The 51,937-nt window shown below is 38.5% G+C and overlaps 3 protein-coding genes and 1 long non-coding RNA gene across 4 annotated transcripts; 1 reads left to right on the forward strand and 3 right to left on the reverse strand.

Moving 5' to 3' along the window:
* Nucleotides 1-2,322: 2,322 nt before the first annotated feature.
* On the forward strand, nt 2,323-4,189 carry LOC131333826 (trihelix transcription factor ASIL2-like). The gene has a single exon (XM_058368588.1). It carries the CDS (start codon nt 2,669-2,671, stop codon nt 3,803-3,805), a length of 1,137 nt encoding a protein of 378 aa, XP_058224571.1. The 5' UTR covers nt 2,323-2,668; the 3' UTR covers nt 3,806-4,189.
* A 3,128-nt stretch (nt 4,190-7,317) lies between these two features.
* Nucleotides 7,318-9,359, reverse strand: LOC131333827 (uncharacterized). Its single transcript, XR_009201926.1, has 3 exons — nt 9,050-9,359; nt 8,086-8,146; nt 7,318-7,873 (listed from the first exon to the last, which is right to left on the reverse strand). It is a non-coding gene; the product is annotated as an uncharacterized LOC131333827 (long non-coding RNA).
* A 5,056-nt stretch (nt 9,360-14,415) lies between these two features.
* On the reverse strand, nt 14,416-20,690 carry LOC131333828 (cationic amino acid transporter 6, chloroplastic-like). Its single transcript, XM_058368590.1, has 5 exons — nt 20,215-20,690; nt 19,473-19,695; nt 17,573-17,903; nt 16,610-16,838; nt 14,416-15,042 (listed from the first exon to the last, which is right to left on the reverse strand). The coding sequence occupies exons 1-5, from the start codon at nt 20,606-20,608 to the stop codon at nt 14,447-14,449; spliced, it is 1,773 nt and encodes a 590-aa protein (XP_058224573.1). The 5' UTR covers nt 20,609-20,690; the 3' UTR covers nt 14,416-14,446.
* Nucleotides 20,691-41,101: 20,411 nt separating this feature from the next.
* Nucleotides 41,102-46,489, reverse strand: LOC131333829 ((S)-ureidoglycine aminohydrolase). The gene is made up of 13 exons (XM_058368591.1): nt 46,283-46,489; nt 46,037-46,165; nt 45,193-45,280; nt 45,036-45,112; nt 44,790-44,829; nt 44,564-44,630; nt 44,012-44,097; nt 43,752-43,833; nt 43,390-43,446; nt 43,057-43,095; nt 42,707-42,777; nt 41,425-41,478; nt 41,102-41,336 (listed from the first exon to the last, which is right to left on the reverse strand). Exons 1-13 carry the CDS (start codon nt 46,338-46,340, stop codon nt 41,267-41,269), a joined length of 918 nt encoding a protein of 305 aa, XP_058224574.1. The 5' UTR covers nt 46,341-46,489; the 3' UTR covers nt 41,102-41,266.
* Between the last annotated feature and the right edge of the window lie 5,448 nt (nt 46,490-51,937).

Consider the following 51,937-nt stretch of genomic DNA (forward strand, 5'->3'; position numbering starts at 1 on the left):
AAAAGCTTATGGGATTCGGAGTTGTATGTATGAAGAAATTGACATTATAACTGGCCAAAAATGCTATGAAATATGCATAAAAATAGTGGATAATAAAAGCTATAGAAAATAATAACAGCGGGCAAAAAACGATATAGAAGAGTTTACCACAGTGGGCATAAAACGCTATAGAAATGTTTACTACAACGGGCAAAAAACGCTATAGAAGAGTCTACCATAGTGGGCAAAAAATGTTACTCCTTCCGGCCCTTTTCAAATGTATTGTTTTATAACTCCAACTTATTGAAAAGATATCATCATTATACTTTTCACATTAACTTTTTCCTTCACTTTTTCTACTTACCCATCAACATTACACTTTTACTCATTAACTTTTCAAAATGGAATATACTTTTAGAGACAAAATGGACAATGCATTAATTTTTATCCACTAACTTTACAAAATGGACACTTATTAAGGGACCGCTCAAAATGGAATACTGAACTCTAAATAAGGGATGAAGGGAGTATAAAAAAATAAAATGTTCACACTAGATTCCAACCTATTTGTATGTGTTTTTTCAATATAAATGGGTGCTGATACTGTATCTAATCAACATAATTCTTCATGTAGTTGAAGTTCTCAACGAGGTCTACAACACAAATGGTTTTGATTGTTGTTGTGGGTGAGGAATGAGCTCACATAAATGCAAACCGAACAATGAAGAGAAATTAGAGAAGAGCCGGATCCGTTTTTATTTTTCAAAAAATAAAGAAAAAGCACACACCCACATCGACAGGGATCCGGGGACCTTATAGTGAGCAAAGTCACTACAGGGTTACTGTGAGCAATTTTAGCTGTCCAAAAGTACTTCAAACGGTCCAGATTAAAAAAAAAAAAAAAACTTTTCCAAGAAAGAATTATTCTCTTCTGTAAAAGAGTTTTTTTAAAATTTAAATCGTTAATTATTGAGATAGACCGCTGAGATGCTCGCTGCAACCCTACAGTAACTATACTCACTACAACAGGAACCCCGATTCTTATCGATAGCCACGCCCTTGTGGCTCTGTGCGGCGCCTCTGCCTATACTGAACTCTAAAGCCCAGCTCATTACTGCTTTGCCCTCAATGAGAAGGTACATAAATATAGCCTAAGATATAAGATCAAGCCCGCACCTTTTTTCAACCCACCGTCACACCGCACTCACTAGTCACTACTATTGCCACAGCGCAAGCATGGGTGCCGCAGTCAACCCTGACATCACCCAACCCCAACCAACTTTTTTGGTGATGGTGGACCTATAGTTCAAAAAGAGGAAAATGACAATGCCAAAATTATAGTGGCTTTGTTCGTTTACCATTTTTGTTTTGTTTTTGTTTTGTTTTTCAATTATTACCTTACTTCTTTCTCCAATTATTATTCTATTTTTTCAATTATTACTTTCACATCTCTCCCCAATCATTACCCCTATCTTCAATCATTACTCTATTTCTCTCTCCACCCACTATCAAAACTAAACTAAATTAAACTCTCAACCAAATACAACCAGTGTACAAAAAACTTGTACCATGTGTAATGTACAAGACTTTTATGCATTAGAGTTTTGGCATTATCACTATCCTAAAAAAATAATCAGTATTATAGATTAACTGTAAGTGATTGATTGAATTATTTGATTTTTTTTTTTCAAAATCCGTTAAGATTTCAGAATTCTAAATTATGAAAAATTATCCGATTGAACTGATTTTTTACAGAATAATTTTAAAAATTATTTTAAGATTATTGAACGGTTGAAAATTATTTGTACAAGACACCGAAGAGCGCTCCACACACCAATCCGTGCACAAATCATCGTATCGTAATGAACAAATAATACTCCAATTCTTTCTCAACTTTCTCCGCCCTTTCCTTTTCAAGTCTAACTTTGTCTGTATTTATTTTTTAAACATTATCATATTTCGCTCTTCAATTATTATTATATTTCTCCAATTATTATTTTCATTGTTCTCTCTTTCTCTCTTTTTCTCTTTACTCATTATCCCTTCTCGCCAATCATTATCTTATTTATTTTTCTACCCATTATCAAAACTAAAAAATACCCAAAAAAAATACCAAAATATGGAAAGCAAAGAAAAGCTACTCCAGTATTTTGCGTTTCTTTCCTCGTTGCTGGCTGGCCCTTGTGAAAAGGTAAACATAGGTTAGACAGAGATCATGCCCACACCTTTTTCAGCCCACCATCACACCACACTGTGACTACTACCACCACGGCGCAAGTATGGGTGCACCAGTCAACCCTATCCCCACCCACCCCTCATCCACTAACGTCTCTAGAGAGAGAGAGAGAGAGAGAGAGAACAAACAAAACATCATTTAAGAGAGAGAGAATGAGTGAGTGAGTGAGTGAGTTGGGTAATTGGAAAGGAATGGGTGGGTGGTGGGGTGGGGAAGTCCTATGGTGGTAGCATTCTGGTGGAGGAGTTGTTTGGGGCGCGCACTTCAACCCCCCCTGGCGCACTCTAGCATCACCCACCCACCCACCCACCCCAACCCCACCCACCACCCACTCACCCGGTGGCCCATCCCCCTTTTCCCATTCATTACCCCCCAAACACACAACCCTATCCCTCAGCCTCACCATAACCTCCACCCTCTCTCTCTCTCCTCTCTCCCTCTCTCTCGAAAATCATGTCCTCTCCTCCTCCGCCAGAGAAACCCCCGCGAAAATTCCCAGCCCCGTGCTGGACCCAATCCGAAACCCTAGCCCTGATCGACGCCTACCGCGACCGCTGGTACGCCCTCCGCCGCGGCTACCTCCGCACGGCCGACTGGGACGCGGTTGCCGCCGCCGTCACCGGCCGCTGCCCCGACGCCTCCCCCGCCAAGACCTCCGCCCAGTGCCGCCACAAGATGGAGAAGCTCCGCCAACGCTACCGCACCGAGAAGCAGCGCTCCCTCTCCTTCCCAGGCCACTTCTTCTCCTCCTGGTTCTTCTTCGAGAACATGGACTCCATGGCCGGCGACGGATCGAATCCGAACCCTAACCCTAATTTAGCTAACAAGAAGATCGGCACCGCGAAGTCAAATCCGAATAATCAGGAAGGTCTTAGGGGTAAGAATTCTAGCCCTAATTATGGTTCTAGGGTTTTGAATAATGGGTATGAGCCGTATTTGGAGGATGGATCTGATGATGATGTTGGTGATGATGCTGATTTGGGGGAGGGGTACGGTGTTAGGACCCCGATTGATGTGAAATTAGCACCCCCAGTGTTTAGGGCTAAGAAAGTAGACCAGATGCATAGGAATTTTGGGCCTAGTTACAATTCGAATCATGGTGGAGGCGGTTATGTCAACGACGGTGGTTTTCGCATAAAACCCCCCAGATTTGACAATTCTGATGGTGGGTTATATGTGAAAATTTCTGGAGAGAGATTTCCGGTAGCGAAAGGGTTTAGGACTAAGGGGTCTGGGAAGAATGATGGGAATCCGTGTGCGAATTCCGATCCTAGGTTTGCGAATGGGTATTCGTCATCTATGGGATTAGGGGTAGGGGATAAGAGTGGTGGTAGAGGAGGTAAGAGAGAGAGGGATCCGATTGCAGACGTGGTTTCGTCGATTAAGCTTTTGGGAGAAGGGTTTGTGAAGGTGGAGAAGATGAAGATGGAGATGGCTAGGGAGATTGAGAAAATGAGGATCGAGATGGATATGAAGCGTAATGAGTTGATACTAGAGTCGCAGCGACAGATTGTCGATGCTTTTGTTGCGGTGTTAATGGAGAAAAAGAAGAAGAAAAGGGAAAGCACACCAGGGATGCCGGAGTCATAGTTAAGATAATTGAGGTTTCGTATCTTAGTTTCTCTTAAAAGTTTCTTTCCAGCCTTTGGAAAGAATGGGATCTCTCTGCTCCTCTAATTAGATAGAGATGGACTAGGAAGATGATCTTTATTGTGCTATTTAGTTTGGGCAAGTATTTATTATGCTATTAGATCATGGAACATTTTGGCAAGCCTTTAGATAGAGATGGTCAAGTTAGATTTGATGTGTTCTTTTCATTTACTTTATGTTTCCACTGATCTGCAGTTCAAAATGCTGTTATGCTGCGTGTCCTTGATTTGTTTACTGCAATGTACTCCATCTTTCTTTAGAAGTTTCATGTTGTACAATAATTCTCTCTTAAAGAATGATTGAATATTGAGGCATTGAACTGGAGGTTTTTCTTTTAATTGCTGATTCTGATCGTTGTAAAAAATATACTTTTGGGGAGTTTGTGGTGGCTAAAGTGTCTGTAGACAACAACTGCAGAAACTTAGGAGCTGAGTTGGAACGTTTAGGAGTTGAGTATATTGATACTGAAATTTGTGTCTTGAACCACATATCTTGTGTCTTCGATTTGAAAGCAACCGATTGAACTGTTGGATCGAATGTCAGGTACTGATTTGCAATTCTGTGTCTTTTCTCTAATTTAGTCAATTAGGTTGGTGTGTAAACTTGAAACCACGTTGTTACAATGCACTGAGGAATTTCAAGATCTTTTATTTGATGTAATGTGGTGAACGATAATATTAGTTGCAGTTAAAATCGACTGGTAAATAAAACAAGCTTTGGTTGCATTGTATCCTAAAAGAACTTGTATCCTTTTTTTACGTAACTAGTGGATACAATGATATGCATATTTGAGAAACTTAATTGCATTGTAATAGAAATTGAAGGTTTTCATTTTTCTTGGAGACGGTTCAGAAACGAGGTAGCTTATGGACTTAATGACTGGTTATCACGCTTTTTATGTTCGTGACTCTTGTGGGGTCAATCTATACAGACTTTGATCGGCCTTGTGGACGGTTGGTCAATAGGAATTAGTCAGATATGAACATAAGTTGGTATGCACTTTACGGTATCAAAACATCAACTTCACTGAGGTAACTGTTGTGGATTGTTTTGTTGGTTCGACAGATTCAGTTTCTTTGCTCTAAACTTAAGGTTTGTGGATATAGTCAAGTCTCGATGATTGTACAGCTACTAATCGGATTCACTCAGAATGCTGGTTGGGTATTTGCCAAATCAAGGCATATTTTCTAGCAAATCTCATGAAATAACACTGCGATTCTGCTGACACTCTCCTCACAGCAGTGCAGGCCCCTTAATATGTGGTACATCTTGATGATGGTCAATCCACAATTGTTGCCGAATTCTATACTTCTTTTTTTGTTTTTTTGTTTTGGGTACACCAGAAATTTCTATACTGTTTTTTAAAGACCACCCATAACAGTATATTAGTTTGATTCAGCCAGTCTCTTTTACGACCGGGAAAGCAAAGGACTAGTTGTTAACAGGCATGTAAAGCAAACTAGCGTTTGTGTCCGTTCGATGCACGGGATTAAAAAAATTCAATTGGTTTATTTTCCGTTCCATGTATCGAATGGACAAAAATGATAGTTGATATATATATATATATATTTTATCCGGTTCTATGTTCGATGCATGCTAGCATTGGTTTCATTCTCCCTTTTCTTTTTGGAACCAATTATATAAAAGTATTACATAATAATGTATGCTTCAATGTGAACAAGTTAAATTTTACAAGCGATGAATGTTTGAAGACATACTTTGCCAAGCGCAAAAATAGTTTGAAACATCAAGGGGCTTCCGTGACGATTCATTGTGCGAGTATAATTCGTACTTTTGCGACTAAAATTACAAGAGTGCTTTCAGAATCCTGTAATGTTCAGTTATTTTGGGGGCGGGGGATTACTGATATTTGTACGTGTGGCAGGTCATACGAAAGAGCGGAACCAGGATTCGGATATGGGGGTTGGCACCTTAACTTAATCATACTAGTATATAAATTGACATGTTTGTAAATTCTGTACACACCTGTTTAATTCGGCTTGTTTTGGCTCAATAAGGTAAAATGACTTTTTTGTCTTTATTGAAAAAATTTTGCATTTATTAATTTAGCGTCAAACTTTTGTGACTTATTGAATAAAGAAAAAAATTATGATACAAATTTTTTTTCGAATAAAGACAAAAATAAGTCAAAAATTCTGTTATCTTGGCTTATTTTTGTTTTTATTCAAAAAATTATGAGTTTCGATCAAAATTTTGTTTTTCTAATTTCTCTCGTAGAGATAAATCAATAAGTCACAAAAGTTTGATGCAAAACAAACAAATGTAAAAAAAAAAAAATGAATAAAAAAAAAGTTGTACTTAACTTATTGAGCCAAAACAAGCTTCCATGAAGAAACATACAATAAAAATACTAAACTTGTGGGGGGAAAATTTAATATCCAAATGGGTTGCGTTCCTCTCCAATTAGTAAGAAAAAAATACAAATCTTGTGGGAACTTATGCAAAAATTTAGAGAGAGGTCTTCAAAAGAGGAAAAACATAATGGTGCTGGTGAGTTTCGAACTTTAGTGCAAGAGTTATAACTAGGGCCGTAAATGAACCGAGCAACTCGCAATTCGTTAAGGCTCGGTTCGTTTATTAAACGAGCCGAGTTTAAGCTCGAGTTTTTGGCTCGTTTACTAAATGAGCCGAGCTCGTTCGACAAAGGCTCGACTCATTAAGGATGGCTCGGCTCGATTAAAGAGACTCGTTTAGTAAATAACTCAGCTCAGCTCGATAAGGGCTCGGCTCATTAAGGCTCAAGCCGAGCTCGAACTTGAATTTTTGGCTCGTTTAGTTAACGAACTGAGCTTGAGCTCGACATAGCTCAGCTCGGCTTGTTTACAGCCCTAGTTCCAACCCACCATGGGTCCATGGCACATGGATGAACCACTAAGCCAAAGTAAACTTCATGTAATACTACAACAAATTCTAGGTTTTGCTACAAAAATTTTTGCAACTACATGTTAGTTTTTTGTCACAAGAATGTTATGGTGACAGATTTTGTCGCCCTTTTGTCACAACAAGCCCATAGCAATAAGCCTATGTGACAAAATCTCAAACTTGTCACAAGAAATCAAAAATTATAGTGACAACTAGAGTTTGTCACAAAAGATTTCAATTATAGTGACAAAAATATTTCGTCATAGTAGGTAATTAGTTTGTTGGCACTAGGTTGACTTGTCACAATAAATTATTTCCACAAGGTAAAAAAAAAGTATGGTGACAAACAATTTTGTTGCAAAAACTCAAGCTTCGTCACCAAAAAGTTGTTGAGGCAAAACAAACAAAAAAAATTACCCATTTCGTCAAAAAAAAAAAAAAAACTTGTTGCAACTGGTACTCTAATTTCGTCACTATAAACTTATGACGAAATACCCATTTATCACTGAAATGGAACAGTAGTCACAACATCATTGAAACAATTGTCACAAAAAATCTGTCCGGACACCTTTTGTAAATTGACATCCATTTCATTTTGTATTTCATCAACGCCCATAGTATCCAAATGCTAAATATTGTCAATATAATCATCCATTGCATAAAATTAATTACATCAGCTTGTAAATCAAAAAAATTCCAACACAAATTGCATAAAAGAGTTGAGAGTTATACTACACTACTTCAGTAAAAAGATCCAAATATATCCTTTCGAGGTAATTTCTGTGCAGATTTCCCAAAGTTGAAGCTTGCTTCTTTGCCTGATTTTTTTTCTCTTTTTGCTTCCAAAGCCAAACGACACGAACATGGTTGTATAGAACTGTTTAGACTATCAACGACACCTTATAGAACTAAAGTTAGATCATCAACACTAAAAATGAATGAGGGCTAAAAGCTGCTTTGAGTTACCCTGGCATCTTCTATTGGAATTGCGCGCTAATTTCTCCTTTCTTTCAACATGATGGGTCTTTATCTTGAGAGTAACACAACCCTTCAAGGACCGAGATCTGCGATCCTGAGGAAGCCAATCCTTAGCCCTTTCCAATACAGAAATGAAAGGATAGCAATCTGCAAGTAAACAAAGACAATTCCCCCCATAAGAAAAAAAATAACGCGCGCGCAGAGAGAGAGAGAGAGAGAGAGAGAGAGAGAGAGAGAGAGAGAGAGAGAGAGAGAGAGAGAGAGAGAGAGAGCTAATCTAAGGATAATGCCTATAAATAAACGGATCTGCGTTGTGGCAAAAGAACGCATAGAAATAAGAAAAAATGGGCTTTGGATACCTGCGTCGTGGCTAAAGAAACAGACCTGCTCCGAGCTAGCTAATCATACATATGAATAAACCTAAGGCCCAAAACAATAAAGGTTAAGTTACTGACATGTATTGAAAAGTAAAATATACAACACCAAAGAGACCACATTATGCCCCATTAACACAAAACAGAAAAAAAAACTAAAGAAACAAGAAAGAAGAAAATACATGACTAAATTCACGTTACAAGATTCACTGATTCAGCAATTAAGATATGTACCAGTTCCACGTTGCCATCAATCAAGTTATGACGCAAAGGTAAATGAACCTTTAACTTACATGAAATGAAATAAACTAGTATGATGGGAATCTGAACCTCATTGCCAACCTCCATACTAATGTTGGTTAGTTAGGACTCTGACCCTTAATTCCTCTTAAGTTTCTATGTGGAATTCTCAATCAAAACTTGAATTTCAATTTCATTCAAGTTGTGTTTCTAATTTGCACCTTTCAGAACCAGAAACTATAAACCACCAAGTAAAATTGTTAATGGTGAATGCACTAAAAAATTCCTCGTGGAGAAAGAAATAGTAATTGTTTTAACCTGGGATTATAATTAAATGTGTTCCAACCTAATCAATGCAAATCTACCATGGATTAGGCAATGGGGCTGTAGAACTTCTTGAAGTTCAGTTGGGAACAAAATAAGAGCCCAATGGATTGGGGCTGAAGCACTACATTCTACCAATTAATGTTGATCGAAGCATACCAAGATGTCAATAGGGCACAAAATCAAGGAATAAACAAAAAAAAGTAAAAAAATGGGTATTCGGTTCCAAGAGTGTTGGCCGAACACGGCGTGGTTTGTGACAGAGGTCGGTGGGGTGCGTCAAGCGTGCGCGTGCGCGTGTGTTTGTGTGTGTGTGAGAGAGAGAGAGAGAGAGAGAGAGAGAGAGAGAGAGAGAGAGAGAGAGAGAGAGAGATGCATCACTAACCGTTGGGAACGGACGAGGGAGCTAGGGCTTGAACTGTGACGCACAGAGTGGTGGGGATGGAGGTCGTTGCGGGAGACTGGGGATGGAGGTCGTTGCGGGAGACTGAGGAAGGAGGAACGCTACTGTGTGCCCTAGGGCAAAAATCAGAGGCACTTCGAATGAATGGGGCCATACGCAGGCAGGAGAGAGCGAGAGAGACGGGATTTGGGGATTTCTCTTCAGCAGAGCGCCATTTGTTTTGAGAGAGGCACGAACAGATTTTGGGATTTGAATTATTTTAGAGAATTAGGGCCAAAATAATTGAGCGCCCTCGTATCGCAACAAATTCTAAACTTAATCAAGTCAATTATATTTTAATAATGGTCGATTAGACCTATTAAGATTTCACGTCTCACAGATTTCATTATTAATTTATCATCACCAAACTTGAAGATCATCGGGTATCGACGACCGCTTGATCAGACAACATTAAATACATCCTGAGGCATTAAAGTATAAGATTGTAATACCCGAGCCTCACCCGACTCTTTTTTTATCAGAATGCATTCCTATGAATGTGGAAAATATATGAGATTAGTCGATTTGAATTAATCCATCTTTTACATATCATGGAGTACATCAGTCGTACCAAAAACAAAGTTAATCGGGTATTTGCTACACACTTAATCAGATAGAAAAACCCATTTTGCTAATGAAATTGTTTCTTAATAAAGAAGCTTTATGAACCCGATCGAGATAATTTTTTACAAGAATGATGTAATCAAAAAGAAAAACAGAATCAACGGTCTAGATCATCATAGTTGTGTCGTGGTCAGATGGCTACCGTATGTTCAAGACAGCACAAGACTTAGTTTGTTACCAATTACATTGAATATATATAATTTAAAGGTCATTACAAGCTCAAGTTTACAGTGGTCGATCTGAACCGCTAGAATTTCACGTCTAACTGATTCCATCAATGTCACCAAAATCGGAGATCATCGGATATCACGCGACTGTCTGATCGAACAATATTTGATGCATCTCGAGGCATTAAAATATTAAATTGCAAGACTCAACCCCCACCAGAGTCTTTATTTTTTGATTCGAACCGTCTATCTTTTACATATTACGAAGTTCATCAATCATACCAAGAATGAAGTTGATCGAGTATTACTACACATTTGATCGGACGATAACTATCATCCAAAAGCCAAATTGCGTCTCAATCAAGGAGCTTTCTAAATTTGATCAAGTCATATTTTTACAATAATGATTTAATTAATAAGCACAATGAAAACAACGGTCTCGACTGTTAAAATAGTTTTGTCTTATTGAGATATGCTAAACAATTGTGTCGAAAATATTAGTATATATATATATTGGGATGGTTTTGGAGTGTAACGCCTCGATATTTTAAACGAATATCGGCAGCATAAATTATTATTTTTCGAAAAAGATTTCTTTAGTCAACCAAATAAACACGGAAGTATCAATATAGGGATTTCTTTATTTCAACTCAAATTGAAAATACAAAACTTTTATTCAAAGGTAAATATTAGTCTGACAAGCATTGAGCCGACTTCTCATGAAAGATACTGACTCAAAAAAAAATATTTATTTAACCTTAATAAAATCTGGCAATTTATTGAAATAATTTCAGAGCGACTCTAGTCTTGATACAGATCCCAAGCATACTCGGTCTCCGCCCCTAGTATTCTTCCTGTGTCAAACTGCTCCACCATTGAATCCTGCATACTCTGGCAAATTGGTCGCCGAAGCAACCGATTTACCAGGATACAAACGTATTCGTGAGTGATAATTCACTCAGTAGAATAAGCCTAACCTTACCAACCCCTTACTTTACAGCTAAGCAGCTTTATCACAATTCATATGAAAATTTCACTACAAGCATTAAATAAATAAATCCATTAGCAAGCCTTTAATTTAATTTCTTTTGAATCTCACATTTCATAATCATACCTGCACCATAGTATCCATCACTTTTTCAAACTCAAAATTCCGTTGAACATATTTCAAACGTTCTGCTATCTTCAATATCACGGGGTATTAGTAGACTATCCACACAATTCTTGGTCCATCAGGCTGCCCTCAAGGTCCTGCTAGGCTACCCTCAATACCTGAGGTCCTGTCAGGCTACCCCTGAGGTCCTGCTTAGCCACACCCTCACAATTCTAGATCCATCCGGCTGCCCTCAAGGTCCTGCTAGGCTACCCTCAATACCCGAGGTCCTGTCAGGCTACCCCTAAGGTCCTGCTTGGCCACCCTCACAATTCTAGGTCCATCAGGCTGCCCTCAAGGTCTTGCTAGGCTACCCTCAATACCTGAGGTCCTGTCAAGCTACCCCTAAGGTCCTGCTTGGCCACCCTCACAATTCTAAGTCCATCAGGCTGCCCTCAAGGTCCTGCTTGGCTATCCTAGCTACACCGGGTCTTTCAGGCTACCCTCAAGGATCTGCCATGCTACCCTCAATACCTGAGGTCCTGCTAGGCTACCCCAGAGGTTCTGCTAAGCCCACAACTTTCATCTATTTTTCCTTTTTCATTAACCATAACAACGTCTACATAATTTCTCATTGAAATCACCAAGCGAATCTAAGTCCGACTCAACAATACAATAATCATGAATCCATAATAACATAATCAGTAAACATGATATATTTTAATGGGAAAACAAACATAGCAATTGATACTGTGCGAGCAAGTAAAGCAAGTAGAGTTTTATGATTGGGCCAATGCCCTTAATTTATTAAATAAATGAGAAATTTTATCAAACAATTAATTTAACTAGTAATCCTTCATCATTCTATTTATTTATTATAAGAATCATATTCAATTAACACTAAACCAAGGCAACTCATTTATTTTCATTATCGTTCATAAATAACACACAAGTTAAAACCACCCAAACACAACTCTTGTGGCCAAAATTATAAATTCAAGAAGTCCAGGGGGATAACTGTAATCGTTTTGCCATTTTTTCCAGCGGGTATGAACAGTTACCCCAAAAAACATGAACAGTGTTCACGCCCGTGAACAGTGCATTCTCGGAAAAACTGGGTTTTATTCGTTCGATTCTAATTTCGATTCTAATCATAAAAACTAACATCATAGTACCTTAATATACTCAGGGAAGACATGAGAGGGATTATAATACCTTTAATCCTGACAAGGCGATTCGGTGGAGTCCGGTGGGTTTTCGTTTGGTGGCGAAAGATTGACATTCTAGCAGCAACTTAGGGCTGGAATAACTTGACCAAACATTTACCGTTTTGGATGATTCTTGTGTCTCTCGCGAAGATCTTGAAACGTTTTACAACTTTCATGAAGAAGTCTAAGCCCGAAAACCACTCTAAGTAGTAGAAAAATGGAAGTTTAGAAGGATCGCTAAATCTGCCTGGAAATCAGAATCCGAGAATTTTACCTAACTTTGAATGGCGATAACTCTATCAATTCTTGACCGTTTTGGGCGATTCTTGGGTCGAAATTGAAGCTCTCGACGCCCTCTACAACTTTTGTGAAGAAACTTAGGCCTAAAAATGACAGCAATTGCGAGGAAACAGGCCGTGAATAGAGGGACGTGATATGGACGAAAATCGAATCCCTCTTTTCTTCTTTTTTTTTTTTTGTTTTTGTAGAGGACTAGGAGTGTTGTATTGTGAGAGAGGAGAGAGGTATTTATAGAGGAGAAGTATAGAGGTGGTGGAATTCGGAAGGAGAAAGAGATATAGTTTCAATAGAATTCTAATTAGCGTTTAGATACGAAGGATAAGAGATGAATGTATATCTCTAAAGTATAATAGTATGTTTCGAATACGATTTATTTTTTTGTAATATCAAATATACACATAATAATATAATTTAATTAATAAATCTAACTAATTACTGAATTAGTTTTAACATTTTAAATTTGTATTAAAAAAAAAAAATAGGGCAAAAATCCGGGTCGTTACATGGGGATTCTTAAAAAAACCTCTAAACCCCACCCCCAATCTTCATCTCATAGTTTTCGATCAAATTTTGATGATCCGAGCCGCTCAATATGTTCAAAACGTGATTTTAAGTGTGCCTGCAAAAAAATTGTCAAAAAAAAAAAACCGGGAATGGCTTGATTTGAGCAATTTTTTATTGCACCGTTTAATGAAGTTCAATAAAAAACTGTTCGGGTGACGCTCTTTCCGGTCATTTTTTTTTACTGATTTCTCGCGGATACCCTTAAAATCACGTTTTGATTACATTGAGCGGTTCGAATCATCAAAATTCGATCGGAAACTTTGGGAGGGTTTTTTTAGAGGTTTTTTTGGGATCCCCGAAACCGCCTCATATATATATATAGAGAGAGAGAGAGAGAGAGAGAGAGAGACATTGTTTGGGCAACGCTTGCTTTTTCTTTGGTCAATTCCAGTGCTTTTCCTGAGTGGCTGGGAAATGCAGGGTCCATTCTAGTGCTTTTTTTGGGCCACTGGTAAATACCTGGTCAATTCCAACTTTTATTTTTTGGACCGTAGAGAAATAGTTGGTCTTTTTTTTTTGAAAGGCAGAGAAATAGTTGGTTTATTTCTACGATTTTGCTTGGGCTGCCAGGAAAACCACATTCTCGCAGCAGCTAGAAAAAGTGCTAGTGTAGACCTCTTATTGTAGCGATTTTTTTCGAACCGTTAGTAGAAAAAGTGCTAATGTAGACCTCTTGTAGTGAGTGTATCATGACAAAATTAGTGTCACCATAGCTCTCCCTTTTAATCTTGTTGCCACAAATGGGATTTTGTCTCCGAGCAAAAAAAAAAAAAGAAGGGATTTTGTCACAATATGTATAAACTTTTTTTGTGACGAATAATTTCGTTGTAAGAACCTACACTAGTTGCTATTAAGTTTTTTTTTTTGTACCTATATGTACAATTCCAACCATGTCAAAAAAAAAAAAAAATGTACAATTCCAAACCTTTTGCAACAAAATAAATTGTAGGATGAATAATTTCTTTTTGTGACAAACGTTTTCATCACGATATTTAAAAAATAAACCTCTGTTGTGACAAACTTATAGTGACAAAATTATTACGTGGCAAGATCCAATTCCTGCCGGCAAGAAAGTTTCCCACCATACTTGTTGCAACGAAATCGATTTTGTCACGATAACTCTACCTTCTACGGCTTGATGCTACAAAATGAGATTTTGTCACAACAAGTGAACATATTGTGATAAAATTATTTTTGTAGAAATTATTTTTGTAGCAAGAACTATAATTTGTTGTATGTTCCTTTTTTTTTATTTATTTAAAGGTTTCTAAGTAAATTTTTTTTTATTTGGATATTTTTAAAACAGGATTGGCACGTGCCACTTACACTCGGGGGCATGGAAGAAAAATTCCATAGGAAGAAGAACATAACAACTCCTTTTTATTCATGAAAGCACTTGTATATCAACCTTAGTAACTTGTGGGGTTGATGAGTTTGTATGATTGATTCCAATATCACCACCAACCTCATCATCCACTTCTTCTGCTTGGTATGTGGAGTGAACACCATACAACACATAAAACAAAGTTGTCAGACAAGCCCACACCCCAAATCTTTGGAAAGCCGACCTCTTTAAGCTAGTCATAAGGAAAACATTAAGGAAAATCGACGCGGCGGCCGGCCACGGCATGAGAGGCACTGACCACTTGGACGCCGGAGGTGGGGGTAGGTGGCGGCAGTGGAAATGGACCATGTAGTGGAAGAAGGAGGTGGTGGCGATAGTAAAGCCGCCGAATGTTGCTAGGCCCCACCAGTAGTACTTTTGGTTGAGCTTCCATGATAAGGAGAAGCCGAGAGAGGCGGTGGAGAGGAGGAAGAGGAAGAGGAGGGTTGGGAGTGGTTGGTTGGTGGTGGTGATGACGTAGCGCCGGTAAATGAGAGCGTTTGCCACTAAGTAGAAGACGAGGAGGGTGCTGATGGAGATCATGTCAAACACTATATCCAGGTCTGTGAAGAGTGCTATTGATGCCGTGCAAACCCCTACAAAAATGTTTATGAGGTGAATTATAAAGAATTCATGATTCTTTTCTTCATATTTGAAAATAGAAAATAAAAAATCGTAAACAAGATATGGGAACGATGAGGATTTTATCTTCCATGAATAGTTTCCGAGAACGATGGGTGATTGAGATATAAAAAAATGAGTATTTAATTTCTTGAACATTTTGGTCTTAAGAGCTTATAAAGCAAATAATATTCTCCATCACCCCAAGTTAATTTCGTAATGTATATACTTGATCAATTTCTTTCATATTGTGCAAATGAAGAAAACAGTTTTCATGAAGCCGATTTCAATTGATTGTAACTTGATGTGGTTCGATATGGTTGAAAGATATTACTGGTCCTGCCGAACAAGACAGTGGAACCTAAATGGTCATGAGGATTTCGTAGTTTTAGCAGTGTGATTGTTAACCTATTGTTAACCTGCTACAACTCAATACTTGTATGACAATATTACTACATTAAGTGAGTAGAGTCAACCTTGACTTTACGGGGTCCAAAGTAAATCTAAAAATAGATGCCCGTTACGAATTTCATAAGCAAAAAGAAAATAAGATAAGTCAATTTCAAAAAGTAAAAGTACTACTCCATTTGCCCCGTACTTTTGTGCACAGTTTTTAATTTTTGTTTGCACCAATTTAAATAACTAATTGAGATATTTAATTAGTGCAAAGAAATTTTAAAAAAAACTATGCACAGAATTACTTTATTTTATCAAAAAATTGTATATCTTTTTATAGGGTCTCTTCAAAAAGACAGTGGGAGTGACAATCATTTTGTGCAAATCTGGGTCACATATTCTCTTTTTACTCAGTTTGGGCGCCTTTTCTTAGTTCTTCTGTTTGGGCTCTCTTATTTGAGGGACACAATTCGAATGAATTTAATTTTGTAGACTTATATTCTAATGAACAACTACATAAATTTTGGGTCCAATGATCAATGAAAAAAACCATAAATTTGGGACCCCTCCTTAATTTTTAGCAAATTTTTTCAGGTAAAAGCGAAAGCATTGCTAATTTGCTCAAAACTGGCATTGTAATTCAGTCATTGGTATGTTGGCACTATTTATTATTTGAGTCCTTCTATGGGTACACCATTTGCACACCGTATGTGTTGTATGAGACCCATTTCAGAGTTCCACAGAAATAATCAGAGCCGTTTAATTTGTTTAAAATGTGTTTTTAACAAGAAATTGAGCAAAGAACTGATCAAAACCAATATTCGACTGAGCTAATTGATTTTTTACAAGGTTCCTTAAAAAGACATTTAAAATAAGTTGAGCGACTTCGATCATTTGTGTGGGACTTTAAGATAGGTCTCACACAACGCGGTGTGCATTTGGTGTAGCCATAGTGTTATATATTGTTATTATTTTTCCTTTGGATAAGAAGTATTACTAATCTGGCACAAGAAATTACTGGCATTGCGATAATTTGACAGGGGGTTGCCTATCTTGTTTTGACTAATAGAGAAAGACAAGAAGAGTTTATGCTTTGCACAAATTAATGGCAGCTAAAAAGTATGTAGTAGTACTTTAATTACTTACCTAAGAAAAGAGTTGCATTAAATGGGGTGCCAGTTGAAGGATGGACTTTGGCTAACCAGGAAGGCACAAGCCTTGCCCTTCCAATGACACAAAGATACCTAGCTTGCCCAAGCATGGCCACCAGTAGAGAAGCCACAATTCCAAGGCTTGCTCCAGCTCCCACCACATTGCTTGCCCATTTCCATCCCATGTTTTGGAAAGCCATGGAGAATGATGCTTTATCTGAAATCTGTATGCATGACACATAAATATTCCAATTTGAACACTGCATGCCCTCTTGGTTAGGAAATTTCACTAAGGAGAACTTTAACCAAGCATAAAATTATTTATGCATGGGATGTAAGTCACATTCCAACGATGACTAGCTTGTTGTAATACATGTCATATCAGCTTCTTGTTTTAAATTCCTCAAGTAAATTAAAAAGTTATTTTTATTTATTATATAAACGAAACGAAACGAAACTAAACTATAAATCTGGTGTGTCTTAATAAGTCACTTTCTTTTATTTTACCCAGTTGGCCTCTACACAGAAAATGATTTTGGGCCCCGGGAGGTTTGTCCCAAATAGTCACAAGAGTTGTATGATTCACGTGGGTCCCCGCCCAATGTCGAGTCTGTTGGCTGAGCTTCGATTACGGTATGGTATTGTCAGATGCGAACATAGGGCAACTTTATTTGTTTGAAGCGGTTGTTGGTATTGAGTAATTTCCCGAGGAACATGAAATAATGTGAGTTTACTACTAGCAGCTTTAATGAATATTGTGTGCTTCATGGAATTCAACCAAAATGTGATTGTCTGGTCTTCTATGCATCATTGATGTTGATTATGCAAGGTCTAAGACAGATCGAAGTTCTACCTCTGGCTTTTTGTCGCACTATTTTTCTTTTTGGCATCTCCTATGTACGTACTACATATTCTAGTTAGTCGATCAGTTTTGAGGGGGCTTAATTGGATGACTCACCTTGTCATAAGGCACCATTACACACAGTGATAAAGCCATGAGGCAATATAAGGCAGAGACAATGACAACAGAACCAACAATGCCCATTGGGAGGCTCTTTGAAGGGTATTGGATCTCTTCTGCCATTGTTGAAACTGAGTCATACCCAATGAAGCTGAAATAAACTATGGCTGCTCCATCAAGAACACCCTTCACTCCGAAAGGAGCCAACCCTCCTGGTTTTACTAAGTTTTCCACACTTCCATTGTAGAAACCAGCAATCACAATAAACCCGAAGAATACCACATGAAACACTGTCATTATCAGGTTCAACATGGAGCTTTCCTTTGTACTGCAATAGCACACAGAGAGAGAGAGAGAGAGAGAGAGAGAGAGAGAGAGAGAGAGAGAGAGAGAGTATTACTTCGTAGACCATTAACAAGAAATTCAATTAAATAGTATACATTGTCAAGATGCTCATGATGACCAGTTGATAACAATCATATACTAAGCCTTGATTAGTTGTAATACTGTAATGATCGCTCCCTATCCAAAACCAAGAAATGTAAAGCCAAATAAAGCCACTTATCAGATTTCAAAGATATACAGCAAATAATTGATGGCTAAAAGATAGAGGCTTCGGCTCCGTTCGGCTAAATAAGTCAACTGGTTTATTTTTTTTGTCCTTATTCAATTTTTTTTTGTATTTGTTAGTTTTTCGTCAATTTTTTGAAAATTATTGTATCGTCATAACAAGAGGAATCTAAAAAGTAAAAAAATACGATCGAAACCTAATTTTTTTGAATAAAGACAAAAATAAGCCAACAGGCCAATTTTTTCATCTTTATTCAAAAAAAAAATAGATTTCGATAATAATTTTTTATTTTTTAGATTCATCTCGTCATAATGATACAATAATCCCTAAAAAATTGATGAAAAACTAACAAATACAAAAAAAAATTGAATAAGAACAAAAAAAATAAACCAATTGACTTATTTAGCCGAACGGAGCCTTTTGTCGTCCGGTTGATCTTCTGAATTGATATTGTTTTTTTTTTTTAAATAAAACCTAAACCAAATGTTTAGGTGATTTATAATATACACTGCAAATATTTCTTCCAAGGACTATTTTTCATTCCTACGAAAGTAGAACTGAACAGAAATTGCATAGGAAAAAAAATTCATTCAAAAAGTGAAATGAGAGAATTTTGAAAAAAAAAAATTTAGATTTTTTGTTTTCTTGAAAAACGAAATTACGGTAGCCGACTAAATGAGCGAAGCCAAAGATCATGAAATGAGGAATGAATCAAATCTTAAGACTCAAAAAGCCAAACATGCAGGTAGAAACCAAGAAACAAAACAAAAATAAAAGTAACAGGCAATAGACCTAGCTATAACTAGTCATGCATAGCCACTAAAGCAATAAAAAAAAAAAAAAAAAACCACTACTACAACGGCCATCAAATGCAATGACTGTTATTACTACTTACTCCAAATCCAAAACCAAAACAAGAATAAGATACCAAGACAAAAATACATACATGTGTACGTACACTCGCACGCGCACACACACTCATATAAGTAACTTGCCAATGTTAAAGCAAACAATGAAAAATGACCTACAAATAGGATTTTTACATAGAAAACTCATCATGAATAATGTGGTAGTAACATTACCGATATCGTAATCAAAATGATGACTATTTCAGTTCGAGTGAAATAGATACAAAAAGCCGAATCTTACTATTTGAGAATTGTATACAAAAAGTAATTTGTTTGCGAATTAACTAGTAAAATGGCGACCGATTGATTGCAAAGAATTAAAAGGATACGAATGAACGAGGAGTAAAAATTATTTTGAATGAAAGAAATTTAAAAAAAAATAAAATAGCGTATTCAGAGTACAAGAGTTAAAATTCACCTATGACAAAGGCATAGAGTGAGAAGAGCAATAAGAGCAACAGCTGGGAAATCCAACATGTTGTAACCCTTCACAAATCCATCCACTTCAACTCTCCATGAGTCTGCATCACTCACTCCAAATGCACAGCACAGATACTCTGTGAAACTCCTCGCCACCGCCGCATTTGACAACACATATTCCATTAATATGTTTGCCCCAGCAAAATAACCCACAAATTCCCCTGCGAAAAAACACAAGATTAATTAATTTCATATATCATGTATACCATAATATCAGTCGGGTCGCCAGCGACCGAGGTGTTACATAAGTATTGGATGGTGACAAAGGAAACTCTAACCGCTAACCAATGAAATATTGCCATATAATTTTGTTTCGGAACGACTATGGAGACATATATTAGTTCTCTCTAAGAGAAAAATGGTTTTCATGCCGAAAGATAGACTGAAAGTTACTACATTAGATTGGATGGTGATAAAATGGACCTCACCACTATTTAAATGAAAGGCTTGCCCCATCACGGACTTTCGGCTTGTACTAAGAGAAAAATGATTGCGGCATTGGAAAAATAGCCGAAAGTGATTGAGTTGTTGTCATGACCAGGGCGACAAGTTGGCCCATCGCTATCGAACGAAATAATGGTTACTTAAGTCGGGCTTTGGACCGACTTTAGATCAATACAACAGTGCTAAAAACTAAAAACCAAGAAGCTGAAAAGAATTGTAGGCATCAACAGGCATACCAAAAGTCACTCTTAGATAGCTAAAGGCGCCTCCGGCCACCGGAATCTCAATGGAGAACTCAGTGTAACACAAGGAAGAAAGAAGCGCGGATACACCTGCAATGACATATGATATGACGACAGAAGGGCCAGAGATATTAAGAGCAACGTGGCCGGTGGTGACAAAAACGCCGACCCCAAGCATCCCTCCGATGCCAAGTGCTACCAAATCAAACCAATTCAGTTTTCTCTTCATGTCTGCACCTGACCTTAGCCTCACTTGGTTGAGCTCTTGGTCTGGGGTCCATGTTGCTAACATGCGCTTTCGGAGTCGGTGAGGGGTTTGGGAGAGAGAGTGAAGATAGGTGGAGAAGAATATGGTGGTGTGGGGCGGAGGTTGAATGGCTGCAGCCATCTTTTGTGGAGAATTAAAGAGAGTTTTTTTTGGCTTCCATTAGAAGGTTGAGGGTGAAGGTTTTATAGGCATTGGCAGAGAATATATTGGTAGATCTTTTTTTCTCCTAAAGGGTGATAGATAACGTGGCACGGATCCTCTGTTCCAAAATATATCAATCCTTCTCTGTCAATAGAATTCTCAGCCATACACTATGTCTCCACATTTGTGACTTTGGAGATATTCATATCTCCCTATTGGAAAATGCTACGCCCACCGAACTCCCAAGTGGTGAGAGTTCACCGAATGGTACCGCCGACGTCGTTTTGGTGTTGAAATGCAAAAATAAATCATTCTTTTCCATTGGTTTTATGGTTATCTTAGGGCTCTTCAACGAAAGCCTTAGAGCTAAAAATTAATTATGACATTTTAGAACAAAATGATCAAAAAAATAAGATTTTTGCATCGGTTCAAACGGATTGAAAATTAGAATACTTAATTTTTTTAACCATATTTTTTAATATGGAGTAAACCATCTAACAAAATTGAAACGGCAAAAATAAACAATTCTCTTCATTTGGTTTTGCATAGGCCGGAACCTCTCTCTTTCAGCCTGTAGGACGTTGTTTCTCTCTTTCAGCTTGTAGGACGTTGTTTTGGGTGTTGAAACAAAAAAAATAGATTTGGTTTTATGGTTCTCTTAGGGCTTTTCAACAAGAGCCGCAGAGCTAAAAATTAACTATGATCCTTTAGGATAAAATGATCAGAAAAATAAGATCTTTGGACCGGTTCAAACAGATTGAAAATTGAAATACTTAATTTTGTTAGATGATTTATATATTAAAAAATATGGTTAAGAAATTAATTATTCTAATTTTCAATCCGTTTGAACCGGTGTAAAGATCTTATTTTTCAAATCATTTTATTCTAAAAAGTCATAATTAATTTTTAACTCTAAGACTCTCGTTGAAGAGCCCTAAGAGAACCATGAAACCAATGAAGAGAATGGTTTGTTTTTGCCGTTTCAACACCAAAACAACGTCGGGCGACCATTTGGTGAACTCTCTCCGCTTGGGAGTTCGGTGGGCGTAGTGTCTGTAGGTAAAAGTGCAATGCGAGTTAAAAGACGAGAGATTTAGGGACAGAGGATGCCTTGTAGGATAATCTTCGTGGGAATACTAATTTCACGCCAATTTATTTTCAGTAGGCCTTAAAATTATGGGAGGTTGGTCTCGATATGTACATTTAGAAGCTCTGCCATATATGGGTTTCTTTAGCTTTATTGAAAGGCACCTAGTTGTACTTTTGAGTCTATGTTAAAAGGACCATAATGCCCTTCACACAAACAAATTAACGCACACCCTCCCACAAACATAGCTTTTGAGAGGCCCAAGACTCCGAAGGGTTCTTTTAATATTGGAGAAGCATGCAGAAAGGTGGAAAAAGGTCCAAACATTTTGAAATCAGCTAGCAAGAGGAATCACAAAGAGCTAGAGAGGGACTTTGAGCTCATCTTTTTTGAAGTTTCCTCAAAATTTGAAAAGGTGGGACAGGCATCACAATACTTTGCATATATGGTTGCAGCTAAAATGCTTAGAAAATCTTGTAAAATCTTAAAAGAAGTTGTGATAAAGGGGATGTTCGAGTGAAGCAGTACTCTTTGAAATTTGGGAAACTTATCTTTATCCCCTTTATAAGCAATTGTATACAACAAAAGGAAAGCTCAGCAACAAAAGTTAGGATACAAGGGGCTGCTCGAGGGAAGCAGTAGTCAATTTTTTAAGAAATAACTAACTCAGTGAAAATGCAGGATCGTTAATGTCTTCCCCTAGCAACCAGTTGAGAAGAACTTATTCTACTATTTGTATATTTTTGGCCAAAAGATCAAAGAAGTTAGTTTTGTTTCAAGTTGTGACTTATAAGAAGTCACTCTTCATAAACTACGAACTACTCCAAATTGACTAACTATCTCATAATCCATAATCGGATTCATGTCATAAATATCTAACAAGTCTTTTACGTGCTGGTTGTCAACTGCCTGATGCACTATCCTCCCCTTTATATAGACGAAATTATACTATGTGACATGACTAACTATGTAAATCATAAAACTGTCCTTCTCTCTAAAATGCTTTAAATGAAGCCTTACAATATTTCTCCAAAACTAGAAGGAATTAGATTATATGTCCTCAACATGATTTCATGAGCTAGCATATGTAGTGTTTTACTTTTGACTTCTTGTTTTCTGATTCATGATAACTATGGTTACTTCAGGATAAGTTATTCTGAAGCTTGATAGAGAAGATAGTTTCTGGGAATCCATAAATTAAGAAAATAAGAAAAGCAGATAGTTTCCAGAAATCTATCCAGAATTAAAGCAACTTGCAGCCAGTACTTTAAGCATCTTGGGTTTATGCAACCGATGAATCGAGATCAAATCATGTTACTTTGATTAAAATTATCCAGGCTTGATCTACTTGAATGTTGCCTTTTTCAGCCTAGCTAGCTAGCTAGTAAATACAGCTCCATAGGGCATATACCTTGATGTTTCTATTCTAGCATATAAGGGTTCTGCAGTTACTTTGGTTTTGAGCCTATCCCCTTTTCCATAATTAAGTCAAAAAGGGTACTTAGATCATCTTATTTCTGAGGGTCTTTGTGTCATTTCACTTAAGCAGTGTGGGGTTGTGATTTCAATCTAAGTCCTCACCTGAGCCTCTGGTTTGGAGACCCATCTAGCCTAGCTCTGTCGTCCTAACCTACACTGGTGACACCTACCATTAGTGCCCAAACCGTTGGAGGCAACCGGCAAGACACTCCAATAGTTAAGTAAGCAAGTGCAAGAGCAAAGGAAAGTACAAAGCGTTAAGGTTTAGAGAGAACGGCGTAACCCCTTCAGGTTGATCCTCTTCCCTTGTATAGAGCTCCAAGACTTGTTCTCCAAGTAAACACGTGATTATCACGCTCAACAACGGTTTCGACCGACGTTACAGGTGGCATATCAGATAAGGCGGTTATTGCCAATGTGCATGTGCATGAGCTGTCACCCACGCGTGCTCATGCCTAGCTCATGTGGTAACCATTTCGGCTGATGTCACAACTGACGTATGAATTAAAGCAAAGTGGTTAGATGCACATGGGTGAGTTGGCATGTATGAGCTGGCCGAACCAAATTAACAGGATATTGATACCACTGTGAGTCGGTAGTCTGGACTTGTTTGTCCAGCATTGATAGCACCGAACCCTGTAGCGTGGACCTTGTCACTTGGACCGTGGTCCGGCTTGAACTGATAGAATGATGGGTTAAACCTGACCTTTGGGTGAGCTTACCGAATTGTCCGAACCGTGTTATTCAGCCCACTACAAGCAGCAGTGCAACACATAAGTTCTATTGAAAAACAATAATTCTATAACCACACCCATACACACTACATACTCTAGTGTGTGTGGGTGTGTATTTGGGTGTGGTTGCAGAAGGACTCATTCAAAAAAAGGAAAAGGATTACTATCAGATTTTGCGGTTATCAGTTACTAAGAGTTTAATGAATCAGATTTTGAATACAAACACAAGTGGAGATGTTGGTGCAACAACATCAGCACCACGCAAGCTTATCTTGCCGCCTTTCTTTTCTGAGAATAAATTCTTTACGCCATCGGTGTAAACATTTGTTTTCTCCAAATCTATTACATTGCACCACATTGCAAAATAGTGGTCTCAATCAATAAAACATGGCGACGGTGCACAATATAATTGATTTGGAGAAAACAGATGTTTACACCGGTAGTGTAAAGAATTTAATCTCTTCTTTTCTTCTCTTTCTAATTTGTCTAAACTTTGATTTTCCTTTGACATGAAGTCAAAAGGCGCGAATCAAATCCAGATTGTAATTTCAGCAGCCAAACAATGATAGGCCAGGAAATATAGCTTTTCTTGATTGTATAATTATCACTAGCTATTGTCCCGGTAAATCTTTCTTCACGGTGATTGAGAGAGGACAGATGCATCGCTCTAGAATTTGCGATGAGACCAAAAGTGGTCTTTAATCCGTTCCTTCTCCAGTTGGCACAACCACGAAATTTCGTATTTCGCTTTCGTTAGGCCACTTTTGATGTCATCGTCTACTTAGATGATTATGCTCTACGGATTGAAATCTCTAGAGCATGCTTGACTTACTGGGTATCTATGTGCCAAGGATGGTTCTAAAATGAAATCATGAGAGTCACAAGAAAAGCAATGTCGACGGAGAGTTTGATTGGTAAAGAGACCAATTTGAAACCAATCAAAATGCTGAAGTGAATTATATCCATTTTGTGCATGTTAAAGTCAAATATACATATCCTTGTTTTCGAAGCAAATACAAAACAAATTTCACTGTATCGACCACTCAAAAATGATTTTTCCCCTTTTTGCTGTTACGAATATTTAATGAGGACATTATTACTACTACTCCCTCCGTCTCTCTTTTTAAAGTTCAGTATTCCATTTTTGATTGTCTCTTAATAAATGACAATTTTGTAAAGTTAGTGGGTAAAAGTTGGTGCATTTTTCATTTTGCTCCTAAAAGTAGATTCCATTTTGAAAAGTCAGTAAGTAAAAGTGTAATGATGATGTCTCCATAGCGAGTAAGTACGGAAAGTGGAGGTAAAAGTTGATGTGAAAGGTGTAATGATGATATTTTTTTAATAAGTTGAAATTACGAAGCGAAACACTTAAAAATAGACGGAAGGAGTACCACACAAAAAAATTGCTCAAGTTCTGGGAGAGAACTAAATTTCACAGAAACTAGCTACATTACCAGACCATCAAAGGTCCACATCTTGTTTACCTATTGAAAAAACTAACATCTCATTTGATACGGGGCTGAATTTTTTGCATGACTCCAATTTTGAGATTCTGAGTGAGGGAGAAATCTGTACGTTTGATTTCCGAAAAACAAAGGAGACCGAACAATCTCGTTCTCAGAATTGCACTGTTCAGTCCAAATGTGAGACCGCAGAGAAGCTGCATCGATCCTAAGACAAAAATGTGCTTCCATAAGTTAGCACTTGCTCTGCAACTCGCTATGATTTAGGGCAATACCCAAAAGGACAAGGGCCATACACTACAAGTTCTCGGCAAAGTCCAAATTTGAGTTAGGCATTAGCTAGCTTTAAACTAAAGCATCTATAGACATTCATTGCAAAGGTACAAAGACAGATGACTGTGACTTGGACACATGATTTGGTGCCACTAATTAAGATGGGGCTATTATAACATATCACACAGTAATAAGCATATCCACATATATAATTATAATAATAAGGAAAGCAAAAGGGGAGTGGCATTTTGACAACTTTTCAATGTGATTGGTAGTTAAGTTGCACTCAGAAGGCTAGTAGCTTTAAATTAAAGCATTAATTTGGTCTTTTGCTTTTGATTTTCCTAAGTGGGGCACCTAAATTTCCATTGACCTCATTCCTCACCTCTCCCCCCATTAGTTATAGATGATTTTTCTCTCACTATCTCTTCATTTGTAATTTTCTAATGCCAAAGGATTGAAAGGAACCCCTCATGTTCAAAAAGTGCAGTGTTTTTGTTTGACAAGAGAGACAAAATAAATATGTACAGAAATGAAAAGGTGGAAAGAAGAACATGAATAGAATCACCTATGGAGGAACAAAATGCCTCTTTTGGTCAAGTATCAACAAAATAATCCTAATTAATTACAAAGTGCCTTTTAAGCTTATTGAATTAAATAGAGATCATATTTACTAACAATGTTAGCACTTAGATGAGTTGCTTTTAAGCACAACCTTTACCATGACCTTATGGTGACAAACCACAAGTTCACACTCCCCCTACAGCGAAAAGCTAAGAAACACGAATACGGACACGTGACATGATAATTTAAAACAAATGGGAACATGGACATATAGGGGACACAAAAAATGTCCGCAAGCCATAAGCACTTAATATTTGGAAATGTCTCCAAGCCATGTCTCACTTAAGCACATCTTTTATCATGACCTTATGGTACCGCTAAAGTGCTAGACAAACTGCAATTTTACACATTCCCTACAGCAAAAACGTAAGAAACATGGACAATGACAAAGATATAGACATAGACACGTGACATGACAATTCACTATTAATGGGACATGGACACTGAGGAAGCATGACAAATATTAGATAAATATACGTTTACTTAAGAGATGATCCATAAAAAGAAGAACCACGAGTGAGGAGTTTAATTGTTATGTTTTTTTATCTTTAAAATAAATCTTTCGTATTAGGAAGTGACACCAACTCATATTCCCCATAAATGTCTCAGTTCACATGTCCTAGACATGATTCAGTTAACATTTTATCATAAATTTGAATGTGCTTCTTGGCATGTCGAATATGAGTTCCTGTGTGTCTCCGGCATGTTCGTGCTCCCGATGTGTCTGACGAGGCGACTACCGAACCATCCAGACAAAAAGTAATTTTTTCTAAACATAATAGGTCGAATTTCTTCAATATCTTCACAGTAAGTGACTCCAAAACTATACAAAACAAATGTCACCATCCACTTCTTTTTGTCCCTTTTTCTTCTTTGACAAAATCATCAGCTGCTTTGCAACATGCACAAGACTTATAGAACTGGACTACAGTTAGATGCTTAGGGTGAGACATAAGATTTACCTAAGAATGCAATTCCCTAATGGCTCACACCACTCCTTGAGCGAGCGTAGTCCGTCTCATGTCCAAAGAAAGGAGGACAGTTGTGTTAGGTAACCTAGTAGAGAGCACGTAAAAAGCTCTATCACATTCCAACACATCAGGATGACAAAATAAAGTTTATGTAGTCGACTCCACTTAATTATGGCACAAGACTTAGTTTGATACTCTTGGAGTATGATTAGGAAATTAGTTATAAATAAAGATAAAAAGATTTATGGGAGAGGGGGGCTAATCAACACCCCTGCCATGAGCAAAGCATAAAATTAGGCTAGGGTAATTAAACTCTATCCTCTTGGATGCATCTTCTTCTTCCTTATCTTCTTAGTGATGATTGTGCAAGAAATACACTAGGGACCCCTCGTTTCCTCACTCTATGAAATCATTGTATTTGCCATTTGACAAAGAACAACACCACCTTTTTTTTCCTTCAAATGGCTCTTTCCTCCATAGGTAAAAGGTGCCCTTTTGATACACTATCAGAGGTCTTTTTAGGACTCATAGGAATTCAAGTCAAACGCATTATGGTTTCCACACCTCAGTGTTGTTGGGGGTGATTAGGCACCCTCACATGACTCTCATGGTTGGATTAAAAGATAGAGAAAATATTGATCATGCATTTGTTAGGAAATGATTGTAACTTCATTACCCAATTCATTTATTAAAAGCAAAAGCCATTAATCATGGGTGGAAATGGGGGAAAAGTTGAGATTAGAGGCCTAACAATTCCATTTTTACATGAACTACTTTTTTATAATACTTTAAAAATTGGTACTATGGGTTCAATGAGTATGAGGATCATGAGCTTGTTTAGTCTTTCGGAACTAAATGTATATAAAATGAAAGTAGGATCAAGAAGTACTCTGCTTGTGCTTTGCAACTTTGAAGTACAGTACTAAATCCACTACCAAACAAAATGGATAAACAAAACCATTTGATAAATTTCCAACAGTGCTTTTTCTATTTTGGGAAATACAATTTCTACAACAATTTTTAGGAATTGTTTCTGAAAACATAAATGCTCGTCATTGTTTTATCGTTTTTAGCAGAAATTCTTTTCAAAAATCCAAGAAGATCTTTTGACAGATTATATAACTGCATGGGTAGCTTCCAAGAAAAATCATCGAAAACTAATCTCATAATTAGCAAATCAAAAGAATGTTGTAAAAAGTGTTCTTGTTGATTTTAAATCAACCACACCAATAGCAGGAAAATCCAACAAGGAGCAGAAACTTGTGTTAGTTCTAGATTTGTTCTTACTAGAGAAGAGAACCGCTAATAAGTTAATAACAGATGGGTTTTTTTTTTTTTTTTAAATTTTAAAATGATGGTAAGTAATGGCAAGCACCAATTGCACATAAAATGTGACATGGACAAGTAAGGTCAAATAATTAGTTCCAATAGCCCGGTTAAAGGAGGGTTGCACGTTGGATAGCTGATAGCCAACACATAAAAGACCACGTTAGATCATTTATGACTTGAATCCAACCACGATTGAGTGAGATTTAAGGTTGGATTTGATTTGGTTTGTTTAGGTTTGGAATGGAAAAGTATTTTCACCCAAAGGACAATGGCACAAGCCCTGAAAATGACACTAGACAAAAGGAGAGAACTATCACAAATAGGTAGGGAAAAAGGTGCAGTTCATTGTACAAGTTGGTCTGCCATCAGTGGAAAGAATCGTATAATCAATTTCTAGTACAAAACCAATGCAAAATGATAAAATACTAGTGCAATGAGCCACTTGCTACTATATCCAATGATTTCTCCCTCTCATGCATTGAAACAGCAATGAAAAACTCATCTCTATTTGCCTTTCCTGAGCATGGAAATCTATGTTTAATATAAACAAAATGGATCTTTTGTACAAAAACAATATAACATGTCTTTTTCTGCGAATTTCAACCTTATGTCAGAAAAGGAAGATCAAAAAGGCCAAGAAACCAAAGTATGGGAGTTGGAAATCACAAACCATGAACATAAAAAAATCAGTCAGCATCCATAAAGATCGTTCTTTCGGTATAATACACCATAAATAATGTCACCATTATATAACTAGCGAAATTTCCATGTATGTTTCCTCGCACTACTACAATAAATCATAAAGATCACAGCTATCGGCCATAATTATAAATTTTTCATCACGCTCCTATTACCATAGTGGATCTGGGTGTGATTGTAACCATGATTGAAAGAGAAAAAAGTCACCGTTTATAACTGTGATTGAAAGTTCAAAATAATCATACCATAAATTGAGATAGTAAATCTTTGCGCGTGATCTTTTCTTTATATCTACTAGATCATCTTTTTTTATCATTGCCAAGCTTCAAACCCACGCACCCTTGGTTGATTTCCCAAGCCCTTACCACTAAGCCAGCCAAGAAATTCCATTACATTAGGAAAAACAAAAATATTTATATTTACTTCATAAAGTGAGAACTTTTTTTTTCCCTTAAAATTTACTGAATTTTTTGAAATGCAATTAACATGATATTAAAATATATAAAAATACATATCTAAACATTTTTTAAAAATTTTTAAAAATATGACAACAGATCTTTTGCCAATCAAAATTACGGAGTAGTTGTTGGTCACCAAAGGATTTTCTTAGGGCGAAAATTTTAGTTTTAACCAATAAATTTAGTAGACAATAGTATTTTTTGTTGTAGTATGCGCTTTATATATTTATGAAAATTATCACAATCTGCAGATTATAACATTATGGACAAACTTTACATTTTTTTTTATTTATAAACTAACCAGTAACCATTTCACATGGATTTTGTGTTTATATTGAATTTCAATTTCAATGGTGGCTTCCCAATTGGATTTTAATCCTTTTCAGACAAGGCTAAGCCATAATAATATAATTGTTTTTTTTACCTAATGTGTCAACCACTTGGAAGACATCCGAAATAACATTTTTCACAACTACAATAAACTATAAAGATTAAAGCTCGCCCAAGGGAAATTGGACACTAGTAGAACAGCCCGTCCGTCGTCGAAGAAATAACTGGGCACTGGTGGAACCCAGTCGAGGGATTTGCCTTCTCTCTCTCTCTCTCTCTCTCTCTCTCTCTTTTTGGGCATGAAGACGAAGATGAAACGTAAAAAAATTTGGGGTGAGTGTAATTAGGGCTTATCTTCTTACCTTTTGTTAAAAAAAAGAACTTTTTAAAGTCCTTAAACTACATCATTTTCCTCACATAACTTTTCAAAACTTGCCTAAATAAGTATCAGCCCGCCCACGTGAAAATTCAGACCGTGTGCCTAAATGGGTAGGCTTTTTATCTCTCCGCAAGAGTGAGATCAATTATCTCACTTTTTTTCGCACTAAAGTTTTTTTATCACGCTATAAGGGTGGAGTCTTTTTTCTTTTATCTCGTCACAAGAGCGAGATTTATTATCTCATTCTTTTCCTCCCAAAAATCTTTTATCACTCCACAATGGTGAAATCTTTTCTTTTTTTTTTTTATCACGCCACAAGGGTGAGGATTTTATCTTGCCATAAGAGCGAGATCTTTTATCTCATTCTTTTTTGCCCTAAAATCTTTTATCATGCCACAATGGCATCTTTTCTCTTTTATCTCACCACAAGAGCGAGATCTTTTATCTCATTTTTTTGCCCTAAAATCTTTTATCACGTCGCAAGGTGAGGTTGTTTTTCTTTTATCTCGCCGCAAGAGCAAGGTCTTTTATTCCGCGCTAAAACCCACTTTTTATCACGCTTTCACTGAAAATCGTGATCTCTGTGAATCTCTTTAGTGTGACCCATATCAATTATTGTAGTAGTGTCGGTTTTCCCTTTCCATGAGCTTTGATGGCACTTGTTCCACATCGTTCTTTTGGCATAATCCACCATATATAGTGCTCGGTCCTTAGGGTAGGCAATTTTGATTCGAGAGGGATCACGGCTTTCATGCCGAATGCCATACAAAACGGTATTTGGCCAATGGAACGCCAAAGGGTGGAATAGTAAGCCCATAAGACCCTAGGCAGCTCCTCGGCCCATTTGCCTCTCTTTGAATTTAGTCGACGCTTGATGCCAGTGCAAACTATCTTGTTTGTAGCATTGGCTTGTCCGTTACCTTGTGGGTAAGCAAAAGTAGAGTTGAAGAAACGGATCCTAAATTCTTCGCAAAGGCTTGTGAGGCCATTCGCAACAAATTGTGTGTCGTTGTCGGAGACAATGGCATATGGAACACCGAACTATGTCACAATGTTTCTCCAGATGAAACGCCAAACGTCAGCTTCAGTGATTGTAACCAGAGGCCCGGCTTCCACCCACTTGGAAAAGTAGTCCGTTACTGCGATAAGGTACTTGAATCCGCCAAGTGGCGTCAGCAGCTTGCCGACGATGTCAAGCCCCCATTGGGCGAAAGGCCAAGGACCGGTGATTGGAGAAAGATTTTGTATAGGCTACTTGGGAATAGGAGAAAAGAATTGGCATGGACGACACTTTCGTACGACTTCTTCACAGTGTTTCTTCATGTTTTTCCAAAAGTAGCCTTGGCTCATCACTCGTTGGCATAGTGATCGGTCGTCGGAGTGACAGCCACAACTGTCGGAGTGGAGTTCTGCTAAGATAGTTGGTACTTTGTTGGATGGACCACTAGGAGGTACGGCCCAGAGATAGACTTTCTGTAGAGCTGGTCACTCTCGGATAGCTAGTAGTAGGCAGCCTTGTTCTAAACCCAATAGGCTTCCTTTTTGTCTATCGGTAAAATGTCATGTTTGAGGAATGCAACAATCTCGTCCATCCAGTTTGGGCCAAGCTACACAGTCAACACTTCTTGTTCTGCTTCAAAGGTTGGTTTCTCAATATTGTCGAAGTTGATCATTCGATACTCTAAAGCTGCGCATGCCGAAGCAAGGCCAGCAAGTGTGTCGGCGTGCAAGTTGTGCTCTCTGTTAATTTGCTCAATCTTGAATGTCTTGAAGCTTTTGATAAACTCAAATGCCGTCGCTTGGTACTTGAGCATTCTTGGGTCTCGAGCTTCGTAATTCCCAAGAACTTGATTGACAATGAGTTGAGAGTTGCAGAAGACGACTAGGTCTTCGACTTGCATGGCGATGGCAGAGCGTAGGCTAGCCAGAAGATCCTCATACTCTGCCTCATTGTTTGTTGCTGGGAAGTCTATGGTGATAGCACTCTCGTAGAGAGTCCCATAAGGAGAAACTAAGGCAATCCCGACCCCTACGCCATTGTTATTGGAGACACCATCTACGTGAAGGCGCCAGGTGTCCCCTTGGAATAAATGCCAAGTCTTGTTGACCTGGGGTTGTTTGGCGATGGGTTGGAGTAGTGCCGAATCATTTTGCTTACTTGTGTCTTCAGGAGTCAGCTCTGCGATAAAGTCGGCTAGGACATGTTCTTTGATTGCCGTCCATGGTTCATAACGGATGTCAAAGTTAGCGAGCTCGACGGCCCACTCAGACACCTGATTCGAGAGGTCTTCCTTTCGGAAAAGGCTTTTGAAGGGATGCTCCGTAAGGACAATGATGATATGAGACTGAAAGTACGATAAAAGCTTACGCGCTGCCTACATGAGTGCAAGCGCCTGTTTTTCAAGTGGAAGGTAGCGTGTTTGTGCCAGCACGAGTGTCGTACTAGTGAAGTAAATCGGCTTGTCCTCGGCACCTTCTCGCCGAATTGACAGCATGAGAATAAACGGCCAGGTATAAGTAGAGTTCCTCAAACTCCTTAGGCTTGACAAGTAATGGAGCCAAACTGAGGTAGCCTTTGAGTTCGGTCAAAGCCGTGTCGCAGTCTGCTGCCCATTCGAAGCTTTAACAGCTCTTCCCTTTTAGGGCTTCAAAGAATGCGTGGCATTTGTCCGATGACTTACTGATGAATCTGTTCAATGCTACTGCCATGCCCATCAGCCGTTGAATTTCTTGAATTGTTCTTGGTGGTTTGAGGTTTGCGACGGCCAAAATCTAACAAGGGTTGGCCTCAATTCCTCACCTCGAGGCAAGGTGTCCGAGAAACTTTCCAGCTCCGACGTCGAATACACACTTTTCTGATTTTAGGCGAAGCTTGTGCTTCCTCAATATTTCAAATACATCGGCCAAATCACGGAGGTGATTGGACTCCTTCTGACTCTTGACAACCAAGTCATCAATGTAAGCCTCGATTGTATGGCCAATCTGAGAGTGTAGCATTTTAAAGATAGCCCAAGTGAATGTTGCGCCGGCATTCTTGAGCTTGAAGGGCATGACTCGATAATAGTAGATTTCTCGTGGAGTTATGAACTCTGTTTTCTTCATATCGTCGGGGGCCATCGCAATCTAGTGATAGTTGTGGTAGGCGTCCATGAAGTTGAGCCGAGCATGGCCAGTCGTGGCATCCACCAATTGGTCAATTTTTGGCAGGGGAAACCAGTCTTTGGAGTAGGCATCATTTAAGTTAGTGTAATCAATGCAAACCCTCCATTTTTCGTTCTTTTTCTTCACCACGATGATTTTTGCTAACCATGTGGGATACTAGACGTTTTGAATTGCATTTGCTTCTAGGAGTCGGTTGACTTCTTCAATTATTGCCTTAGCATGCTCTGGAGCTGAGTGTCTAGCTTCTGTATCACAAGTTTTCGATCCTTTTTGACCTTAAGGTTATGGCATATGAAGCTTGGATCCACACCTGGCATTTCGTAGGGAGTCCATGCGAATACTTCGATGTTTTGTTTGAGGAACTGAACATCTCCTCACGCTCGGATTCGTTGAGGGAGGATCCGAGCTGAAAGAAGCGGGAGTCGTCCTTATTGAGTGGCATGGTGACAAGGTCTTTAATAGGTTTTTCTTCAGCGGGCTCGCTAACATCTTCAAGTATTGCAAAGTCAGGAACTTCAACCCACTGGACTTGCTTTAGAGTTGTGGCATTGTGAACGGCCAAGACGTAACATTTCTTAGTCGCTGCGTAAGTCCTCCTGCCGACCATTGGCTCCGATGAAACAGACCACTTGGTGGTAAGTTAAGGCAATAGCTTTTATGCCATGGAGCCAGCCTCAGCCAAGTATTGCGTTGTACGGGTTGAGTATTGCGTTGTACGGGCTCGGCATGTTTACGACGACAAATTCGACGCTTAACATAACCGAGCCGACGATGACAAGTAGGAACACTCGACCGAGCGGCCAGATAGGGGCTCTATTGAATTCGATGAGTGGTACTTCGGCTGGCTGTAATGTGAACTTCGGGAGATCTAGTTTCTTGAAGTGGTAGTAATACATGACCTCTGCCGAACTACCTTGGACAATAAGTACATGCTAAACATCATGAGTGGCAATTTGGACTGTAACCACTAGTGCGTCGGTGTGAGGGGTTTGACCCTTTCAATGCTCGATAAAAGTGATTGTCCATTTTGGTGCAGTCTCCGTTCTCGGTCATTTGGACCCAGGTCCAATCAAGAGCACTTGTTTAGAAGTGGAAGCTTGATTAAGCTCAGTACGCAGTTGAGCTTTGGATTCCTTTGTTATCAAGCCATGGATAACGTGGATCACCAACCATTGATCGTTGGGGTTCGGGGATGACAACGGCGGGCAAGCGAGCGGGTGTTTTGGCTCGGTCAATGTATTTGTCCAAGTGACCCTGGCCCACAAGATGCTCCAATAATGCTTTGTATGCCGAGCTCGTTGTGATAGGAACACTGCTTCCTTGTGTTTTGATCGGGCTGGCCCGTGTCCATGCCAAGCTTGGCTATCGGCCACTCGAAGTAGTCCAGCATGACCTCCTTTAGGAAAGAGTAAATGGGTTCCTTGAAAATCATTGTTTCAGCCACATAACCATGCGCCTTTGGTTGGCGCTTTTTTCCTTCCTTGATGTTGTTCATGTGCTTTTTTGGCAGGGATTGCGGGGTGGGCACTGGTGCCGCCAGCTGAGGAATGGCTGTCAGCAGTGGAGTGGTTGGGTTGGGAATCCCCTGAGCAGCTTGGTCAGCATAAAGTTCCTTGAGAGCACAAAACCTCTCTGCGATCAACATTAGTTTGTCCATGCCGTGTTGGGGTCGGATCTCCAATTCGTCCAAGATTTTACTACCGAACTCCAATCCATTTTTGAAGGAATGTGCGGCCCAATAGCCGTCGACCTCGGGGATTTCGTTGAAAAGTTGCCAATAACATTTGGCATATTTTTTGAGCGTCTTGTTCAAGTGCTTCCTCATTTAGGATAGGGACTCGGCTCCTTGGCTGTTTTTTTTGCTTGTGATAAAGCGGGTTCTGAATGCCCTTTCAAGCTCGGCTAGGTTCAAGATGGATCCAGCGGATAATTTGTTGAACCACTGGAGTCCAAGGGGGCTGAGGCTTGAGGGGAATGCTTTGCGCATAACTTCATCTTTTATGGTACACAAGGCGAGAGTTTGCCGAAAATGGATTAAGTGTGTGTAGGCCTCACAAGTATTGTGATCGAACTTATTGAACTTTGGCAAATGGAAGGTAGATTCCAGAGGCTCAGTAATAATGTGAGGCGTGAAAGGTGAGACGCCAAGCTCTTTCAACTACCGTTCGAAACCCAGGTGTGAAGGTTTACCGTGCCCATCGGTTCTTGACTTCTTGTGCTCCTTGTCTTTGGGGTCCCTGTCTGAGGGTTTCTAGTGGTGCCTGCTCTTTCATTTCCATATCTGCTCGGTGAGGACAGTCAATGGACTTTTCTTTGTCGTGCAAAATTTTTGGTTCATTTGTTCGACCATCATTTGGAATTTCAACGCGGACTCCCTTGCCGTCTTGCCGAACATTGCTTTCAGCTATTAAGCTCTCAAGGGGAATTCCTCCAAGACGCTCGAAAACACGGCGCCTTGTCTCCACCATGGCTCAGTTGTGATGAGATGCCGTGCTATGGGAGTATTCCACGCGACCGATTGAGTAAGTGCTTGTAAAAGAACCAGCGGTGTCCCGAGACCTGCTTTGTGTGTGGTGGCTTCTTGAGTGACGTGTCATGGAGGAAGTTGGTTGCCTATAGACAATCAACTCCATTGCATCGTCATCCTCAGGCATGAAACCAAGACGATCCTTCACCGAACCATGGTAAACCGTCTCCAGGGGCTGTTTCTGTGGCGGTGGAGGAGGTGGCGAAGGCAGTGTTGGTTGTCGCCACCTCCGACCACCAACAGATCTCGAGGTTGTGGAAGCAACGTTTTTCATGTATTGCTGCATCTGAGCCATCTCCGCCCTTAAGGTAGCCAACTTGTTGTCCCTTTTGTCATCCCGTCGCTATAATAGGAAAATGTAGGCCGCCGTCGCTATAATAGGCAAATGTAGGCCGCCGTTACGTCTTCCAGGGCCGGAGAAAGCCCAAAGCTTGCAGAGATCGAGATTGACATGTGCCCCACCGTTGGTTGAAGAATTGGGTTTCTACTGGGATCCTTAGCACCAAAGATGGTACCGTCCACTAGTTCTCCGCCCATCGTAGCCAAGATTGAGGCATTGTGATGTGAAGAGGAAGGTGGTTGAAGAGATCTTGAGCCACCATGAATCAGAAGCCTTTCACGTCGGGTTCACCAATTGTGTGGCCCGTGATCTTGAATCCGAGCTCCTCTTCGATAGATCTTGTGGGTGCCTAGCCTTCTTGCCCTAACCTGCACAAGGAACACACTACTAAGACCTGGCCGGGGTGTACCCAGCAAGGCCCTTCGACGAGAGAGTGAGAATGTGTAGACGGCAAAGCAAAAGACTAGGGTTTTAGCCTTTTAGGTATGAGTTTAGGTGTCCCTCTTTGGGGCTGCATCACTTGGTATCTATAGAGTCTGCTTTGCTTGCTCTCCAAGTACAAGCACATGCCTTGCATTGGTCGGTTGGCGTCATCATGACGTTAGGAATAAGGCTAGATAACCGTCTCTGGGGTGAGCTAGCACTCCCATGTGCGCTAATCATTATTTCTTGACATAATCGTTCCCCGCACATGGGGGGGTTAGGAGAGACGTGGTACTGAGAGTGGACAAGGAGGTGCCTCAGAAGGAGAAGGATGGGTTGGGATGAGGTGAGGCTCTCTATCCAAGCCTTGGCCTTGGCCGAACCAAGATGCTCTCTTTCGGCCGAGGCATCAAGCGAATGAGATGAGATCCTTTGTCTGAGCTTCGGACATTGCCGAGCTTGAGCGCTTGGCTCGGGCTTAGCCCTGGGAGATACGTGGTCCGAGCCATTTAGTTCGACCTACTACATAGTTGCATCTTTAGTGGGCACTTCGATTTTATTTTTTTTTTGACTTTTTTAAACATCCAAACAAATCTTTAGAGAGAGAGAGAGAGAGAGAGAGAGAGAGAGATGTAATGGGAAAGGGCCATATGGTTTACAAGAAGGAAAGTATTGCCACATGAAGAAAATAGATTAAAATAGGACATAATTGATAATTGTTGAGTAACAAGGGGATCATATACAATGTAAGGGGGTATTGATGTAATTACCAATTTTTTGGTATCAATTTCGTTATAGTTTTCTATGTTTGCCTTGGCATCGCAATTTTGCAAGGGAGATCTAGATTGAATAAAGAAGATGGGGACTGGAACAGGCTGTCACGGGACGCAAGATATAAGTATTGAATCGACAAGACATAAGTATTGTTTGAAGATGATACTATATATAAGTCAAATACAAATTCTAAGTATTACTGCGTTGACAATATCAATTGAATCAACAAACTTCTTAGGCTTCCTATTCTTGGATGACTGGTCAGGATTCTCAATGAGGTTCTCTGATGTCCTACCTTTTAAGGGTCAACCACCTCTAAGTTTTAGCACAATAGCTTCACTAAGTCCAATGGATGCCCTTAGTTTCTTTTGGGTGCACTTTTTATGTACTATGATGCTGCAGTAGCCTACTTTGACAAAGAAACTAACTTATTAATTTATAATGATCAAATATTCTTCTTGGGAATAATTTTAAAAGATCCTTATGAATCAAAATAGTACATATTCTGGCTCAACTTGCTTTACAAACTTCACATAAAAACATACCAAACATAAGGATTGTTGGGATTTCGACCCAACACAAGGGAATTAAGCATACAACAAAAGTAAGCAAACGCCGGAGAAGAAGAGTAACAGAGTTTGCCCGGTTGAATTCACGAACAAATGAGAATTCCATTGTTTGAATTGTGTTACTACCAAACCCTAAGCCCCCGCTCATAGTATCTTTCTCTCTCCCTCACTCTCAATTATTTTTTCTCTTGCCCCCGATTTTTTCCATCAACGATTCTTAATATATTCGGCCCCTAACAGCTAAATATATATTTCCAAATCTAAGAGACGATGATAAAACAAGAGAATCGTGCACAAAATGTTGCTATTGCCAAAAACCTAATTTGCAAGTAGCGCTTAAGACTTCATCTGATCTTTGTATTTTCTAACATTCATAAATATTTTTCTTCCCTGAGAATCGCATGAAAATTAATTTAAAGAAAGAATAATTCTTTTTTAGAAAATTCCGAAGGCCGTTATCTCACGTGGTGAAGCACAAACAAACACGAGTAGTAAGTCAGATGGTTAAAAATTAGAAGGCTACATTTCAAGGATAAAAGGCTATTTCGTGAACCTATTTTGGTCGGCAGACATTACAATACTTGTATATATATACTATATAGCAACATACAACTCGTAAGGCACCTACATCCAAATGGCTGAATATACTCATCAATATTTCCTGCCTTTTCTGTCTCCAAATTCAATATCTACCCATACAATGAAACATAGGAAAAATACAACGTATGAATGAAAGAATATTAAGGAAGAATCAACTGTTTGCATATATAAGCGTCAGATGCCGATAGGAATCTCACTTTTCTTTTGCTGTTGGTACTTTATTCAGGAAAATAACACAATAAAATCCTGGGGGAATTTCTTGACCAAAAAAGATACATTTCAAGATAAAATTCACAGAATTTCATGGACCAAGAAGCAGCACTGGACATGAATTTAGAGACATTTTAGCCCACTAGTTATGATAACATTAAAAATTTGCACGTTTGAGACCAAACAAAAAAAGAAAAGGAAAGATTAAAAACCTTTGCCAGAAGTACATAATTTTATATATTCCCATATAAGAAACATGATATGGAAGCATCCCAGTAAAGTGAATAGAAAACTTTAAAGAAAAAAGGAGCGGTGGACGGCGGTGGGCTTGTTGGTTGCTCTCTTCCCACAATTCATTTGAATATATATCAATCCATATATTACTAGGTGGTCTAACAGAAGCCACGCGGAATCGTATCAACCATTTGATTGAACAATGATGATACTGTTGGGCTGCAAGGGTGTTGGCCTTGGAAAGTTGGTGCACACGTTCTAAGTGATAATTAGATTTCTGATAACCACAACAAAGATTTGTGTTAAAAGTGGTTCCAAGATTCTATACCCCTTCACCACATACTATATCCTAGTGAACAAGAAAGACATACCAATGGCAGTCATTTGAATATATCAATTTTCCTTTTCGACACAAAAAAAGAAGAATAATATATCAATTTCATGTCAAAGCGGCTTAGATGAGTCCAACAATGCAGAGGCATCGTACACTGAGAATCCACAATCGCTTTATCAAACCAGGCTTAGTCACAGATGTGACCCTGTCCAATCGAGAGCATAGTCAGAGGCAGAGGCATGTGCAAGGTTGAGGGTGCCCGGGCCAACCCCCAACCATGCTAGGAACACCCTACATATAGCATAAAATCTACATCTAAATAACACTAATTGATGCACACATTCTGAGTGATACCACACAACATGTGAGTGTGTGTAGTGTAGGTGTATATGTGTGCAACTGTTGGTGTTTGTGAATGTGTGTATGATTTTAGCATTGCAAGTGTCTGCGTGTGTTTGTTTGTGAGTGTGTGTTTAGTAAGCAAGAAAGATTAACTCATAGCATTAGCATTCATCTTAGTTTAGTATCAATTTTACTCTAACGGGCTCAGGCATGCCCAACAATGCAGAGGTACTGTCCACTGGGAATCCACAAGCGCTCTCTCAAAACTGGCTTAAGTAGTCAGACCTAGTAGTCCTACCAAGAGCATAGTGACAAGAAGTTAGTGGCCTAGGAATAATAGGCATGAATATCTCCCTATCCCTACCATAAGCATAGTTAATTAGAAATGCCAGCTAATCCAAGACCTACACACATACAACATATGATGTAAACAAAACCCTATATAATTCCTAGTCTCCTGTTGTCTAAAATGACATCTTAATCAATGATATTCTGAGTTCTGTAGTATGTATTTGGCAGCTTAAGTTTTTACATCCCCCATCTGTACTTGCACACTTTTGGAAAATCTATGTAGACGGAGAGTCACCTACACTTGCTGAGTGACTCAGAACAACAGCCCACGTTTGGATATTCAAGAATTTATCAACAAAATAGAGCAGTAGAATAGAAGATAATGCACATCACAAGGGAGGAAGATATTGCCTTGACTGCTATTAGTGCAAAATGACCATTAAGAATTTCCACTCAACCTGCATAGAAGCCTAATTGACAACGAACTGCACAGAATTTCTTAAAAGGTAAAAAAAAATAGTATCAAATAATGGAAGGAATAAAATCATACACTAACCATCTAGGTCTGGAGGGATGACGTGACGAATTTGTTGTCTGCTTAATATACTTTTGCTGGAAGACTAGGAACTGATCTTAGAATAAGAGATACTCTCTCATAGAAATTTTAAGCATACCCATCTTCAACTAAAACCAGATGAGAGAATACCGATAAGATACCCTAAATCGTCGTCATTAGCTTTCCATAACATTTCTTTCATCGAATTTTTGTAGCTTTGAGTAGATATTTTACCTCTTTATCCTGTATCCAGCATTTTTCTTTAAACAAACAAAAGCTGCAACTTCAGAAAATATTTTCTCATGTATTAGGCTGATTACTGCATTGAATCCATGAGTTTGTTTTATTATTTTTCCAATGTAATTCCACAGAACCCAGGAGCCAAAAAAGCTGTAGCCATTGAGATCTAAAATCGAAAATCCATTGGCGTAGCAATTAGCAGATGATGATTACAGAGGGTTCCTATTTACATCTTTGTACAGGAGATACCGTGACCTGGTTTTACCAAGAGCAGCGTACCTGAAATGTACAATGTCCATCAGTATCCACTCAATAATTTGGTTATAATTGGAGATTTCTGCAAGAAAGTTATTGGTAAATCACCCACCATTGAGGCACAAACGGTGCCATCCAAATAGCATCACCAGATTGAACTGGGTACCTGTTCAAGGAATGCAAAAGATTCGTTTGGTTATTCTAGATCATTGAGAAGCCTAATGATAATTCTTGCTCTTCATGTTTTAACCAAACTCATGAAATTTTAGTTGTCAGCAACAATGATGCAATCCTGGAAGACAGTAGTAAAGCTTTCGGAATATAAGACTCTGTATTTTAATTTTTCATGAAATTTTCTTGTCCGCAAAAAAAGAGAGGTGGTGATAGTACCCCATCCTCCGAAAATGACGGCAGCCAGTCAGCACAGCGGTCAAATTGAGACGAGCAGGGACCAAATGAAAGCAAAAAAGCAAGCAGAAGACTGTTCAAGTTCCAGATTAAATTAAGGCATAGAAGCAATACCATGCCCAAAAAAGAAGTCGAGGTAATGCAGAAGGAGTGGGAGAAAGGGCATGAAGACACACACAACACAAGGACCACAACCCTTATCCCAAAAACTTCAAAACTATGCAGCACCGACACAACACCGATACCGACACCAGTAGGTAAATTCAGCAAGTTGGAGAACATGACTTGTTGGGGACACATTATAAGATAAATATCATGAATTTTATGATTTGGAAAGACTTAGAAATAAGGCTCTGATTATAATTATCATATGCTAAATGACTTAAATCGTACTTTTTAAACTTTAACTAGAATCTATAAGTTCATTTAGCACCCACGACGTGTCCTGTGAGTGCCTATAGAGTCCCCCGACCGTGCCCTGACGTGTTAAAAGGGTCCGGAGTGTCCAAGTGGAAAATGTCCCGAAAGAAATAGGACACTTTTGATTTGTGTTGGACACGTGTCCGGAGAGTGTCGGTGTCCAACAAGTGTCTGACACCGGTTCATTACCTCCAGTGAAGTTTCATGCTTCATAACTTCAAATCAGCAATTTTATAAAAACCCAATTGTTTACTGAAAATTAGACTCCTAATAGAGAAAATTAATTAGATAAACAATCTACCATACACATTTGTTGGACTCAAAAGACTTCTTCACATGCATTGGGCTTTTAGGTTTCACTTGAGGCTTGACTATGCCATCACAAGGACAACTGAAACAAGAAAAGCAAGCAAGACAAAGGGAGGGACCAACTACACGCCTTAAAGCATAGTGCTCTGAACCAACACGGACTATTTTGTCTATTTGTTTCAGAAGTTCTAATAGAATTAGTAGTACAAGAGACAATTAACTTTCATGCAGTCACAACTAGTTAATGAAATTCTTACCAGCTATCGCCTAATCGATAAATCCCCTGGCCCTCTAAAAGCAACAAACCATGCTGATTATAATGGACCTCCTGCCAAAGTCATCATGCAAACAGTAGGTATTAGAAACAGAAGATAACTCAAAACATCACAAAATCCAACTACCCGAACTTTATAGGAATTCCTTCCTAAAGGTATTTGAAGACAAGTTAGGACTAAGGTATAAGGTATGCCATATATTGTTTCACTTTGCGAAATTACCATGGATTCCATCCACCAACTGCGATAGTCTGAAACAAAAAGCAAGAATATCTCGCAAGCAAGACATTGCCATTACATACAATAGTCTCAGTGAGAAACAAAAAGCTTACCTTCACATTAAGAAATTCTCCCGGTTGAAAATCCATGATCTGACAAGGGAAACATGAAGCAAAAATATAAGTTGATCAACAAATCAAACGAAATTCCATCTACAAAACCCATATTACTGCACCTATAATGACTCCAAAATAAAATGGTTTAGACACAAGATCATGGACATAAACAATATCTCCTCCAGACCAAGTCTAATAAACAAGCTAATCAGCAGTACTCATCTTCAAACTAGTGCCATTAGATTCAGGGAAAAAATATATCGGAATGACCAGACACATCCCATAAACTGCATTAAAAACCTGTATTGAACGAACTAAAGTATGACTCACATGTATGTTGAAGTCATAAGGCATTGAAGCAGGAAGAAGCTTCCTGAGTTCAAAAACCTGACAACAAAAGAACTCAAAAAGTGTGAAAGATGCAACCTTGATGGCATAACTTGATATAGTTTCCAACGAAAAGGAACATTTCAGTAGATATGAAGAAGAATCATTCCTCTTGAATAGGTCCAAGTGTCCGATTTTCAGACGAGTATAATAAGAAAACAAAGTATTAGGAACACCTTACACCTTCCAAATCTCTCTCATTTTTCTGTCTTTCAAAACTGAAAGATTACATGAAGACCGGACTTTTTATCTTTTTTTTAAGACTAATATAGAACTCCATGGGCTAATAATCAACTTATACTAACCTCACCGGGAGTTTGAAGAAGTGGTTGCTTGTCTGTTGAACTAACAATCTGCTCAGTAGTATCATTTTCCAGGAAGGCATACCTAAAGAGGAAAAGTAAGTAGATATACCTCCAAATATTAAGCCTTGAAAGAGCAGTTCCATTTTCAGAACAGTGATACTTGATAAGATTATTTCACACCATGAAGACAAAAGAACATTAACGAGAATGTCACAAAAACCTCTCAGACCAATTCTTTAACTAGTATGGAGAAAGCAAACCTTCTTTCAAACACAACGAGAGCAGCAAATGCACGACACTTGATAGAATGTTCAAAATTTGGAGGTAGATAGGCATATGAATCCACCTACAATTTAAAGACAACTGGCATCAACCGTCCATATATTCATCAGAAGAAATCAATTGTAATATTTTTTGGCATGGCTACTACAATAAATTTTACACCTGAAGGAATCAGTCTATATGAAAATCAACATAGGACAAACTGATAATTAGAAGTGATATACTTAGGAAACCAGCATCAGTCTCAATTTGCGAGGAAATTAAATTTTCTCAGCTTCTCACAATCATCATGAGAGGCTGATACAAAAAGTGGAGTGTAAGCAGTTTATTTAATATAAAGAATATCAGTTATAATCGACAACCTTGATTCTCTCGGAAATATTTTTGTATAGTTTACAGTGAACTGCTTTGGAATTACATCGTGTGAGAATACAGTCATTCCCCCAGAAAGGATCTAGGGCAATCGAAACCATCGTATTCCAACTCTTTGGAACAATGTGCATAGTAAACAATCAGTTAAGCACTCTTACTGGCAGTTTGTCGCTAATGCCTGACACATTGGTGAGTGTCACAGTACCCTCAACCACAAATATGAACCTAATTGGAAGAACGCAAAACAGATAACACAAAATAGGTCAAACGCAAAGCATAACCTCACAAATATTAGTTCAGATGTTTTCACATAATATATTACGATATGATGAAAGCAATTCATGAAAGACAAATTTCCAAGTAGTCTTGTGAAAGCAACGAAACCTCTCAACATCGCGTGGAGGGATCCCTGATCTTGATTTTTCTGCAACCAAAAATATGTATCCATTAAATCACTGTCAGTTTCTGAAAACGATGACTTGTGCAGCTGACAGTAAATTACGCAGCTGGAAGAACAACGATGTGTTGTTCAGGATAGACATTATATCAGGCAGAAGTAATAAACTTCATGCAGTCCCCATGGCGTGAAACAACATAGCAAACAAGTCAGTTCAGTTTGCTAAACTACACCTTGCATCTTTGCCAGGTACATAACAAAGTGTGCCCCCACCACAGGTGAGATAAGATACGCTCCCAATGTATTTGCCCTATCATATCAATTCAATTAACTAAGTCAATTAGGAGTTAAATATCCCGAAACCAAAGCAAATAACAAAGTTGGATATACCAATCAGGTAAAGGGCTGAAGACATGACTTTCAGGCGTAATTAAAGCATGATCTCTCTTGTAAACACTGCGAGTAAACCCAGGCAAGTCTGCAAAGAAATAATCCAGTTGAGTTTCCATACTATTCTCTACATATTGGTAGCAAATTGATCCATGGCATTCATCACTTAATTAACAGTGCAAGACACCCCTGTTAATTTCAATCATCCTATTGGCTATTGCCCTCCGACAAAATTTGAAATTGAAGTGCTCATTGTGGTTCATGGCATTTCAATTTCAATTTCTTGACAAGATTTAAGTAATTTCTGACATGATTGATTTAATATCAGTAATTTATTTAGCTTTTCGTTCCTTAATGCATCTGCTAGATGAAATCTCAACATCGAATGTTATAATAAATTGCTCATAACTGAGCTCGTGAAATTTAAGAGAATGCTGCACCTATGTGAAACAGGAACTAGGCAATACCATTGGGATGTGATATTCCTAATTCGCTCCTTCTCAATCTGGCGAACTAAACATGGCCATAAACATTGATGACTAAAATGAATAACAATTTGGGAATACGGTTATCAATTCTTCTCGAAAACTCAGATGGAGTGTTAAATGGCCTTTGGCATCTAATTTATCCCCAACCTCGTACATCGAAAAAGACTGGGGAAAAAATGGGTATTCCTAATGTCAAAACAATAGTGGATAAAAGACTTGTGCCATGTGCAAGGTACAAGCCAATTTTGACATTAACGAAAATGGTTTTGACATTCTCATTTCCCAAAAATTCCTTCTTTTATTTTCTCGGCTACAGAATTGATAATATCTTCTTCGTGATTATAACAAGCAATAACCTTGTAAATGAGAAGGAGAAAGTGTGGGATTCGTGACTTTCCAGTAAAGAGACTGCGAATCAGATTTGTCTCCCGAGACTGATGGTGCAGAACAGAACCCTTCTTCAGTTACTCCTACTCTCAAAACACCTGGGAAAGGTTTTACATTGATAGCAAACTACCATTAGTGGATTGTTTGGAAAATCGGAAAGTTTAGAGGAAAGTGAAAAAGAAAATGAGAGAAAAAAGAGTGTTTGATGGGTTTACTGAGAGTGATTGACAGAAGGAGCAGGTGTTGGGCTGAAACCAGTGATGAACTCTGCATCTTTGTGGGGTATTCCGTGAAATCTTCTCTTCTGCTTCTGCTTCACTAGTTCTTCGGGGCTTTCTCAGTTCTCTGTTGTGTGGGTTTTGGACTTTGGGAAGGGACTGGCCAAGTGACAAATGAGTTAGACTGACGTGGAACTGAAGAGGAGATTGGCTGAATATTGTCCGTGCACCCACTTTTTATCAACTTTGCTACAGCCACCAACCAAACCTGTCGGGTTCGGAATTGGATGCGAAGGTTAGGACTCCGTTCCTGGTTCCTTTTTTGCGTGTCACGTCCTCAATTTTCAACATAAATAATGAATATTCTTTTGATAACTAAAATTCTCGTAGTAATACAACTAATACCCAAAAGACCTTTTTTTCTCATGTTCTTAAATAAGATTTAGATATTACATTTTTGGCTCAATATATAAATTTATATCTGTATTAAAACTATTATGCGGAAAACAGATTTAACAGGATCTTAATTCAACACATCTCAAGAACAATAAATAACGTACCTTTGTTGGCTATCATGATTAGAGAGAACAAATTCCTTAATTAAAAACACCTTAATTCTTGGCTCACCTTCTTCTCTCTGTCTCTACTTTTCTAGAATACCCCAGTACTTTAATTGATGGAAAAATCGTAAAAATAAGGAGTGAGTATTCTACCTTTTATAGAGGAGAGAATATGGCCTTAGAGATAATTATTAAAAGGCACCTAATCTATCAAGGTCTATTTTATTATCAAAAGTTTTCCTTCATCTATAATTCTAATTAGTTATCGTGATGAATCATATCACTTCATTGACTTATCTGATAGTGGAGTCCCACATGCACAAAACGTGGAGGCTTGTGGGTCACACTAATAGAAAAAAACTAACATTCTCTCACTTGGCCAATGTGGGCTACCCGCCTGGATTTTGAAAAATTGAACGAGTCGCCACCCGGATTTATGGTTTGCCACCCGGGAAACCATTTTGATTGAAAATGATGGTTTGAAATTGAAAATCAAATATTCGTCTTGGGTTCGGAAGCCATGTTATGAGAGGGAAAGGATTTTACGGCACCCCTCTCACCCGATACGAGATCGATTTTTATTCAATGTTTGTGGGATTTTATTTAAAAACATTTTGTTTCATTAAAGCAACTAGCAAGTATCCACAAGTATATCAAATAAAAAGGTGCATGCATGTGCTGGTGTACAGTATATGTTGATGAAATGATGCAAAATGTAAAATAACATGAAAGAGAAAATCTGTCACTGAGAACACTCCCGAGCGCTCGGGACTGCACTCCTGAGCGCTCAGGAGTTCTGCTGCCTCATCTTGCAAATTTTGATTAGACAAATATACTGCAATGTTTGAAGTGACCAAATGCTACTACTATCATGTAACAATGCTCAGCAAAAAGTTTAAACAGTCAGGGAACTGGTCTTGGCCGTCCAAACTCTGTTTCCTTGCACTTGAAATTAAAAATGACTGGGCTTTGGAAATACCAATACACCTCTTGTGCTGAGAAACTTACATAAATAGCAACATAGAGGGCCCATACCAGTATGAGGAACTGGTATGGGCCATTGATTCCCCTCAGACAAGGGAAAAACAGTGGATTTCTGAATATAGAATGAGATTTTATACCTTTGAGCTTGAACAAGATTTCTTGGATGAGTATGAAAGTTTGAATAAAGATTGAAAAACAGTAGAAAATGAAGTCTAAGACCTCATTTGCTTTTGTGATTTTTTGATTTTCCTTGAAAATTATTTGAAGGTGGAAGTTGGAAAATATTTGAGTTGAAAAATGTTTGAGAGTGTTTGAACCAAAATTTTCTAAAAATAGGGGAGTGAGAGAGTTCAGTTTCGTGCCCCCTTTGAATGTTGAAATGAAGGAGTATATATAGGCAAGCCCAAAATTAAGGCTTTAGTTTGAAAATCAAAGCAAAAATAAAATGTTTTGAAGGGGAACATGGCATGACAATATTTCTGCTGGCTCAGCCAGGCCTCTGGCTCATGCAGGGTTGAACTGCAAGCTTGAAAGTCTGAAAAAAATATGGTCAAAGATTAAGCTTAACATCCAATGTCTTGTCAGAGCTCCCGAGCGCTCAGGAATGGTCCCGAGCGCTTAAAAGTGCCTGCCCAACTTCAGAAGGGCGTCACGGACTCTCTCAAACTCGGTTTTGGGTGTTTTTCAAAGCGTTGAAAAGCCCGTTAAGTCCTCTTTCTAACCCAGTTGGTTTCATTCAAAGAATTTTTATAGACTGAAATGTGTGACAAAATTTTACCCTCAGGGTGTCGGAAAAAATGATGATTTTGGTTTGCAAAAGTCCAAGAAGTATTGTTTAAGCTTTAGCCGAGTCTCATTTTGATTCATTTTCATCAATGGGGAGCCTCGATGACAGAAATTAATGATAGTTAATAGGTCCAAATTGGGGTGTCTACAGCTCATCAAGCTGATTGTGATGCAAAATGTATTTCTTCGAAATATACATTTGTATAAAAAGACTCGAGTGGGCTCCACACTAAAAACTTTGACACGTGATCACGGATTTAAAACAGCCAATAGGTTCAAACCAATTAGAAAATTTAATACTGTGATTAATTCAGACCATCAATGTGAGTCATAGTGGTTGTATAGCACCATGCCACATTCCCTTATATGCACCACACCATTGATAACCTTCACTAACCAAGTCCATAATATGAAGAATATTATTATATAGGCTGTATAAAATGTTTTGAAGGGGAACATGGCATGACAATATTCCTGTTGGCTCAGCCAGGCCTCTGGCTCGTGCAGGGTTGAACTGCAAGCTTGAAAGTCTGAAAAAAACGTGGTCAAAAATTAAGCTCAACATCCAATGTCTTGTCAGAGCTCTCGAGCGCTCAGGAATGGTCCCGAGTGCTCAGGAGTAGTCCCGCGCGCTTAAGAGTGCCTGCCCAACTTCAGAAGGGCGTCACGGACTCTCAAACTCGGTTTTGGGTGTTTTTCGAAGCGTTGAAAAACCCGTTCTAACTCAGTTGGTTTCATTCAAAGAAATTTTATAGACTGAAATGTGTGACAAAATTTTACCCTCAGGGTGTCGGAAAAAATGATGATTTTGGTTTGCAAAAGTCCAAGAAGCATTGTTCAAGCTTTAGCCGAGTCTCATTTTGATTCCTTTTCATCATTGGGGAGCCTCGATGACAGAAATTAAGGATAGTTAATATGTCCAAATTGGGGTGTCTCCAGCTCATCAAGCCGATTGTGATGCAAAATGTATTTCTTCAAAATATACATTTGTATAAAAAGACTCGAGTGGGCTCCACACTAAAAACTTTGACACGTGATCACGGATTTAAAACAGCCAATAGGTTCAAACAAATTAGAAACTTTAATACTGTGATTAATTCAGACCACCAATGTGAGTCATAACGGTTGTATAGCACCATGCCACATTCCCTTATATGCACCACACCATTGATAACCTTCACTAACCAAGTCCATAATAGGAAGAATATCATTATTTAGGCTGTAATGCCTCAAGCCCCTGTAATTTATCTTGTCAAGACATTTTCTGTTGAACATAATCCAAAATAATATATGCACGCATAATTGGAAACAGAAAAATCAGAAACAAACTTTATTTGCGCTAAATAGTGTCAATAACAATAAGCATTCAACTACTAATATCAAGGATTGCTCAAAATACTCATCCTAATAACATGTTCTTTGTATGTCTTTGGAGGCAATTCCTTTGTCAACGGATCAGCAATCATAAGAGTGGTGCTTATGTTTTCAATAGACACTTGTTGTTTATGGACTCGTTCTCTAACAACCAAGTACTTTACTTCCATGTGTTTCGAACCGCTAGAGTACTTTCCATTCTTAGAGAAGAAAACTACAGCGGAATTATCACAATAAATCTTCATCGGTCTAGCAATTAAGTCAACAACACCAAGACCAGAAATGAAGTTCCGCAACCATAACGCATGACCTGTGGCCTCAAAGCATGCCACAAACTCGGCCTCCATTGTAGATGAAGCAATAATGGATTGCTTCACACTCTTCCATGACACTGCCCCACCAGCCAACAGAAAGACATAACCTGATGTAGACTTTCTGCTATTGTGGTAGCCAGCAAAATCAGAGTCCGAGTATCCGATCACATCCAAATGATCCGATTTGCTATAAGTAAGCATATAGTCCTTAGTTCCTTGGAGATATCTCATAACCTTCTTCACTGCTTTCCAATGTTCTATTCATGGATTACTTTAATATCTGCCCAGCATCCCTACTGCAAAATTAATATATGGTCTAGTGCAAGTCTGGGCATACATCAAACTCCATAATACTGATGCATATGAAATTTCATCCATTTGTTTTCTTTCCAAGTCATTCTTTGGGCACTGACTTTCATTAAATTTGTCACCTTTGACAATGGGCGCATCACTTACTGAGCAAAGCTGCATATTGAATCTCTCTAGAACCCAGTTAATATACCCATTTTGAGACAGTCCTAGCACTCTTCGAGATCGGTCTCTAAAGATCTCTATGCCAATAATATAAGCTGTCTCACCCATATCAACCATTTTAAAATTCTTTGAGAGATATCCTTTAGTTTCATGTACTAAACCAAGGTCATTACTGGCTAACAAAATATCATCCACATATAGCACCAAAATGATAAATTTACTCCCATTGACCTTCAGATATATACACTGATCAACAGCATTTTCTTTGAATCCGAAGAAGATAATGGTATCATTAATTCTTAAGTACCATTGTTTGGAAGCTTGTTTAAGACCATATATGGATCTCTTTAATTTGCATGCCAAATGCTCTTTCCCTTTTATTGTGAATCCTTCAGGTTGCTCTATATAATATCTTTATCCAAACTACCATTCAGAAAAGCGGCTGTCACATCCATCTGATGCGGCTCTAAGTCATAATGAGCTACTAGGGCCAAGATGATTCTAAGTAAGTCCTTCTTTGACATAGGAGAAAAGGTCTCCTTATAGTCAACTCCTTCTTTCTGAGTGAAACCCTTGGCCACAAGTTTGGCCTTAAATCGTTCGATATTGCCTTTTGTATCGTGCTTGGTCTTAAAGACCCACTTACAGTCGCCTTTCTTACAATTAGTAGGCAATTCAATTAGATCCCAAACTTTATTCTAATTTATTGATTTCAACTCATCATTCATAGCGTCAAACTATTTATTAGAATCATCACTATTCATGGCTTGTGAAAACGAAATCGAGTCTTTCTTAATCCCAATGTCGAAATCCGATTCTTGTAGATATACCACATAATCATCTGAAATGGCAGACTTTTTTTCCCTCTGAGATCTTCTCATAACTGCCGGTTATGGTGGTTCTACAATATTTCCAATGACAGTATCCTCATGAAGTGGAGAATCATTACCTACATGTTGTTCATTCTCCTCAACTAGTTGAGGACTAACAATTTCTCGTTGAGGAAGAATTGTTGGGATATCAACTCTTTCTTCATCGAAATTAACCTTTCTTGATTTCTCACTCCCACTATTTTCATCATTCTCTAGGAATTTCGCATTTCCGGTTTCAATTATTCTCGTACTATAGTTAGGACAGTAAAATTTATACCCCATAGACTT

This window comes from Rhododendron vialii, chromosome 7a, assembly GCF_030253575.1.
Source record: "Rhododendron vialii isolate Sample 1 chromosome 7a, ASM3025357v1".
Taxonomy (NCBI): domain Eukaryota; kingdom Viridiplantae; phylum Streptophyta; class Magnoliopsida; order Ericales; family Ericaceae; genus Rhododendron; species Rhododendron vialii.

What these genes read in the sequence shown, in the direction of transcription:
- LOC131333828 (XM_058368590.1), bottom strand. Translation starts at nt 20,608, where the DNA reads ATGGCTGCAGCCATTCAACCTCCGCCCCACACCACCATATTCTTCTCC. An exon ending in ACTCTATGCCTTTGTCATAG is followed by an intron (nt 17,904 to 19,472) that starts GTGAATTTTAAC and finishes GTGCTATTGCAG; the next exon opens with TACAAAGGAAAGCTCCATGT. An exon ending in TAATGGTGCCTTATGACAAG is followed by an intron (nt 16,839 to 17,572) that starts GTGAGTCATCCA and finishes TCATGCATACAG; the next exon opens with ATTTCAGATAAAGCATCATT.
- LOC131333826 (XM_058368588.1), top strand. Translation starts at nt 2,669, where the DNA reads ATGTCCTCTCCTCCTCCGCCAGAGAAACCCCCGCGAAAATTCCCAGCC.
- LOC131333829 (XM_058368591.1), bottom strand. Translation starts at nt 46,340, where the DNA reads ATGCAGAGTTCATCACTGGTTTCAGCCCAACACCTGCTCCTTCTGTCA. An exon ending in CTCGTTGTGTTTGAAAGAAG is followed by an intron (nt 43,834 to 44,011) that starts GTTTGCTTTCTC and finishes TTTCCTCTTTAG; the next exon opens with GTATGCCTTCCTGGAAAATG. An exon ending in TATCGATTAGGCGATAGCTG is followed by an intron (nt 41,479 to 42,706) that starts GTAAGAATTTCA and finishes TTCCTTGAACAG; the next exon opens with GTACCCAGTTCAATCTGGTG.